Raw genomic sequence first — 72089 nt, forward strand, 5'->3', positions numbered from 1 at the left:
CATCTCTTGGGACATTATGAAGCATTTATGGTTCAAGTCTCCAGTCCATCCATAATAGTATATAGTGTCAGGTGGGGATCTGTCTTTTTTCCAATTTTTCAAACAATAATCAAACAACCTGCTATTTCCCAGAAACTGGAATTCTACTTTCACTCTTTCTAAAGCTATGAATAAATATATTCTCTTCCACTAAGAATATATATTTTCTATGACAATGCCAAACTTTGGAGAGAATAATATCTCCTCTCCCTTGTTTTTTTAGTTTTCAATTCATTTTAATTTAATGTAATCATTCTTTCATGGGCTGGGATTATAGCTATGTTAGAGCACTTGCCTAGCATGTATTAGGCCCTGAGTCCAACCGCAGCACCACACACACAAAATATTTTTCATATGAAAGTTTTAATATTTTCAGGGTCAAAAGAGAAATAGCAATTTGATTGAAAGTCTTATATCTCTAATTTTAAAAATAGTTTTATATTTTTACATACTTATATTAAATCTTTACTTCTAGAAATATGTAATTTTATTATACATATAAAATTTTCTTTGTCTAACAATCTTTTCATAATGATATAAACATATTTTGTTAATTTTATTTTTAATTTTTTTTGCAATCAGGAAAGGAGCCTTTTGCCTTCTGTATATTTTCCAACTTTTTCTTCAGTGGTAGCATTAAGGAAAGTTAATTGATCGTGTGTCTATTATGTATATGTTGTATACACACGTGTATGTGGATATTCAAATTCCTTCATTAGTTCCAATAGTTTCCTTTGATTCTCTCCTGCCCAGGAGTCCAGCTAGGTCCATTCCACAGATAACCTTTCTCTCTACACAGAAATGATGACAGCCAGACCACCCAGAGTTCAGCCCAGAGAGAGGAATCATCCTCTGCACCATCTTCAGTGCCAATCCAAGAAGCACAGACCTTCCGGATCTGGTGAGACTCTCATCTCAAATGCCCTTCCCAATATCTGATGGGCTGCTGCTTATGCAAACTTTTTTTTTTTTTTAAAGATCATAGCAACCAACTCTGACTGAATGATCACTGGACATTTCATGGTCTGGTGTTTCATCTCTACTGTGACTAAATACTGCGCCAGGGATTGGCTTTCATATTGGTCCACAGCATTTCATTATAAATGGTGTGGTCTGGTCTTGCTCTTTATAGCACCTTGGGAGTCCACATTGTCATCTCCTATTGAGACTCGACAGAGGCTTAACACAGCATCTTCCTTTTCCACTGAATGAAAGCATTTTTCTCTTCTTCTAGAACACTGATTCTCAATTGGGAGTGATTTGCTACCCCATGCTTCCTGTGTCAAGGGACATATTTGGAAACATTTTTGATTGTCACACTAGGCTAATGCTATAGGCATCCAGTAGGTAGGAGTTTTGCATACTGATAAAGTTCTTCAATGCACAGGACAAAAAAAAACAAGGACTAATTCAGCTCAAAATTTCATTATGATAACGTTGAAGACTCTGTATGATCCTGTTCCTATAAAACAGAAAGGGGAGGTATTTCCCTGTTGAACCATCATGAGGCCAACTTACAGGTCCAAAGTTTCAAGGGAAAATAGAAGCTCAAGGTTCTTCGGATGCCCCAAGTCTTAGAGACTCAGTCCTTCCACACTTGGGCTCTGACTTTAGCAAAGATGTTTGTCAAGGCTGGATTGTCCATCTCCTTTGCAGTTCTTCCACTCTTACCATTGAAACTTGGACTTCAGTGTTTCCTCCAATAGAGGGAGACCACAGTCTTTATAACATTTCCAGGGAAGACTTCTAACTCCACAGTATTCACTGAATTGATGACTGACAAATGTAAGACTTTTATTCTATTCCTTTAGCATATTGACAGAGTTTAACAACATCTAATTCACCCCACAATTACTACTGGCATTTGTAGATCATGATTTCATCTATATAGAAAAGATATTGATATTTTGCATTTATACCCAGGTATAATCAGTAACTACAAATGAAGATGTAAAAAGGCATTGCATTTACAGTAGTACTGAAAAGAACCAATAAAATACTTAGAAATAAATGTAAGAAAAAGATAACATTAATTATTAATAAAATGGATCAAAAGAAGAAGACATGAAACATAGTATGATATAGTATATTCTTAAGAATGAAATAATATAAAAAGTTAAATCTTTCAAAATTCACACATAAATTTAATGTAAAGCCAATCTCATATTTGAATATATTAAAATTATTTCAATTTTATATGGAAGGGTAAAAGACTGACAGTATCCAATAAAAGAATTTGAAAGGAAACAGTAAGCCATTGTCTTACCAAATATTAAATTACAAAGGAAGAGTATTTTTAATATTAGAGTAGAAATAAAGAGATGAATAGGGGAATTTTTCCCAAGATAGATAAATTTGATATATTTTAAAATTGATATAATCATTGAAATTTGAATTATTTAATCATTTGTGCTAGCAAAATTGACCATCTAGCTGGAAGAAAATTAAATAGGAATATTAGCTCCCTCTATATGCAAAAATAAATTCCATCTGATTAAAGAGTTAAATGTACAAAAAAATGAACAATATAAGTATTTGGAAATGAATCAGGGCATTGAATATACAACTTAAGTTCTGGATTTCTTTTAATCAAGGAGGAAAGAAAAATTTATAAAGGAAAAGATAAATCTATTTAAATATATTTTAAATACTTTTAATGATTTCAGGAGGCAAAATTAACACAAAAATCAAAAGACAAATGGTATTTAGGGAATAATATTTGCAGGTAGACAAATCATATTGAATCATCATGGCCTATAGCATGCAAATAACTTATCAATTAAGAAAAAATGTAAATATCACAATAGAAAAATAGGCAAGAAACAGAATAGGCAATTCACAAAGTTACAGTCCAAGCACAAAAAAACTTTTAAAAATATCTATAGCTATCAGGGAAGTACAATTTAAGAACAACCATAATGAACAATATGAAAAAAATTACTAAAGTTTTAAAAATGAAAAGAATAATAACATCTACTGTTAACCTGGAGTGGGCAAAGTTAGGAAGATTACTGTTAGTATGCTTGGAAAAATCTAACTTTTATGGACCTTTAGAAGAACACATAATATCTGCTTTGAAAAGCCCATAAACCTCCCACCTTCTATTGGAAAGTGTACCTAGAACAAACAATATAAAGACACAGGACATGTGTTGTGATGTGGCTTGTAGGATAGTGAATACAATTTGTAAACACTGTGAAAGCCTCTGAAAAAGAAAGAGTTAATAAATAAGACATCTGTCGGGATTTGTATGATTGTTTGTGTTTATTTTATTGCCCATACAAAGTATTCTGAGTCAGAAAACTGGCTTCTATTTGCTCGCTCCCTCTCTTTCTTTCTTTTTCTTTCTGTTGGGGCTCAAACCTGGGCCTTGTACGTGCAAGGCAAAGCACTCTACTGCTGAGCTATACCCTCAGTCTCTATATTTCTCTAATTACCTCACCATACATAAATCTGCCTCCTTTTCCCTAAGTGTAGATTCCCTCACCCCAGATCTCAGACCAACCCCTGGAGTGGCTCAATGAAACCAGGTGGAGATTTCTCCTACATGAGCATCAAGGCCCTACATAGGCCAGACATGAGGGAGGAGTTTTCCCTGCTTATAAAGGGGAAGGAGGCAGCACGCTTGAAAGGGTCTCTTCTTTAATCCAACTTTTTGGCAATAAAATCTCTAAAGGTGAAGAGCACACCTTTGATTTAGAGATGTCTCCAAGTTCCAAGGCTTGTTCATCCTTAAAATACAAACACCTGGGAAGATTGCAAACACCTAAGGAGATTGCAACTCCACCCTCCCAGGTACCCTAGGTCTTAACCTATCTAGGTCATAACATTTTAGTCCTCTGGGGGAAAGCTAAAGAGAAATTTTATTAACATTTAAATCAGAGGATTAACTAGACAAATGGCTACAGACCTAATTCTTATGGATGTAAAGTCTCAGGAGGCCAGGGCTTTTTATAGGAGAATTGATAAAAATAAATCCAAAGTTTTATTTCCCCACATATCCACCTCATTGAATGTTATTCAGTCATAAAAACAAATGAGCCTGAGCTACTTATCAGATGGATTTGCAGGATTCACAGAGGTACAAAATGCATGGTAGTGCAAAGTGTGACCTCAGTTCTACAACATAAACAATAAAGGTACTAATGCACATTATATAAAAGTGTAGTTTAAGCATGACAAAAGATATGCACATCAGATTTTTAGCTAATTAAAGAGGTGTGGAATATACAATAGTGAGAGGGGAAGAAAACAAACATTCACATATAAAATTTCATTTGGAAAAAATGCCAGTATAAAAATTCTCTGTGAGGTAATACCATTTTTATTAACAATTATATATACATGTGTAATCATAAATATGTATAGATATGTCATATTTGAATTTATGAATGTAGTTGTAGAATATTTATATTTGAGTGTGAGTATGGGTATGGAGATGTGCAGTGGGAGGAACCAATATGTTATTGATGGTTTTTCTGAAGTAGTGACATTTCAAAAACTTACCATTTCTTCCTTAGATCTTTATATATTCCTAATTTTTTAACATGCAATTAGTATTTACTCTAGTGTTAAGTATGCTATTTATACTGTGGATACATGCTTTTTCTTTTTCTTTTTCTTTTCTTTTCTTTTTTTTTTTTTTTTTTTTTTTTTTTTTGCAGTCCCTTAGCCAAACCCAGGGTCTATGTTTGTCAGGGAATCACCCTACCATTGAGCTACATTCCCAGCCCATACAGCTACTTTTAATTCTTGAAAATATACCTTTAATTTGAATAATTTGAGATTATGTGCAGATGCTGCCATTTGCAGTTGACCTACCATATCCACTCCCTCCCACAGTTACTTGAGTAATCTACCTTGAAATATTTGAATTTATTTCCTGCTATTTTTATCTATGTGGTATCCATGTCACCATCATGAATTCCCAACTGGCAAGGCCAGTGTGGTTCCAGTTCAACTCTGGAGTTCCAGATCCAGGCTCTCCTTCCCAGCCAGCCTCCTTGCCCTCAGAATCACAAGTCCCCCCACACCTCCATGAAGTTATTCTGACCCAAGTCCTCTTCCCAATGCTTCTAGCCCACTAAGTTATTTTCCCATACACTGCCCAGTAACCACCTGCTCCAATCTAGTGCCAGTATCAGGCACTGGAGATGCACAGATAAGACTCAGCTCCACATCTCAGGAGCTTAAGTCCTCACAGGAAGATCTGTTAAGGAAATCAACAACTGGACATCAAATTTCATGGAGGTGGGACTTCGTCTCTCAAAGTTTACAAAGTTTGCCTTCTCCCCTGGGTGATTTATAAATATATACATAGTTCCCACTACAGACCCATCTAAAACTGTAGTCCTGTCTGAATTTCACTCAACTGCATTTTCCCTCTTCTCTCAGTAAAGGAGGAGGAAGTCAGAAATTGGCCTCGTCAAGGCCGCTCCTCAGGGACCACGTGTCAGTTCACAGCCGGAGGCATGTTCTACCTCCTCATGAGCAGGTAAACAATTCCTTAATCCTCTTGTGATCACACATGGTTGGACTTATTTCCAGTGAAATCCTATAAGTCCCCCAGGTAGCTGACCTGTAAGTCTAGATTTCTCTGACAGCACTTTCTTTGTGGAGAGAAACCAATAATCCCTGCAGGTGTCCAAGTGGTAAGCTGACACACACCACAGGTGCCCCCTGAAAAGAGGCCAGCAGACCAGGCAGCTGAGCTTTGTGACGTATTCTTTCCCCATGGACAACACAAGCCCGTAACAGCCTTAAGTAATGTTTGCCAGAGGTCACATTCCCATAACCACTGCCAACATTACACCCAGAGCCAAGTGCGTGAGACCTGAGGGGAACTATTTCACTGCAGAAGAGTTTCTGAGCTGGTCTCCCCATTGACATTTCTGTCCCTTACAAAGGACTCTCCAACAGCAGGCAGTGTTCTCTGTCCAGTGGAAATCAGAACCCTGATTTTAAGCAAGGGCCTAAAGCTTTCTAAGTGCTCCGTGTGATTTAGAATGAAGGCCAAACTCTTACCCAGTCCCAAAGCCTACTTGGGCCGCTCCCTTCCTGCCGTTCTGATCTCACCCGCGACCACCAACCCCTCAAGACCACATAGGCTTGAGCCCCTTGTGGTTCCTAGAGCAGGTCAAGTCCCAGGTTTTAGAACCTGTGGCTCCCTCTGCCTGGAAATCCCCTGCCAAGGCCTAAATTTCACCTTCCATCTGCCTCAGAGAAAGTTTTCAGAACTTATTGATGATCAACCACTGGTTCCCATCACTAGCTCTCCTTATTTTTCTTGTAACATAACACTTGCTGAACTCTTGTTGATTGTTGCCTATCTCCTTACACCAGATGGGAAACTTCTCTCCACAACATTGACACTTAGGTAGTGCCCAGCACATGTGCTCAGTCACTGTTGGATAATGGGTGGCGATGGGTAGATGAACAAAGGAAGACCCCCCACCTATCTCTGGCATTCAGCGAGAAGACTCAAGAGTCATCTATTTTTGAACGACATAAATAAATGCCTATACTCTATTTCACTCCATAGTACACACATAGTCACTTGCTGTTTTCAAATGTTGAGGCCAACTGTGAGTGGCAGTCTGGTCTCCTTTCATCATTCCCCCTCTTGTTCCCCGTCCCTCCATTGGTTAGTCCAGTTAGAAGTCCTGGGGCATTTGTGTATGGACAGCAGAATCAATATAGCGATTGAGTGTTTTCTGGTGATTCATAATAAACACATCTTATTGTTTAAGTTCTAGGTGTGGGCCTCAATAATTGATGAATATTAGTAGTTTCACTTTCCAGTAAAACAATATACTATTTCTTCCATTTTGCCCCTTATCCCCAGAGCAAACAGAAACTTGGAGTAAACTGAGGTCAAAATATAGTATTTACAATTGAAAATCTTATTACTTAGAGCAAGAATCTTTTGGATACACTTGACTCAAAATAGTTTAAAATACACACACACACACATACACACACCTGCATGTGTTATATACATATAAACTTGGTAGGCTTTCATTATAATTTAACATAAAAATTTGAAGTACAGTTTACTTAGACAATTCTTTAAAATAAATGCTTCAAAAATCTGGAGAATCCAGTCGATCAACTAGATCTAATTTTGTATATTTGAAGTAGGCATCAAGTTTCCCAAATCAGCTTTGCAGTTGAGATATCTCTTTCTACTGTAGATTGAACCATAAAGTAGCTAACAAGTTTTGAGCTTCAACTGTTTGGATTCAAATCCTGCACTAGCCTCTGACTCCAGATGAGTTATTGATGCTCTCTGGACCTTAGATCTCTTACCTATAAAATAGGAAAAATGATAGTACCTGTTGGACAGGACTTTGGTAAAGATTTTAAATTATAATAAAATAAGTAAAGCAGTTAGGAATTGGGCTCAATATCTATTACTTTTAATGAGTTTTAGGGAATAATCATTTGACTTATTTCATTTGGGATCTGCAAGTTTCTTGCTTGGTAATTAACATAAACAAAATGAACTTGTAGAGCCTCACAAATCAAATTTAAAATTTTAAATGCAGTTTAAACTGCATGTATAACAAAAAAATATATAAAACAACACTAGGAAAGATGTAACTATACCTTAATAAAATAGCAACAACAGTTTTAGCAAATGTGTAAGATTACCAAGCAGTGTGTCTCTAAGGATATTTTATAGTAAGAGATTTATATAAGACACCCAGGTAATTAAGTTGAATAAGAAAAATCAAATAAAATGCCTAGTTTGAAATTATCAATAAGTGGGAAAATGAAATAAAGAAAGACATTAAGTGTTTCTCTGCATCTTTAGCCATCGGCTTTCATTCTTCCAAGAATATCATGCACATCACAAACCAGGGATAGCAAACAGGTTTTATCTTCTACCCAAGTCTTATCAATTAGAATGACTCTCTGATGGATGGATTCTGTGGACACATCAGGGTTTGTTGGGAAAAAGTCCCTAATCATTTATTGATGTACCCTACAAGTGCAGAAGGAAAAATGGTGCAGTACATGCCACGTAATTACTACTGCTAATAATTTCAGACTTGTAAATCAAAGTGGTCTGCCATTACCAGGAAAAAGCAGCCGTAGATCAGAGCAGTCTGGAACCCAGGCCAGGATGTGCTTCCAGAAAGTCTGGTGGAGTTCACAACCAGGGTTTCCATTTGTCCCTTCGTTCACCTCCTCCTTCCATTGTCCAGTACTGCGGTGGTGTAGCCTGATCCCTGGCACACCTTAAGCAGGTCCTATATCTAAGGAAGGAAGGGACAGGATTAATGCAAGAACTGCTCAGCAGGCCTTCCTGTGCTGGTGGCTTGTTGGGGCTTCGGAACTCAGAGCTACCCTGGAGGAAGAGCTTCCAGAGAACAGAGAGGAGAGTCAACAAGCAGAAAGCAAAGGTCTAGGTCTGAGAACCCCCATCTGGAGTCTGGTGAGTTCTGGCTGAACCTCCTCATAGTGAATGACCAGAATAGCTTTCCTCAGGGAGGAAATACAGAAGAGAAAAATATTTTTTTTTTCGTCTATAAAAGAGGAAAAAAAAATTTCTGCCTCTTGTACAACATTTCCCAAGGCCTCTTTCCATTGTTCTGTGGTGAAATCATTAGATTCATAACTAGTCTTTCTTCAAGGGTTAACTTAAGTGCTTTCTGAGCCAATCACTGCCGGGCCCTTGCCCTCCCTGCAGAAGAGAGACAGGCTGGCCTACCTCATGCAGGAAGGGCCTCCCCGTCAAAATGTGTCTGCTCTAAGATTAGGCCAGAGTCTCCTCAGTGGGGCTCACACAACAAGGGTGTCAGGGTTCTCCAGCCAACTTGCACTGCCTGTTCCTAAGAATCCTATTGAAAAGAACAGAAGCACAGACAGACAGCAGATTAAGGGTCAGCAGGCTGCAGAGTCTGCCTACCCAAGGACCTCCTGAGACCATTCCACAGGGCCTGATGACCAAGGGCTGATCCTCCTTCCTTTCCTCCAGCTAGAGAGGGTTCCTTCCTCTTACCTACATCCTCAAAGGACTTGGGCCCCACAACCACAGACACGTGGATCTGGCAGCCTGCTTCACAGGTCCCACAAAGCTCTTACCCAGGTGGTCAGCAGGTCAGCTAGAGCTAGGAATCCAGCAACTGGACTCTTGACCCTAGTCGTCATGCTGCTCCAAGGCCACAGGAGGCAGAGGAGGCTCTTGGGAACTATCAGGATCTCAGATGAACAAGCTCAGAGGTGCCTGAAAGACCTTTTACCCCAGTAACAGATTCACATGGTCCTAAGAGCCCCTAGAGGCACTTAGGCATGAACTTGGTTTATGGAGACAGTATCTTTGTCACCTCGCAGCATCGACTTAGTGGACTGTCCTGTGACCTCCTAGCACTCTCCGGGCTCCACTGGAATGAGAACCTCAAAGCTGAGACCCATCCCTCAGGTGAATTTGTGATATGTATGAAGGGACCAGGCCCCAGGGACCTCCTTGAGATTCTTCCACAGAGGCCACTCACCCCGCCTTGGAGCACAGCAAAAGTCCACAAGGACACAGTAAGCATATGGAATGTGGAACAAGGACATCCCTGACCCAACGGGCACATCCACAGCCCCCAGGCAGTGGCCTGGACCAGGCTTCTGCAGAGAGCACTCTTGTTCCCCAAGAGAGTACTGCCTCACTCAGACCTCCAGGTCTCAGGTGTGATAGAGGCTGGATCCAGGGGGCCTGGAACTCCCAGGCAGCCCAGGATGAAACCCTCTCCTTCCCAGGCCAAAGAGAGCTTTCCATGTGCCGATTTCATCTTCCCACGGGGAAATCTGCAGACCAGAGCTGTATCTGCAGTAATGATTATGTGTAGCTCTCCAGGGCTGCGCAGGAAGCAAGCTGTAACTCAAGAAGTAAAAGGTGCCTTCCCATCTGATGGGTGGATAAGCTCAAAGTCACTTAACAATAACAGAAATCAGGTGCCCACTCTGCACTGGCATCAGACCAGCCACAGAAGGACCAAGTTACACAGATGTGGTTCCTGGAATTGAAAAGCAGAAACTAGTTTGTTTATAAATTTCTGTGGCCAAGTTTGCTAAGTACCACTGTTTTCCTATGCTATTGAAATTATGTTTACTAAACTTAATGTGTTTAGATGCACATTTAAAATTTATATTTTAGGTACACACAATTTATGTTTTTACTCAGTCTAAGAACTTTGAACCATTTATGGCAAGGAGATAGATCCTTTCTGCCAGTTTACAGATTAAAGGTTTGATTGTTGTTTTTTTTTTCCCTTAAGCCAAAAATAACAGATTAAGGAACTTCCAGTTCTGATTTTAAAAACAGGCATATATACACAATGGACTATTATTCCGCACTAAAAGAGAATAAAATCATGGCATTTGCAGGTAAATGTATGGAGTTGGAAAATATCATGCTAAGTGAAGTTAGCCAATCCCCAAAAAACAAATGCTAAATGTTTTCTCTGATATAAGGAGGCTGATTCATAACAGGGTGGGAGGGGGAAAGCATGGGATGATTAGAGGAACTCTAGACAGGGCAAAGGGTGGGAGAGTAAGGGAGGGGGACATGGGGGTAGGAAAGATGGTGGAATGAGATGGATATCATTACTCTAATACACGTATGAAGACATGAATGGTGTGACTCTACTTTGTGTATAACCAGAGATATGAAAAAACTGTGCTCTATATGTGTAATATGAATTGTAACGCATTCTGCTGTCATACATAACAAATTAGAATAAATAAAAAACGTGATATATATATATATCTTACAAGATATTCTTTCATAATAAAATTTCATATATATATATATATATATATATATATATATATATATATATATATATATATGGCAAGATGAGACTATTTGAAAAACCCTCCAAAGACAAACACTAAGAAATCCTAAATACATACAAAAAACATTCTTTGAAATGTGGAGTTGAGTGTACAGGGATAAAAGGAAATTCCAATGTGCCTAGAAAAAAAAGACTCCAACATCCAGGCACAGCACAGCTGGAGGGGCTGCCCCACTGGTTGGGGCTGGTGTTTAATGCTCATGAAGGTGAGGAGCTTGTGATGAGCAGAGTGTGATGAGCAGTCTAATACAAATATGAATTCTAGAAAGGGCTCTAGAGAAAACTGCCCCCCCCCATAGGAGAAAAGTAAAAACGCTCAACTGTGTCATCCTGTGCTCAGAGTATGTGAGCGTGAGTCTGGAAACAGATTTAAATCATTAAGCTCATTAGCTAGACCCAGCAACCCCCAAGACAATAAATTAACACAAAAACAAATCAGAAATCAGTAAGATTCCTGAGCCACCTGGTCTAGTGGAGACAAGGCCCTGAGCCAGGCCATATAGCATTCTGACACATGGCCCCACAGAGAATGAACTCGCCATCCAAAATCAAAAGCCCACCCAAATGTAGAAAGGAAAACAGCATATTGAGGCTTTCTAAACCTTCAGTCAATTGGAGCACAGCTATATAGCCATTAATGTTTTAAAATGTACATTCGACATAACCAAAAAGAAAAACAGGTGTATGTAAGAATAGATACAGCTATGGAATTCTTTTTTTTAGTAGAAACTGAACTCGGGGGCACTCACCTACTGAACCACAGAACCACAACCCCAGCTCTATTTTGTATTTTATTCAGAGACAGGCTCTCACTCAGTTACTTAGTGCCTTGTTGCTGAGGCTGGCTTTGAACTTGTGATCCTCCTGCCTCAGCCTCCTGAGCCACTGGGATTACAGGCACACACCTGTACAGGCACACACATGCCTGGCTCAGAAATCTTTTTAAAAAGCTAGGTAAAATACTTTCCTAAAAATACATATTCTTTAAAGCATTGCTGAGCTGGCAAAACTGTAAAGGAAACCTAGAGAAATGACAAGGAAGAAAAAGTTCCTAGGGGATAGGAGGGCTCTCATTCAGACAGCCAGAGGGACTGGGGGCCAGGGACCAAAGCCCAAGAGCCCGGAACATGCAGGGCTTGCTAAGGGACCAAATCCAGTGAAAAAACCTGCCTTGGGAAAAGGGGTGGCACACAATCCCCCACTGTGTTGGTGTTGACTTTGTAAAGAGGGAGGAACATTCTACTGAAAAATCTGAAACCATAGGCTGCCTCTCCCATGCATAGGCAGCTCACACGGCACAGCAGTCTGACAGTCAATGGGACTTTGCTTTTCTCATATCTTTTCCTTTAGATTGGCAGGGAGAATATCAAGAATACTGGGAAACTTCTCCCTGATTCGCTTCTAGATGTTTTCTTCATGTTTTCCACTTCTGTTCTCCCTCCCCTTCTCATATTTGTGTGCATATGTGTGTATTTGTACAAGTAAGCAAACATGAATGCACACTATTTTACTGAACCATCTGAGGGGATGTTGGGGCACTGTGACACTGCAGCCCTGTGTACTTCAGCTGATACCCCTGAGGGTAAGGCTACTCTTCTCTCTCATCCTAACACTAAACAGACAGTTTATGTCCTGGTTCCCCAATGCCTTCTAAAACTTTTTTCCCATTTTAGATCCCAGTTAAGTTTTTTGAATTGCATTTGTGTAGCTCTCTTTAGTTTTTTCTAACTTATAACTATCTCCTCTGCCCAAGCCCTTTTGTCTTCTTTTATTGTATGTTGCTATATGATGTTGATTCTTTTGAAGAAGCAAGTCAGGGTTACTTCCCCTAGCAAATAGAGGTTATATGCTTAGCTGGCTTATTACTCTTCAGTCAGAATTTGAAGACTGACTGCATAATCTGTGATTGTAGAAACCCAAGGGGATTTCTGTCATTCACTCTGTCATGGTGTAGTCTGTTGATAGTCAGTGTCTAATGAAGAACCCCAAGAGGAGTGCAAATAACTTCCCCCAAGCTCTACAGCTACTCAGATCAAACACAGTTTATTCACCCTCTTCCAGCATGCTTCAAAGCCAGTCAACCTATATTCTGATTCCATTCTGGCTTCTTTGTGTTAAAACCTGACAAGAGCCCTTTGCCATGGGCTCTTCATATCTCTGTCACTCGGGCCTCAGACAGGTGGGCTCTGAAGTGCCAGCCCAAGGGAGACAATTTCCCAGATCTGTGTTCCTTCCCCATGTTTATCTCCATTTGAGATGCATTTGCATCTTTATCATTATTATACCCTGAAATAAAGCTTTTCAAAATGCTCCAGGCTTCCACGGTGTTGACTTTTCTTACATAAATAAATATTAAAAGCAATAATAAGCTCCTATCATGCACCTCTCCTGACTCTCTCCAAAGAAAAAAATTAAGGAGTGACTGTTCTAAGTATTAGAAATGACAAGAGTCTACCTTTCTTTTAAGCACCTGTCAAGTCCACATACTAAAATGTCCTTGGAGGAAATGAAAGATCTCCACCTGGAGGAAAAATACCTACAACCAGAAACCACAGAAATTGATGGAATCCTCATGACCAAGCTGATAAGTGATAACTGGGACAAAATCTGGAATTTCCAAGCAAAATCTGATGATCTCCTCATTGCAACCTACGCAAAGGCAGGTGGGTGTGCAGAAATAGCAGTAGGTGGCATCAGCCTTAGCAAAGCAATGATATTGAAAGTGGGACTCCTGATTTTAAAGAATACAGTGTTTCTCCAGGACTGGTCCCTGGAAAAAGTGGAACCCAGACTTATTCATGAATGCAAATGCAAGAGCCTCCCTCTTCTTTAGGTCCTTGGTAAAGAAAGAGGTGGCCAGAATTGCAAAGGAATGAAAAAAAAAATTACAAAATAACGTAAGAGCACAGAATCTAAGAAATAGTGTAGAATTCTTCCAGTAACTCTTGGCTGCCCAGGAGCTCCTTCTTCTCTGTTAAGCTTTCCTGAATGAACTGTAGCCCCTATTTCTGAGATGTTCCTCCTAGGGAGAAATTGACAAGAAAATGAATCTTTCAGCCCAATAGATACTGGGCTAAAATAACTGTCTAAAACCTACGTGAGTATGATGGAATGCATCTGGGAAAGTGGAGATGATGTCTACCAGCCTCTTATAAAATGAAGTGGATTATGTGGGGGAAAAGGCAAAGGATATCTCAGGATTGTGCAGAATAGACAAATAGGAAAAGACTGTGATGAAGTGACTGATGATCTCCTGCATTTTCTATATTTCTAATTCCACACAGTGTGACCAAGTGAAGCAAAGAACTATAAGCTGTAACCAGTTTGAAAAAAAATCTCTCAGGGACCGCTTGACTCAGTAAGAAAAATATTAGATATTCATAACCAGAAAGATTGCAAGAAAGTGTGGATTCACTGAAGATATTTGGAAGATGCTTCTTTCCTCATAGGTTCTGAAGCACCCCACCTCACCAGATCTTATTTAGTAAACTAGGTTAGGGGCTTTCAGTTTCTAAAGACTCTTCTTTCCTGACTAATTTGCTTTGGACACTTCTCTTGCCTAGTTCTGAACTTCATCCTGTATTGTTCCTCAGGAAGAAATTTTGTTTCAACTCACCTTGGAAATTATGCAGTCCACCATATTGTCCTCTATACCATGGTCCTGACACTCTTTCTCTCTATTCCCCACTTCTCAATACCTCTCAACCTCCTCTGAGCCTTTCTTACACTTCCCAGCGTGGAGAGTATGCCTGCCTCTCTCTTAGCTCTTGAAGTTTCCTCTCCTGGCTTGCCCTGCCTCCTTAATGGAGATGCACACTCCATTCTGCTTTGAGTCTTCATCCCAGGCCTTGTACCTTTCTCCTCAGTTAGACCTACTGACCCCCACTGCAGTAAGTCAGCCTCCCTCCCATAATTTAACTTTTGCCTATCCATATGTCCATTAACATCCCTCTTCTATATCATTTAGAATTCAGGTTGACTACAAGTATCAGAAAACTCAAAATAACACAAAAGAAAAGTTGTCCTTATATCGGTAGTCCAGTACTGAAACAGTGGCTGCACCCTTCATCAGCAAACCTGACTCCTTCTAACTTTCTACTCCACCACCTTAAGATGTGGCTTCTGCTTCTATGGTCCTGTATAAATTGCTGGAGGTCCAATCATCATTCCAAAATACCATCAAAGAGGTCTTAAATAAGGAGTTAGTTTCTGTACCTTCCTTTAAAAACTGTTTCCCAGAATTTAGTGCCCTGGCCACATGTAATTGCAAGAAAGATTGAAAATGCAGCTTTTTATATAAATAGTTATAAGTCCAGCTAATATTTGAGGATCTCTTAATTTGAAAGAAAAAAATATGAATAGTAGCTAGATAATAAGCAGTCTCTGCCATATTTCCTCCAAAAAAAACCCATAATAAGCTTGTTAAAGGAGGGACATTGGCTAATTCATCTTTATGTCTCATTACATTTGATTCAATATTTATACAACCAATCTAGGTCTATTACCTGCAAATTTCTATGCTAAATACTAAGGATACAGAGAACAGGTGTTGCAAAGAAGCACATCTTATGAGCAGGTCGTGACATTGAGAATGGAGGGGCTCCAGTGCTCAGAGGAGGACCCCACTCACTTTGGTTGGCATACAGAGAAGGTGACACATGAGATGATCCTGTTCCATGTTCAGAAAAAGCAAATTTAACTGAATAATCAAGGAAAAATGGATCGAACTGTGCCATGGTGAATGGAATTGAGAATAATTGATGCTTTTAGGAACAACCTGGACACAGGAGATTGTGGACATGATCCAAAATGATGGAGATGTGCAAAAGTGCCAGAGGGCCAACACCTTTGACCGGCATCCTTTCCTAGAGTGGTCTTTACCTCCACCTCTCAACTCAGGTAAGTGTGCCCAGCTGGGACCTGACAGGTCATTACCACCATACAGGGTCAGCCTTCACCTAAGGAAAGCATTTTCCCATAGGCCTCTTGGAAAGTATTTCCAAATAAAACTGAGAAGGAATCTGAAGATAATCTAAGTCAAACAACTAGGAAAAAAAGACTTCCAAATTCCTTTTCTAAGATGTATGATTTGGCAGCATCCGGTACACATTCCTTCCTTATGCTGGAGCATTTTAGTGTAGAGAAGGCAGATGGATCCTAAATGTCTCCCCAGTGTCCGCATAGTAAAGGCTTGATCCCCATATGGAGCTGACAGAAGGTACAGTCCCTTTGGTAGGCAGGACGTAAGTGGGAGGGGTTTAGAGCATTGGGTGTGCCCTTGAAAGAGAGGGACCCTTTGCTCTCCGTCTTGCCCTTCCTGTCCATGAGGTGAGTTGTTTTGTTCTACCCAACACTCTCACCATGAGATGCTGCTTCATCATAGGCCCAAAGCAAAAGGGCCAAATGGTCATGGACTGGAACCTCTAAAGCTGTGAATTAAAACAAATCTTTCCTCTTTATAAGTTGATTATTTGAAGTATCTGTTTTCATGATGGAAAGCTAACATAACAGGATTGAGGAACCACAGCACCCATTGAGCCATACTTTTTTTTGGTATATAGATACTGAAATATTATTTAGCCATAAAGGAGTGAAATTCTGTCATTTGCCCCAATGTGAATGTGACTAAAGAACATTATGTTCAGAGAGATAAGCCAGACACAAAAAGAAAAATACTGCATGTTTTTGCTCATATGTGGGACTTAACATTTAATTTTATAGAAATTGTAGACTACAAGTCACTAGAGGCTAGGAAGAGGGACCAGACAGAGATTGAATAATGAGCATCAAAATACAGTTAAATGGGAGGAAAAAGTTCCAGCATTCTATACAGCACAGTAGGTCATCTGTAGTTTACAATAATTTCATTATGTATCTTATAATGAACTAGAAGAGTTCAAAGTTTCCTAGCACAAAGAAATAATAAATGTTTAAAAGATGGAGATGCTGATTACTTTGACTTGAAGATTACATGTTGTGTACATGTTACATTATCACAGTGCCCCGTAAGAATATATAATTTTGTGTTGATCATGTGTCAGTTGTTTTTAACATGTTTTGAAAAGCCACGTTCCTGTGTCATTCTGCTGCCAGCTCATGAAGGGAATGTCTTCAAATGTATTTTATCTAAAACCTGTCTACCAAAGAATTAAATCAAATTTATATAGTAACAATATCAAAAAAGATCATGCATCACACCAAATATAGTAAGAAATGTAAGACACAACCCTTGAAGGGTCTGTAATCAAGTGGAGAATAAAGAACATGTTTTTATAAAGTATGTAGTAATAAATGGGAGCTTTGGCAACAGAAGATAACCCAATAGTGAGAAGGCATAGACTTGGGAATCCAACAATTCTGCTAGAAATAGTGGTTGAGATTTTTGACCATGAACAAGTTATTAGGCATCTCAAAATCTAATGTTTTTTTATTTGTAAAATAATAATACCTATAATAATGTCTATTATTATTGTTATGACATTTTCTTAATAGGGTCTTTAGCACTATAAAGCTCCTCCTTCTTCATTTCATATGAGAATTGAATCCTGCTTTATCTAATAGCAACACAATCCCTTTTTATTTTTAATTTGCATGTTTTATCTCTCTTCATTCCTTTACTTTGGCCTTTATTAGTCAGTGTGTTTGAGAATGGTCTATTCTGCATATAGTTAGATTTCCTTTTATGAGTCAATTTGAAAAATCTTAATACTTCTAAATTTAAGAGCACTGACTCTTATTGATATGACTAATAGGTTTGGTTCTAATTATGTCAGATTCAAAAATTTCAAAATTTTGGTTCTAATTCAAAAATTCAAAATTCAAAAATTTTGGTTCTAATTATGTCAGATTTAAAAATTTCATTTGAAATTACTGTGCATAATAATGTTTACTGTGTTCATATGATTTTTTTTCTTTTCTTTTATTAAAGTGTATGCAGGACTTTTTGTTTGGGTTTTTATTGTTTTGTTTGTTGTTGTATTTTTTTATGATTAGGAAAATTTCTACCTTTTTGCCAGTGTTTATCTATCTATAAATTACTACCTCTAAAAATGTAAATTTTTTTCTCTTACATAATCTTTTATGATTTGATATGCTGGTTTCAAAAGAACCCTCTGACTCCCTCATTACTTATACAGAAGCCAGTGATATTACTCAAATTTTGAGTTGCATTATTTCTACTTCATTGTAATGTATAAGATCTACACATTATTTTACCCAGGACTTCACTTGCATTATTTTAGATCTAGTACTACACAATGTGAAATATTGCTCTTAAGTACTTTTAACAAAGTGTTCTGGGTCGTTTCTTGGTTCAATGAAACTTATTCTCATCGATAGTGAAGGAAGGGCTCCTGTGTGCTGCATTTAGTGACTTCTTGCACACTTAATCATTATTCTACAACTCTTTGGTATTTCAAGCACAGCTGCACTGGTTACAGTACCTTTTATTCACAAGTTCTTTCCTAAAGCCTCTTTAAAATGCTACTCCACTTTTTCCTTGTTTGTTTGTTTTTTTTATGCTATTTTTAAGAAGTCCAACGCTAGTTGTATTCTCTCAACTTCATGAATCATTTCATCTGTTTTCTAGAGGTCCTTATCTTCAGATCTAATGACTTCAGTGTGTTTCAGAATTGATCGTCATAAACCTACTTCCCATGGCTTAGATGTAAATTAAAGGCCTTGTTCCAGAAAGTTGGTACAACTTATGGACTTAAAAATTATTTCCATCCCACTATTTTTTTTTTTTTTTTTTACTTCTCAGGAACTTCGATCCATGCCAGGTTTGGAACTTCCTCACCTGTCCTCTGCTTTGGACACTTTCTTTTCACTACTTTCATTTTGTCACTGTTATTTTCTTGCTTTCCTTCACTGTCTCCTATTAAGTTTGCATTTAAATCTTTTCTCCATTGTCTACATCATAATTTAATCTGTTTCTTGTATTCTTTTGGGTTTTTTTCTATATCTTTCTTGATTTCTACCAGATTTTTTTGTACTTGTCTATCTTTTTTTTTCATTTCTACTCTTATTTTTTGTAGTTCTGATTATATATATATATATATACAATTCCCAAATTTCTGTTTCAGAATATTGAATTTAGTCTGACAGGTTGTGGCACCATGTTTTCAGGTTTGTAGTTGGTTTGGGAAAGTGTTTGGTTTGCTTTTTCTGACTTTTACAGTAATTTGGTATTAATGCACTCAGCCCTTTTCCACTTATGTTCATTTTAGGGACAGTCCTTAGTTTGAAAGCACCCTCTTGCATCTGTAGGGCCTCTTCTGTGTGCTTCTGTTTGTGGATAGTGCTGGTGGTGGGAAGAGGAGGAAGAACAGTCAAGAGTTGCTTTTCTTTTCATTTCCACAAGGTCTTCACTTTTCTTCCTTCCCTCCCTTCTTTCCTTTCTCCACCATATTTCCATCTAATACCTCCCTTTCTCCATAGATCTGCTTCTTTGTCAGAAGTTTTGTTCTCCAGGGCTGACACTTCTGCTTTCCTTGCAAGCCTTCCCCTGAAGTTTATGCAGTGTTTAACCAATCCCAGCTGCGCTCAGTGTTTAGCACTTAGCGTTGGACTTTCTCCTTCTAGGAATGATTCCGTCTATGCCTTACTCAGTCTTGCTGGCCTTGCTTAGCTCCTGTTTCTCACAGAGCTCCACCTCTGTGGCCCTCCACACCCACCGACTGATGACTTCCCATCATGGCTCCCACATTTAACTACTTGGAAAAATGACTTGATGACTATAAAGCTCCACTTTTCAGTTAAAAACATCTTGCTGCACAGTGCTGAGTGCTGGCACACGACAGGAACTTGGTTATGGAAGTAACAGCTGAAAGAAAGGCTGAAACTCTAGACAGAGCTTCTAGGGCCATCGAGGTGCCCAGTAACCTCCCTCCCTTCAGAGGAATAGGCAGCTCTTCCATGCAACAACAGAGATGCCCAAAGAACCAGATACCCTGAGCCTTATTCTCACTAAACTTAAAGCTCCCAAAGCCTCTGGTCTGCCCACCCAGGCACACCTCAGTGCTCAACAGGAGAGGGAAACAGTGTTGCCTCCATGTTTTGCTGTGCCTCATTAGTGTTGAACTCTACCAGAATGGACAGGTAGACTGTATGGGCTGGGGGGCAACACGGACTACGACATCATTCTCTCAGGCACAGAGCCAGTCGTGTGGTCAATATGATTCCCAACGTTTGACAAAACACTACTGGATCCATGTAGCTGATGAGAAATGTTCTACTTATTTCCCAGGTCTGGACCTGGCCAGTAAAATGCCTTCTCCTAGAACTCTGAAGACTCACCTACCTGTTCAGATGCTACCACCATCCTTCTGGAAAGAGAATTCAAAAGTAAGATTTGCTACTCTAAGTAGAAACAAGCAAAGACAGTCAAAGGAAACTAATCAGAGAACCACATTGAACATGGTGGCTGTAGGCCATAATACCATACCCTCCACTCTGGATCCACCTTCCTTTCCTATTACTATTTCTAGAAATATACTGGGAAATTGTTCTGATTGACAACTAAGCCAACTTCAAAGGCAGTGATCAATGAAACAAAGCAGGCACTTCCTGAGGAAGGTTGGTATCTTAGTTTGGGTCCTCCAACAAGCATAGGGTATGGGGGAGTTAGATATGCAAATATCTACTTGGGGAAAAACCTGCGGGGAGAAAGTGTAGACAAAGGAGCATGGAGAGCCATCAGATGGTGACGCAGGCCTGATCCCGTGGGGCAAGTAAGGAGATCTGGGGACATTTGCAATGAAGCCCTGAACAAAATGCAGCCACACCAATGCAGATTCTCCAACCAAAGCCAACCACCAGAGAGTCCTGATTGCCTAGATAGCCCCATCCTGCTCACTCTTTAGCTAAGAGCAGCCTTTCAGAAATGTGGCCTTTCAAGGAATATGGTGGCAAATTCAGAGTGACGCAGCTGAGTCTGTCAATCATATCCTCCACTGTCAACATCTGAAGTCCATGCTCATGTTCATTATCTGGCTGTTCCAATTAAATAATGTCCACTTTGGTGTTCAAAAACTATTTCTCTTCCTTTCAGGATGAGAAATCTGATTTTGTTAGCATCTAGAAACTTGGCCCACACTTAAAAAGAACATATCTCATGAAGCCAGCTTCCAGGTGCTATTATGCCTCTATGTCCATGCAATAATAGAGATGACACTTCCTAATTCAAATCCCACAAATGCAGTATACATTGACTATATTAGTGTTTTCTTTTGATATGTGCTCTACCAGTGAAACTTGAAATCAATGTAATATGAATATAAACTAAATACTAAATTAAAATTTACAATAGAAAGTACAATCACGTGGCAGAATCAGATGCTCATATTAACTGGTCTAGAATATCTCCTTATGGGCAAGATCCTAGGGAAACCCAATTACATGAAAGTTGCAAACAAAGTGAGTTGATGTTAAGTTTCTCACTGCCAAGATAACCACAAGCGCTTTCATTTTCTGTACTGAACTCAGTTAGAAACCATAAGAGTTATGTCTGTTTAGCTATAGCACTGTCCTTGGTGCCGTGTCCATATACAAAATGCAACTCTGTTTTCTGGGTTTCTATGACTCACCAATTCTTTATCTTGACCATCTCCTCTCTCCAAACAAAGCACAATACTACTGAACAGTTGTTCATATTCAGAAATGCTCTCCCATTCCTGTGAAGGGGAAAGGCGGGGCAAGACAAAATAGTACAGACAGCCATAAGACTATGCTTAGGAATTCTATCCCATTCCTGAGATTACACCCAAGATACCTTGACTCGTGAAAAATTTTTGCTTTATTGCCACAGATACTTTCATTCATGACATGCTAATTTTGCTGCTCAAAAACCAGTATTATTACCAGATCTTGTAGGCTTAGTGTCAGAAGATACACTAGCCCTTGGTTAATCACCATACTAACACCTTCTTTTTGTAAACTCAGGTCTTCTAAATAGTGTAGAAATATCAATGGCATTATCTCTCTTTATGCACTAAGATTTGTGAGTTAGTTGAGTAGGAAATGACTTTAGAGAACTTAGTACAAGCTTTTCATTTTAGGATGGTACAATAGGATGAAGAGTGATTGCCCAAAGATACCTGCATCTATTAAACAGTACCTGGGAATGTTATTATTGAAAAATGGACCTTGCAGGTATGATGAAATTTAGGATCTCAAGATGGTATGATTATCCTGGATTATCTAGGCCCTAGATATCACCATGAAGGACTTAGGAAATAGGAAATGTGACAAATAAAGAAGTTAGAGTGATCCAGGAGGGTGTCAGGAGGCAAAAATGCAGTCACACTCCAGAAGTCAAACACAAGGAAATGAATATTTCCCTAGAACTACCAAAAGGAACCAGCTTTGATTACACCTTGACTTTAGCCCAGTGAAATCTGACCTCCATATCTGTAAAAGAATAAATCAACATTGTTTTAAAACACTGAATTTGTGGTGACTTGTTTCATCAGTAATTCAAAACTAATACAGGTCAACAAACTCTTGGAAATTGATTTAACATTGGACTGCACATCCCTATCTAGCCCAAGACTCATACTGTCAGTTACTCAGGCCTTGAAAGCAAGAGTCGACATAAAAATTAAGAAATATCTGAGAATATATTGATACATGGCTTTGTAGTCACCTCGAATTTTTTGGTTTCTTAATCATGTTCATGAATATTGGATGGAAATCCAACAGCAAAAAATGGGCCAGAAAAATAGTCATGACAGGACTAAGAGAATAATAGGTGAAATGTAGTTGGGAATGTAAGAGAGAGAGAGAGAGAGAGAGAGAGAGAGAGAGAGAGAGAGAGAGAGAGAGAGAAATTCACCAAGAGGAAACTATGACTGAGTATTGGTTGTGTTGGACACAAATTCTGTTGATAAAGTGATATGCTGGGCAAAAGTGCTTGAGAAAATATTGAGCTTGTATCAGTTGGCTTTGAAGTACTGTAATGAAATACCTGACACAGCTACTTGTGAAGTAAAAGGAGGACTATTTTGAAGGTTAAAATACAAGACCAGGCAGCCCACTCAGTTAGACCTCCAGTTAGGGCAATTTATGGCAAAAGTGCATATCAGAGTGAGTTTTCACGTCTTTAGCTATATATATATATATATATATATATATATATATATATATATAGAGAGAGAGAGAGAGAGAGAGAGAGAGAGAGAGAGAGAGAAAGAGAGAGAGAGAGAGAGAGGGAGAGAGACAAAAAAGAGGACACAGGATCCTACAATCCCCTCTGAGAATGCACTTCCAATGACCTAGGACCTCCCTCTCACAAGGCTCAATCTCTTTCAGTAATTCTACCCTAAGTGCCAATTCTTTACATAAGGACCTTTGCGGGGAACACCACCCATCCTCACAGTCTCTACCTCCCAACCCCACTGAAAGCAGCATAGGCTGGAACAGGAGCCAAGGTGGTTAGGGAAGGAGGGGGCAGCAAGACAAGAAGCTAAGAGGTCATTTTTTCCTTGCCAGGACATACCATTGCCTTTCCTTTAAGAATCAGCATCACAAACATCACTAAAGGAAGAGTTGGCACTGTCCTTAGAGGTCCTCAATCTTATCCATGAATAAAAACATAGGAATGAGAATTTATCTATAAGCCTGGGATTCATCTTGTAGGAAAGGGACAATAAGCTCATTGCTTTAGCTCCTTCCACTTTATAATTTAGATTCCTTGTTTATCAAAATCCAAGGAGAACCTTTCCTTCACATGTTATGACCCTCTCAAGTTCAAATATTGAAATTCTAATCCTCAAAGTAATGGTTTTAAGAATGGGGGTGATTTCATAGATGATTAGGTCCTTAGGTCCTAAGATTAGGACTCTTATAAAACATGGTCATCTATGAGGAAGCAAGACCTGACCAGACAATCTAACCTCTAGAACTGTGAGAAATAACTTTCTAGTTTTTATATGACACCCAGTCTGTGGCACTTTGTTAGAGCACCCTGAATAGATGAGCATACCTTATTCTCCAAGTTAAGTTAGGATGAGTACAGTATTTATGTGCAAACCAGGATAATTCTAGGATTAAAAAAAAGAGGTACTCAATAGTAACACAAAGACTACCAGCTACAAATCAGAACAATTTCTAGGCAGACTGGAAGAGATGATCACTTTGTAGAAAACATATGTACATTCTCTTACTCCAATAGGATCATCCAAGATTCTCCCAAATGGCTTTCTAAAAACAACAACCTCAGCACTAAATGGTGATAATTTTCTATCTTGCTTTCTCTCTGCCTCTCTCTCCCTTTTCTGGATGATTCCAGATTATCTATGTAGCTAGAAATGCCAAGGACTGTCTGGTATCCTACTATCATTTCTCAAGAATGAATTCAATGGTGCCTGACCCTGGTACATGGGAGGAATACATTGAAACATTCAAAGATGGAAAAGGTAAGTGAAAGGAAACTGTGGGTTCCTATTTTCTCACTCACTTAGCTATTGACATCCAAAAAGAAGCGTTTTCACTGAATTGTATCTGTCAAGGCCCTGCAAGGAAGTAGATGTTATGAATGAGGTCTCCCAGGGGATGTCAACAAAGAGACTATTCGCAATGCTGTGGGCAGAGCTTTGGGAAATCAGCAAGAACTAGTGAAGTATTCTTGAAGGAGCAACAGTTCCCTGGAGATAGGAGAGGTCCCCTTCACAGGAGCTGAGGCCTCTGGTGGAGGTAGCAATCAATAAAGTGAGCCAACTGGGAGGCATCAGTGAAACAAATATATTGTTCTTTCTCTCTTCCTGCTTGCAAAAGCCTTCCAATGCTTCTTGAAATAAAGTCCATCTATGATTCTGAGGTAAAAGGAGCCCCAAGTGACAGACTGTGCAGGTCAACTTGCAAAGTGCTCGGCAACGTAGATAAAGATGCAAGGTACAGGAGGGTTCACAGGGACAACAAAAGACACCCAGCAATCTTCTCTCCTCCCATTTACCATCACTGAAAACAAAGATGCCCCAAGAGCAGGTAATTAGAGACTTTTTTAAATGAAAGTCTTTTTTTCAAAATCAGCATGCTGGAAACAATATTCATTGATCTATACAATTTGTGGTGATGCAAGGAAAAGATTCTTATTCCCTGGCCATAGACAATGTCTTCTGGAGAACTAAGTTCGAGGGTGGAAATATAACCCAGGAAATTCTGAATATTTTTCACAATCTTCCAAAATACTTTCAAAGAACAAGTTTTCTGTCTTGTGCAATAAGAATCCTTCTGCTCAGTATCTTTGTATTTTGGTTGTATTTAGTAATCTTCCTCTTTTATTTGACAAGCCATGCTCATTTGATGAGTTCCGTATTGACATTGGTGTCCCTTCTCTCCTCCTCAGTGCTGTGGGGCTCCTGGTATGACCATGTGAAGGGATGGTGGGACGTGAAGGACCAGCATCGCATTCTCTACCTTTTCTATGAGGACATGAAAGAGGTGAAGGCAATACGGTCCCCATCCTGTCCTCCAGGTCCTGGGATGTGGACTCACCAACAGAAGAACCTCTCCATGACACTCTTTCCAGCTAGGTTTCCCCTCAGCTCTGACCATATTCTTTGTCCCCAGAATCATCTTTTGTTCACACTTTCCAGAAGACCTTTTCCTCTGGAAATAGCTTGTGCCTTCTAGCCAGATCACCTTGTTGAATCCTGATACATATGAGCCATGTTTCTTTACCTACAAAATCATATCATCTCTATCTCATGGATTATTGTAAAGATTTTTGCAATCATGATTATCAAGTGTGCATATTTCTCTTCAAGAAACCTACTTCCGTCTCTCTCTTCTATGCCCTCATCACTACTTGAGGTCTAGTCCATTTGAAATTGGCAGGATTAGTGTCACACATTAGGACAGTGAAGTGATTTCTCCATTTCATTGTGGACGAGTGGATAGCAGATTCAACCCTTGTGAGTCTGGATTAATGTCCTTGAATCACAAACTGCCACCTATGGCCATGCTAAGAAGTTCTCTAAAATTCAATCAAAAGCTATAACTCCTTTTTTTGCAACTTTTTTTTTATCAGAAAGAAGCAAGGTACAAACATGTACACTTCTGGGTAAACTCGTTCTTTCATTAGCCTTCTATTAAACCCATAGACCATTTGCTGCCAATTCTTATAGCCCAGACACTAGAGTTAATTATCGTACTAACCAACACTCTCCTTTGTTCACTATGCCTTCCCTCATCTCCTCCAGAAGTTGACATTTCTCCTTCTCTTGAGGTCTCCTGGTCTCTCTCAGATGACCCCCATCCTGTCCTCCCCGTTCCTGGGATGCGGGGACACAGATGCACATCCAGCACTTCAATTGGTCATTTTATACCCAGTTTCCTTCTTGCAGGGCAATTTCCTTGATGATACAAATAGTCCCAATCTTCTTGTTGCTGCACATCTGGGGAAGTGCAGTGCCTTTCCCTAGTAACACTTGAGAAATATGTGTGGAATATATTTGAATGAATCCCTTAACACATCTCTTTACAAATGCAGTTAACCTAAACAGAATATCATCCCTAATGGAAGATCCCAAAACATTTATTTTGTGTAATTGTTCTACATACAGAACCCAAAGAGGGAAATTGAGAAGATATTGAAGTTCCTGGAGAAAGACATAACAGAGGAAGTTCTGAATAAAATCATCTATCATACCTCATTCGATGTCATGAAGCAAAACCCAATGGCCAACTACACTACTCTACCTAGCAGCCTCATGGACCACTCCATCTCCCCTTTTATGAGGAAAGGTAGATGAGACATATACCCTAAGGTGTCACCTGAAACCCTGTAATTCTCATGTCTACTTGGGTTTTCCCATTGTGTTTGATGCTGCATGGCTCATTCTTGCCAGCAATACCGCTGTACAACTTGGGTGTACACTCAGTTCTCCCTGGACTCCTGCAGCAATCACTGAGATCTTGCCTTGTTTCAGGGATGCCTGGTGACTGGAAGAACTATTTTACTGTGGCCCAAAGTGAAGAATTTGACAAGGACTACCGGAAGAAGATGGCAGGGAGCACTCTGACCTTTCGCACAGAGATCTGAGAGCTGCTGGTGGGGGAGGTGGGGTGCTGCCCCAGACTTTATTACCAGATGGTACCCATTTAAACCCCATGATACTTAAAAGCATTCTTCCTCCTCTCCTAAGCCATTCCACGCTATCTGTATATCCTGAACTACTCTAATAACACTTCATTAAAACATAATCAGATCCTGGTTACAAAGTTTTAAATGAGTTACATGGTCATTGGTGTGGACTCCTGCCTCATGAAAATATACTCTGTACGAAGGCAAAATAAACACAACTTCACTCCATCACTTGTCTACAACTCTCTGGTTTCTCAAAGACAAAACTCCTGAAAAGAGATGAATAAATCAGAACAGAATTTCAGCGCAAGAGGAATTTAAAAACAAAGCAAAGAGAATAGGAAGCGCCAGGGAGGATGTGAAGAACTATCTTTTTATTCTAAACACGTGTCTTGGTCCACTTTGTGCTACCATAACTGACATGGACGGTCTATAAAGAACAGCGATTTCCTAAAATTCTGAAGCGTAGGAATTTCAAAGTTGAAAGGTTCACCTCTGGCAAGGACTTTCTTGATGTTCCATGGTGGAAAGTGTGATGGCAAGGAAGGATGAGAGGTGGGGGCTTACCCTTTCATTAGGAACTCACCCCCCCCCAGATTCATTCCTATGGCGGTGCCCTTAATGCCCTAACCACCTCTTATGAGGGTCTTCCTCTCAACAGTGTTGCCATGGAGACTGAGTGTCTGACACAAGGTTGGGGGACAGAGTAAACCACAGTGATGGTCAGGAATGGGAAAAATGATGACACAGCTCTAGTATTAGACCATGAGATACAGAGGATAACATGAAAATGGAATCCAGGGAGCTGGGTCTGACCCAGGATGACCTGAAACGGTCTAAAGACCAAAGAGAAAGGCCACTGCTGGGCATTAGAGCAAATGCTAAAAAACAGAGGATAATCAAGAACCTGAGCCAACTTCTGTGACCAAAGTAAGGCTGGAAAGCAGAAAGAGATTTTATGTTTCAGATGAACTTCTTAGAAAAAAAAGAACTATAAATTCACCTAGGAAAAATAAAATGGAATATCCAGTCCCTTGTACATTTTAAGAAAGATTTGAATCTTATATCTATGGGAGAAAATATCACTTTTCATACTTCTTGAATAGAAGGCTTCTAGCAAAATTGTCCTTACGGTCAAATTAACCATAAAATCATGTTCTGTTTTCTCCTTTTCATTAAAACCTGTCTCACAAAAATGTCTGCCATCATTTGCACAAGGTATTCAAACATCTGCATTATTTTTATAGAATGTTAGCAAAATGCATTTTGTGTGAGGGGTGATTTCCTCTACCACTAAACAAATGATAAAGAAAATTATCTCCACCTAAGAACAAATTAAGCCCTACCTGTGTTCTTTCCTCTTTCTGCTTTCTAAAGGAAGCAAATCATTAACCACATGACAAACAATCCAGTTCTGTGGTCGCTCTGCAGTGTTGACCAGCATGAACGCCTTCAGTTCTCATACCAGGAACGTCCTGAAACTTTACACAGAAAGCACAGAATACTTCCCTTTCTTAATGTCCTGTGGGCTGGTCATATAAGAGGTATTAAAATATAAGCAATATGTCTGGAGTTTTCAAAACTAGGCAAAACCTACCTTACTCTTTTGAAAATTGTAAAGTTTTTTTTTTACTTTTATTTTTGTAAAAATGAATTCCACTCTCCTAGTTCTCAAAAATTTCAATTAAAGTATTTCTGAACTTCTTTCTTTAAAGCTCTGTTATGCCCTTTTAATAATATTCTAGGTACTACAAAGAATAATTATCTGGCTTCCATGTTGCACTCCTGTAATCTCAGTGATTTGGGAGCCTGAGGCATGAGAATTGAGAGTTCAGTTCAGTATCTTAATGAGATTCTCAGCAATTTAGTAAAACCCTGTATAATAATACAAAAAAAGGACTGGGTATGTAACTAAGTGGTCAAGCGTATCTTGGTTAATCTCTAGTACCAACAAAAAAGAATAATTAATGGTTTAATTTAATTTTTAAATATCTGTGGTCCCAACCATATAGAATAACAATGATAGAGGCAATGAACATCCACATAGCCTTCCTAATCTAACATGCTCAACGTTCATGGGTACTTTCAATAAAACCTTTATTCTAATGAGACACTACATACACACACACACACACACACAGACACACACACACACACCTAAATGAATCAGTCATGGAAGATCAAATTGTAAATAGTTATGGATAAATTACTTGGTAACCATTCACTTACAAGAAGTTTGATCAAAAAATTAGAAATAGAATTAGGAGAGCCAGAAATATTTCACTATTCAACAATCTCACTTTTTGAATGATAAAACCAAGAAAGAGAGAGAGAGAGAGAGAGAGAGAGAGAGACACTATGTTGGATGCAGTGGAGTAAGGATTCCCCCAGTCTCTAGCTAGTGCTCCATCCCCTCCTCACTATAAAACCACAGATTTGGGCTGGGGATGTGGCTTAAGCAGTAATGCGCTCACCTGGCATGCGCCGGGTGCTGGGTTCGATCCTCAGCACCATATAAAAATAAAATAAAGAGGTTGTGTTCACTGAAAACTAAAAAATAAATATTAAAAAATTCTCTCTCTCTCTCTCTCTCTCAAAAAAAAAAAAAAAAAAAAAAAAAAAAAAAACAAAAAACAAAACACCATAGATTAAAAATGCCTTAAGCTTAGAAGGCTGAAGCGGAAAGATTGCAAGTTCAAAGACAGCGTCATCAACTTGGCAAGGCCCGGAACAACTTATTAAGACCCTGTCTCAAAATAAAAATAAAATAAAATAAAAATGGCTGGAGATTTTTCTCAGTGGTTCAGTACCCCTGGATTTAATCCCTAGTACCAAAAGAACAGTACCTTCTCTTCAGACAACATTTTTTGGTTCTTTGATTCTACTTAGCACTTAGAAGAGCACTATCACAATTTAACTGCTCTTTGGATCCTTTCTTATTATGTAACAAATCCGGAAACCTAGCAAGCTGGTTTTATTCCATGATTAATCCTTGAATTTCCCTGACTCCCAAACCCACCTTGGCTTCCATTTAATTAACTATAAAATCTCTTCATTAAAATCATCAACCATTTCATATTTCATCTTCATCATAACCAAAGCCAAAAGAAGGGTCCTTGTTTTTTCTGAGTATCTTGGTATCCCTCTTGGAAACCTCTTCTTCCTGGGAAATCTCCCTGTGCACTGGGCTGCACCTGGCCTTGTACTGGCATTGCCTCATGTTAGCCAACATCCTTGTTCTTTTTTTCTTTATTTAAACAGCCATTTTATAAATCAATATGTTTATAATGTAATTTCGTCTGTATGCATTACAATGCATGTTTTTAACAGGCACATATTTCATTGTTTTTGTGTTGTTAGATATACATGATAGCAGAGAATACTTTGACATATTATACAGACATGGAGTAGGACTCATTCCAACCAGGATCTCGTTCTTGTGGCTGTACATAATGTGGCATTACACTGGCATGTGTTTGATGAACTCATGGAAGTGTGTCTATAGCAACCACCCACAAACCCTGAAAAGCAGAAGTCTTGGATTGCATAGATGTCCATCTGCCTCGAGTGAGCATCACTGATCTGCCTCATCTGAGCCTTACATAAAGAGACAAAATGGTAAAAATATATTCAGAACATGGTTCAAGTGAAGATATATATATATACCTCCGATATTCCTTCTCCTCCGCCCCAGAGGGACAGTCTGGCTCAAGCTGAAGTCCTGGTGCCATCAACTGGAGATTCTCTGAGGGGGTGGACAGACATTCTCCAGACCCTTTTTATGAGGATAGAAGTCCTGGTTCAGGGTCACATGCAAGTCCCCAGATCTAGATGCTTTAAGAACTTTCCAATCTCTTCCCAAAGAGCACCGAGGAGACCTCCTTCAAAATAGGAGACTGTCGCCAGAGAGGGGATCGCATCTGTGTGAGGCTTATGAGGGGGAAAACACCCAACTGTCCAGGAAAATGAGGGTCCCGGTTCCCAGATCTCGTGAGCTCCTGAGGCGGGAACTCCTCGTCAACTCACCTCCCACTGGACCACCCCTTGGGAAACGGTACACATGCCACGAGTTCTAGGAGTAAGGAGGTGGACATGGAAGGGACCCAGGGCAAATGTGGGTCATGCTGGCAAGAACGCTGTAGTAAAGACAAGGTGTTATTTTCAATTAGCAGGAACATGGCCTCCATCCAGAAGAGGAGAGAATCAAGAAGAGTTCGGAGTACTTAGCTCTCCATGCGTTAGGTCATCCCCAGTGAACCACTGAATCGTGAAATGTTGTGGGGAGCAAGTTCCCAAGGAGAAGTCACGGATGGCACCCCCAGAGTGATCAGGCCTATATCCATAGTTTCAGAGAAAAAAACTGAACTGACTAGCACTTGGCCTACCAAGGCTGAAAATTCCAGAATCCATCATGTCTTTAACCAGGGGGCCACTGTCTGCCTCACTGAACTCTGAGGTGACGAAGAACATCCCCACCCACCATGTGTGAGCAACAGGGAATGATGAACAGAGCAGGTGAGGGGAACAACAGGCCAACTTGCCTTCCTCCAGAGGGTCTAGGAACAGTGGGCTGTAACCGCGGAATATGAGTTCCTGCGGGACACCACCATGAGATGCAGAGGACCTTTATAGCAGAGAAGCCAGCGAGGGGGTACCAATTGGGAACTTACAGCCGCAATCCCTGCCATCAAGATCGCCCTTTGCAAGTGAACTCCCCCTCCATTCTGCCAAAAGGTCCCTAAGCATCACCAGAGATGGGCATGACCCTTTAAGAATTGAGCAACCTGCCTGCCCCTACCTTGATCCTGTTTTGGTGAAGAATTTTCTATCAAAAATCTTTGATGTTTTCTGATATAAATAAATCAAGCGTGGGCTCCCTTCTTTGTTAGAAGCTAAACCCGTCTGGTCAGCTTGGCCCGTGGCTGCCCTGCTCTGAAACTACTTTTCTGTGTCCTGCGGTTATCTCGTAGTGGTACTACTTAGCTTTTATTTCCAGCCAGCCCATGCTTCTGGAGGGAACCTATTCCCCGCCCTTGCAGGATGTGGGGAGAAGTTCAGATGCCCCTCCCAGCAGCCCACATGTTTGTGAGCCCAGGACTCCTCTCCAGGCCTCCGGGAGGAGGAAGGTGGAACTGTTGGAACTTTAGGTCACAGCCTGCTTGTAATCCTGGAGGAAACTGCAGTGGCCACAGGCTGTGTATGCGGCTGCCTTCTCACAGCTTCAGGAAGCCCCGGCAAACTCTGTTTGGAGCTTGGGTCCCAGAAGCAGACCCTGGCAGTAAGATTTGGGTGCAAGTTCTTCAAGAGAGAATCATCAGGGAGTAGGGAGACCATATGGAAGCCCAGCAAGGATGTGGGCTCCATATGTGAGAGTGACCTGCCAGCCCAGAGTTGTGAATTCCTCCCTGGCCTCTTGCCATCCAAGCTGGGAGAACCAGAGCTGATTTCCACTTGTTATTCAGGAGAGCAATGTTTCCTTGAGTGCTCTTGTTGTGGATGTCCAATATTTTAAATACTATGGTATAAAGTTTAAAATGCTTAAATACTATGGTACAAAGGCAAAGTGTCTCATGTTAATAAATGGGAAGGAAGAATATGAACACAATATAAATAGAGAGGGGAGAAAACATAAACATACACAATTACAGTCCTCAATTGTGTTAACTGATCATGTCTCTAAGGGGAATTGGTTCTAGGATTCCTCCATGAATACCTAAGTCCATGGATGTTCAATTTTCTTACATCAAATGCTGCAGTATTTGCCTATAAACTGTATACTCCTGTATACTTTAAGTCAACTCTAGATTATGTATAATATCTAACCCTGTGGCAGTGCACTGTACATGATTGGTATACTGTATGGTCTATGGAATCATGACAAAAAAATAGTCAGTACATAGACCCAATTTTCAATCTAGGTTTGTTTAATCTGAAGATGCAGAAACTGGACATGGAGGGTCAACTGTATCTACTTTCACTACCCATTTCATATTCTTTTTTGTCTCCATCAAAAACTCAGCAGATCTTTACCTGGTGTGTGGAAAGGGACCTAAACATTCATCTCTAAGTGTCTTAAGTCTGAATCGAAGTGTTATAATTCCCATTGATGTCCCCAGGTCATGACAATACTAAGAGATTTCCATTCTAATTCACATTCACAGGTATAATAATACTAAGAGAAAATCTAGGAGATCTCCGGTATCCTGGACTTGCTCTTCCTTGCCTCCATCGTAGTCTGTGGGGCCAGGGGCATTTAGGGCAGTACATCAGATATACTACTTGCACCATCAGGGCCTGCCCGATCCAGTCTCATATGTGCCTCTTCCATTCAGTGACAGTGCTGCACTGCACGTGCAACCTCACAACTTGGGGGGCCAGGTTATAGCAGTCTGTGAGGGAAGCTCAGGTCACATGGTAACTTGGTGGCCCATAGTTGAATGTTCAGTCTCTATGAAAGTCCAGTAGCAGGCTAAGACCTGTCTCTAAAATGGAGATAGTTCTCTGGGGGCGATTACAGCGATTTGCTCAAAGTCCTGAAGGCCTGAGTGACGATTCACCTAGAGCCTGCCTAAGGCTCTTCCCAGCATCAGTATTACAAGCACCATTCAAGCACCATTGAACCTGGTGGCTCAGGTGGCAAGGCAGACTATACATACAGTCCTGGGCCTCACTCAACACAGAAGCTTTTGTGGTCAACAATCTAGGGACTGTGCTCTGTCAAAGTGCACCTCACTGGAGATCCTCAGTGCTACTCTCCACGTCGCAGTCCTCTGGTCAGTGGCCTCTGTGTGGTGCTGAGTAAGCCAGGCAGCATCTGCTCTAGAGCTGCATGGCCAAGACCATGGTTCCCGAGTAGCTGCAACAGCAGGAGGACCGTGACAACCTGAGGTCTGTTTCTGTGCACCTGAACGTTGATCCCTCACTTCAGATTGACAGACCTAATGCACTCATGACAGAGATAAGGTTGAGTAGACAGTCACACCAAGACTCCACAGCCCACATTTCAGAGCCCAGAGTTTTCTGTCACCAGGCAACATCAAAACTTTGTGTGGCTACATGATACTCTTATTGAAGCCACAGACTAGGCTTATTATTCCTCCTGCTCCTACCAGATTTCAATTGTCCTCCAGAAAAGATGCAGAAACAGGGATAGGGTGGAGGGGCTATGACCAAAAAAGAATTTGCAAAGATGAAGCAATAACTGGAAGCTGAGTATCTTGCTGTCTTTAAGAAGATTACGTCGTCTCATGAAGACAGTAGCTTTCTTCTCATTCTGTTCTCAGTAAATCACAACTTTCATGTTTTCCTGGAATACGATCAGGATCCAAGTATTAGGTGGAAAAAAAGAGATGTTTGGTGGCTTCTCTAAAAGTGTGGTGAAAAGTGCTGATGAAGTTCTTTTTCCTGCAGTTAAGGAGGTGGAGGACTTCTTGGAGCAAGAGAACTTTCTTATTTACCATTCCCACAGGATCAAGGATTCCTGTACTAAAGCAGACAGAATGACCAGATCTTATACAAATGTTGCTGATGATTCTATTCACACTGCAGCCAGCTTGCATAGCCTGGCTTTAGGTAAACCCACGATCATCAAAAAATACCTATTGAAGTTGCTGAACAATTTGAAAACCTTAGGAAAGTAGAGGGTAGAGTCTCATCAGATGAAGATTTAAAGGTGACAGAGCTTCTCCAATATTACCTGCTTATAGAGGCTGTGAAGGGTCTCTTACACAGAGGCACCAAAGGTTTCATCGACTATGAGAACTCAAACACAGCTCTGGATAAGGCCCAGTTAAAAACCAAAGATGTCAAGTTGAATGAGGAACACCAGCAGAATTGCTATGAGAAATTAGAACAGCTTTCTGAATCTGCAAAAGAAGAGCTCATAAATTTCAAACAGAAGACAGTGGCAGCATTTAGAAAGAACCTAATTGAAGTGTCTGAACTGAGAATAAAGTATGCTGGAAACTATGGCTCCTCTTTCAAAACTGCATTGAGTTGTTCAAGAACAACTCATCTACCTTTTCTCTGAAGGAAACAAATGTGAAAACTGCATCACTTAAATCATTACCATAAAGTATGATTAGCTATGACTTTAAAATCATGTGAATAAATATTCTGATTTCTAAAAATCTTAACACTTAACCATGTTGGTTTAAAAATATATATTTTTTATTTTTTTAAAATATTTATTCTTAAGTTTTAGGTGGACACAATATCTTTATTTTACATTTATGTGGTGCTGAGGATCAAACCCTGTGCCCTGTTCATGCTAGGCAAGCACTCTACCACTGAGCAACAACCCCAGCCCCTAAAAATAGTTTTTGCATGTTACTTGGACATAAGTAATCTTTTCCTTATGCATTTAATACCTCAAAATAGGCAGAATCTAAATACTGGATTCTCATGTAGTTTGTCTTCGGTCACTTAAGAAAAGGTGTAGAAGACATGTGCCTTCTGGAAATGAGTAAACACAAGCACCAGGCCCATGTCTGTTTCCCTAGTTCATGTGCCCATGTCCCCACAGACTGATTATGTCAGAGAGGTTCCAGTTCAACAAATAACAACAGGTACTTGTTACAGCTAACAGATATTCCATTCCCTCATTAGATGTTTCTTTTTTATTTTCTCCTTGTTACTCTCATGGTTCTTGGGTCACCTCAAGTTTTGTATAATAACAAGGACAAGAAGTATACAATAAAATAATTATTTTGTATAATAACAAGGGCAAGAAGTATACAATAACATACTACAAAAATATATGGACTGGTATAACTCACCAAAATAAAAAATACGATGCCTTCAAAATCTCAAGAGCTCTACTCAGCATTTTTCTCTGTTGTTTTGGCTGTAAGAGAGCAGCAAATTACCCTTTACCTTAGAAGGGTTACCTCAACAGGCCTCATATCACCAGACACTTAGCAGTGTTCTGAATTTTTTAGCAGGAAGATCTGAATTTTCATCAGAATTATTTCCTACCTTCTCACATGGAACTATCTTAAAATGCATGAAGCAGTATCATTTCACTAGGTCCAACCCACAGAATGGAGCAGCATAACATCATATGGAAGGAAAAGGGGATCAAGATTTCTGCAAACTAGTGATAACTAAGGACCGGAGAGTTGATATACCCTTGAGGATGGACAAAGAATGTGTATTTATGGCCTTGCCAGAAAATAGCAAACTCTTTCTGGTGGACCTAATTGACAAGAAATGAAGAAAAATAAATTTTTCAAATCAATAACTGCATACCATGTGCCAAGGATGTGTCAAGCAATGAAACCAAATCCACTCTGACATTGAAATCTTCTGATATAGTAGCTGCAATTGGAGATAATACCTAGTTAAACTTAGAATAATTCATTGTAATTTTCTAAGATCCATCTGTTTTTTCCTATTTATTTATTTATTTATTTATGTCAGCAAAATGCATTACAATTCTTATTACACTTATAGAGCACAATTTCTCATATCTCTGGTTATATATAAAGGATCCATCTGTTTTGTGCACAGGGTAAACAGGAAAGTTGAACGAGGATGTGGAAATCGCCAGCCTTACACCTCTCAAGTCCTTGATGGCGGCTCTACTCTCCAGTCCCTTCAGGAATGTGGTACTGTTTTTGGCTTGTGACTTTTTTCTAGGAAGGGACAGTTCTGCTGTATGACACTTAACATTTTGCCTCATAATAGCCCTAAATCCATCGGTCAGGAAATCCTGTGGGAATCATTGCAGTTGATGATTATGACTATGCCAATCATACATGCCAGATCCAGGAAAATAGCCACAGAATGAGTTTGTGCACATAGAAAAACACTAGGAGAGAGAACTGAGATAAAACTCCACTGATCACTGGACCTGCATATGCCTAACAGGTAGACCTCACTGATGTGTAGTCTCCTAGGATTAATTTTAGTTCAGAACCCATGTGTTCAGTAGTCTCCAAAATTTCTGTTTATTTCCTTTTTCTCATTGCATTTAACCTGATAAAAGACCATAGGTTCCTTTGAGGAAGACTGGGAGAAACACTAACAATATCAATGTTGGCAGTGTATCAGGACCCTTTCCCTTCCATTCAAGATATTGTGAATCTGTAAACAAACTCAAGCCTAGGAATTGATTGAGGGACAACAAATTTTTAATCCTATGATTCAGGTTACACATTTGTTCACTTGACCTAGTACTTTCCTGCTTAAACAGAACATAAATTTAGTAGACCTATCTATTTAATTTCTGGGAACACCTTGATCAAGTAACCAACACCATAGTCCTACATGAAGCAGACTCTTCTGATTGTGGCTTTGACTTGTTACCTTACAGTTAGTTTCTGTCACCTGGCTCCTGCAATCCTGGTATCCAGCTACTCTCACTGAATTCAGAATTCCCAATTCAGTGGCCACAGTTCCCACTATACGGACTTGTGTACAGAGAAGAGCAAGAATGTCAGGGCTCCCCTCACTTATTTGTTTCTCACAGTTGTCAGGAAAAGTATATCTCCAAATATGGGTGACAAGATCTTAAGTGACAAATCCACTCTGACATTGAAATCTTCTAAGTCTTACCATCCATATGTCTACATTAAATCAAGACTGGTCTGACACTTCTAACTCATTCACTGTGAGCCATTTTTCAAGTCATGTTTCAGCCAACCATATATACTTTGAAAGCCTTTTCTAAGTCCCCAAGCTCTAAAATTAACTGCACGTAGTAAACTCATATCAATAAACTCAGCCAGATCCAGCTGTGTGTTCCCCTCCTTGTTATCCCATCTCTAATATTTGCTTCACATGTAAACTCCAAGTTTCTTGTATAAACTGGAAAACTCCAATTGTCCTTATGGAGTATGTTCACCTCTTCATGGGCCACATGTTGCACTGAACCCTGGGACCTTCTGGTTTCAGACTCTGATTATAGGGTTAGAACCATGAGGAATGAAGGGCTAGGTCCTGAGTAGAGGATCATTCCTTTGCCATACAACTGGCTGGGGTGGGGATGAATCTGTTATTTTTCCTTAGGTAATGCAAGGTCAACTCCTCAGATGATTTTGAAGAAGTGGCTTCTACTGACAAAGACTATCGTTGGAATTTAGGGATTCATTTTCTCTAAGTTCTTCAGTCTTTACTTATCTTCCCAATTCAACGGATTTCTTCCAAATGAATGTCCTTACATTAAGAGTAGGCATTCTGTGAAGATGGTAATTCAATGTGAGTTGTAATTAAATCACCTAAAGGATAAGATTCTGGGTCTGATTTTTAATGAAAATAAACTCTGCAGCTATGGGAGAAAAAATCTCTCTCAGGACAGAAAAGCTTTCAGGTAGACTTGTGTGTCCCTCAGCCCTGGGCCCAACTTTCTCTCCCCACTTTGTTCTGCAACACTAGGAGCGATGTTTTTATATGCATTGATTTAGAAGAGAATATTTGCAAGAACCATATATGTAATCACCCAGATTCTTGTTTTTTGTGCTTGATTAGGAATTTAGAAGGGTATTTTTTTTAATACCTCTTTAGTCAGATCATGTCATGGACTATCATGCTCTCTTTACTACTGAAAAGAGAATCATTAATGTTTTTAAGTCAATATATCAGAGAGTCAATTTTCAAAAACATAGAAACAATTCAGAAAATTCACTCAAGATTTGTTCTTCAAGAATTACTCTCTAGAGAAATAGAACTCATGGTACAAACATACGTATGTGAATGTAATATATATTATAACCAAGCAACTCACACAATCATGAAAGCTGCAAGTCCAAAATATACAGAGCTAACATCCCAGTATGCCCAAAGACCACAAGACTGCCTGCAAGAGTCCCATGTCCAAGGCCACCAGGCAGTGCTGTAGTGCAGTTCAGTGGCAGAGAACTTGCTTAGCATGCACAAGACCTACTGTTGATGCCCAGCTCTGTAAAAAGAAAAAAAATGGTGTGTGGGGGGGAGTGAAATAGAAGAATACTCTTCTAATCAGATAAGGTTTAGCCTTTTGTTGTATTTAGGCCATTAACTAATTAGATAAGGTCCAATACAAACCATTTTACTCAGTCTAAATGTTCATCACATCTAAAAATGTCCTAATGGAAATATATAAAATAATGTTTGACCAAATATTTGAGGATCCCATGACCCAGTCAAGTTGATATAAAAAAATAGACCATCATAAGGAGCTAGAATCAAAGCTGTGCATTCTTAACGTCTCACTCTCTAGCAAGCCCCATGTTCATCACATCCAGTAATGGCCACCTGTCCATAATGTCTTGCCTGCTGCTTTTCTCTTTCCCATTATCATTCCTGCTTCAGTAGCATGTATCCCTCACCTGGGCTCCTCTAGCAGCCTTGTAATTTCCCTCCTATTCTCCACAGTGGTTTCTCCAGCCCATTTGGTGGTCTTCCAGCATACTATCCTTTAAAGGAAGCGCCAAATATGCCATTTTGCTACACAAAACACTTTGAAAGTCACCTATTGGCTGTCAGACTACTCATATGCTCCTTGAAACAGGATTAGAGAAGTTCCCACAGTATTGTGGACGTTATATTATTTAGGAGTCCGAATAGATTTTGTTCATCAATATATTTTATGTTAGAAATTCCATGAGACCTTTTTTTTAAAACACAGGAACACATACTACTTATTCCATCATTTCATCGACCATCAAAATAATGGCATCATCACATATAAGATAGCTCTGAAGAACCCAGGGCACATTCCTGAGAGAATGAGTGTGAAGAGAAAAATGCCAACTTATTATTGTGAACATTACTTTGACCTGTGGGACTCCTGACAGGGTCTCAATTCTCACCCGTATTTCAAAAGCATACTTGGGAAAGTGCTGCTGTACACTGAAATCCAGCAAGAACGGTCTCCATTAACCAAATAGATCTCCACCTTCCCACCCCCTTAACTTTATTCCTTTGTCTTGATCCTTTCTGACACCTATATGCTATCTTAGAAGATATATTCTCTGAATCAAATCATGTAAGTTGCAGATAAATGGATGAAACTTGAGATCATATATTAAGTAAATTTAGCCTAATTCAGAATGTCAAGTTTTATGTTTTCTTTTATATATGAAAGTTAGAAAAAAATGCAAAAAAGGGGAAAAAGTATTGAAGGAATTGTTAGTCAATGTTTTCTAATTGTGACCAAAATAACTGAAAAAAACAACGTAGAGGAGAGAAAGTTATTTTGGCTCAAGTTTTATAGGTTTATTCCATGTCTAAATTGCTTTGGGCCCCGAATGAGGCAGGTATCATGGAGAAAAGGTATGGTGGAAGAACACAGCTGCCTTCATTGCATTCAGAAGGCAAAGAGAGGATAAGCTGAAAGGGTCACAGGGAAAATGAACCCTTTCAGGGCATGCACTAGTGACACACCAACCATGATACACCTGCCATAGTTACCACCAAGTCAGTCCATTCAGACGAGGATGAACCAATTAGGTTACAGCTCTCATAATACAATCATTTTACCTTGAATATTCTTGCATTAGCACAAGAGCTTTTGAGGGACAACTCATGTCCAAATCATAACATTGTATCCCTGGTCCCCCAAGGCTCACATCTCTCTCAAAACACACACACAAAAATGAGTTTACTCACTCTCCAAGAGTCTCATAGTCTTAACAGTTTACCATTGTTCCAAAAGTCCATGTCCAAAGTCTTCTCTGAGACTCAAGGAAAACTCTTGACTGTGAGTCATTGTAAAGATCAAAAACAAATTTATTGTTAATTCATGGTAAATGGGGACTAGGAAGAAAATACAGGTACTTTCGATTAGGCAGAGGGGAGTGAAGAGGGGTGAGGGTATGGGGGTAGGAAGGATAGTAGAATTAATCAGATATCATTGCCATATGTGCATATATGATGATACAATCAGTGTGATTCTACAACATGTTCCATGAGGAAGTCACACTCCATTTATATATGATGTGTCCAAAATGCATTCTACTGTCATGTATAACTAATTAGAACAAATTTAAAAATCACATAACCTTAAAAAGATAAATAAATAAATAAACACTAAAACGGTTAAATATATCCAATGTACAGAAGCAAAGAGTACATCTTCCATTCCAAAATGGACAAATACAGACAGAGACAAAAGAGATGGGATGAAAACATGACCAAAACTCAGCCAAACAAATAAGCCTTACATCTCCACCTCTGGCATCTGGGGAGCTTGGTGGTAAGGGGTCATTTCCTAAGGATTTGGACAGCCCCGCCTCTTTAGTCTTCCTAGTGGCAGTGCACACATGTTCTCAACAGTCTGAGCCTCTGCACAGTCAGAAGATCCTTTCAGTGGTAAGTGCATATTACAGGCATCTCTTAATTCCTGGGATCCTCATTTCAGCTTTGTTGTTATGATCACGACTTCATGCCTCACCCCTTCATAGTCAACCAACAGGGACTTTGATCTTGCCACACTTTGCCTGCCTCCCAGTCATTCCACTGAATCTTGGTGGAAGCTTCCATGGCCCTTACCTTGGGCATTCTGTATTTCAGCAGCAGTGACACCCTGTAGATGGTGTTAAGGTCTGCTACCAGCTGGGGAGTACCAGGGCCCCTGTCATCACAACAGCAGTATCTCAGGTCCTGCGTGGCTGAGCAGGGTGAAACAGCTTCCTAGGCCCCCTGGTGAAAGCAGGGTGCCACCAAGATCTTTTCTCAAAGGATTTTCCCTCCACAGTATCCAGTAGGCAATGTGTGCTGTCTTGCAGATTCCTGAGATGCCCTCAGCCATCTTTCCTATTGTGCCTGTACAAAGTGCTCAACATCTCTGTAGTGATCAGAATCTCCTTAAAAATCACATTTTTCTTGAGCACAGATTTGCATGCACTTGTCTAGTCAAACTGAAGTTTCTAAAATTCTTCAGATATGATTTCTGGCCCCAAATTTTCACAGTAAATCTGGCTAAAAGCTGGGGACAGTATCCACACCACTGATTGAATTCTTTGCTGCCTTGAAATTTCCTCAAGTAGATGTCTATCATCTTTAGATAGTCTCACATGAAGTCTCAGAACATGGGCAGGATGTAAAAACTTCTTTGCCACAACGTAACATGAATGGACTCTAGTCAAATGTCCAAGGGAATCCTTATTTCCCTCTGAAACCTCATGAGCAGTTTTTATCTCTGAATTCTAGTATTCAGAGTTCCCACCAGAATTTCCCATTAAACTCTATTTACAACATTCTAAAGCTTTTCTAGCTTGCAGCTCCAGATTTTTAAAAATTCTCCCCTAAACAAGCTCCAAAGGATTCGGAATCATATAGTCAGGTTAGCCACTGCTTCTTAGTACCAATTTTCATGTTAACAAATTTTGCATTTTTCTGTCAAAAAGACCTTAGAAGTGGGAAAGTTTACTTTTGTTCACAGTTCCATAGATTTGATCCATGTTCAGCTGAGTCCGTTGCTCTGGGCCCAAGTGAGGCAGGACTTTATGGCAGGAGAATTCCATGGAGACACTGCTACATCCATGGCAGCTAGGAATGAGAGACAGGAAAGGGGAAGGGTCACAGGGAAGATAAAAGTATATTTCTAGGGCACATCCCTACTGACCCATCTTCTCCAATCATGTCCTACCTGCCTACAGTTACCACCCTGTCCCTTCAAACTTGGGTGGACTGGTCAAATTACTACTCCTGCAATCCAACTCTTTTACTTCTGAATATTCCTGCATGAATATAGGAGCTTTGGGGGCACATATCTAACTCATAACAGGGCAAATGTTATGAAAATCGAAGGGAGACCTGTAGAGGACAGGAGTGGTCCATAGGGAGTTTTGAAAGGAGTGAAAGGGGAAGTACTGAAAAATTACACTGACCAAATCAAATTGTTACATTGCATGCATGTATAACCATGTCATACAAATCCCAGTATTACGTAGAATTTTAATATAGCCATAAAAATATGGAAAAAGAGAAAAATAAATTAAAAAATGAGTCCTAACCCCAAAATTATCTTAACTAGTAAAATGCTGAAGTGCTTACCAACTTGAAAAAATAAATAAAATATGCCTTCTTGGAAGGAAAACAATGTCATTTCCTTTGTGCAAGTTTTCAAGATGAATCACTGTGTGTGTATGTATGTGTGTGTGTGCGTGTGTACACACACATGTGCACATGCACGTCTTTCCTCAGAATTTTAAAAAACTTCCTTCATAGTGCTTGTATATTCCTCCTTCTGTTACCGCTCTTTATGCATTTATCTTGTTCCTTTCTGGTTCATATATACTGTGTTTACCTTTCCAAAACCAATTTCCTCTTTGGTTATCACCACCCTGATTTTGCTTTGAGGAAACACCCCTCCCTAAATGTACACAATTTCATGGTATTATCAATTTACAAACCCACCTTTCCTGGCCAAAGTGTGGACACATGACCCAAAGCAGTCCAGCCATATTCTCTGCTCTAGAATTTCAATTATGAGCAGAGACAAAATGTATTTGGTGCTCTCAATTTGACAGAAGTGATTTGAAGAGAGATTGTCCCATTAGATACAGTTTCCTAAATTTCCATAGCTGCCTCATTTTCTGTCCTGGTTCTTTTCTCTGTTTTGAGAACTATACCATATCCTGCCTATTAAGTATTTTTGTTCCTTATTTAACCATGATCATTTCCTGTTTCTTACAGTCAAGGAATTCTAATAACTATCTGCCTCAATACACACATGCAATATAAATATAAATCCACACAAATGCAAGTTCCATGACAGCAGGGCACATGTGATCTTAGCGAATTTTCTAAAATTCTGCCAACCACACACACACACACACACACACACACGCACATACCATATAACCACACAAAGAAGTCAATAATAACTTGAAAAAGTTAAATTCCATGAAATATTTATTATCACAAGTTTCCTAATTTAATGACATCATCTCTTTGCTAGCGATGGCAAATGAAAATTACTTAGAACGCCAAACTCTACAAAATCTGAGGCTTTTAGAAATCATGCTACCTGTGGGCAATTCCAACTCCAATTCCACTTACTTCCATCTAATTCCACCTGCTACCACCTCAAGTCCCCAATTTCCATTAATACCTCCATCACTTCCAAAATAAGTTATGCCTGCTAATAAGCCAAGATGTTATTGACCAACCCTATCTGTAATCAGTGATGCCAAGAGTGCACTTCCAGAAGCAATTTAAAAGGCATTCAGCTACAAAAACAGAAGAGCAGCATAGACAAGAAGCTCCCTCTGATGACATTGCCCCATCCTGTCTGGTCACATTGCCGTGAACTGGAGTGATTCAGGAGGTGTTTCAGAAGCTGATGAAATACAGTAGAAATAATAAAAATCATTGATAATTATAATAAAAATGAATGCAAGTGTCTTTTGCCAGATTTGTTGTTTTAAAATGTTTGCTCATTCTAATGTTTTGCTCTATTTTTCACATGATAAATAATCCTTTATCACCTTAAATTATTATTTCTAATAAAATATATATTATTTTATTAGAAATAATAGTATATATTTATTATTATATGTATAATAATAAATATATTATTTAGTATATATTTCAAAGTAAATGCTTTGTTTTGGCTTCTTTTTCCCTAAAATGATCTAATTTAGTCAAATAAACCCATACTAAGCATGAACATCAGTTAGAGTAGTAGATGCATTTTTTGACATATTTGAATTATGCACATGATGAATTTTAATGTAAAAAACCACTTTGATCAAAATCTTGAGGGCAGTTATATCTTCTGAGGCTTAGTTAATTTCTTAATGTTTTGAAAGAAGAAACAGTATCTTGACTATATGAATCACTCAGAATTGTGTATTTAGCTTGTAGTGTTAACCTCTCATCAGAATCTTGAATTTTAAAAAATATTTTATTTATTTTAATATTTTAAATACTTATCTTATTCAGACACGTGTCCTATATTCATATATGAATACACAACCAGTAAAAGTATACATCATGTTCAACCTTAAGAATGGGAAGTTATATTCAGGTTGTGTATTAAGTTATATTCCATATATGTATAATATATTAAAATCCACTCTACTGTCAAGTATATCTAATAAGAACAAATAAAAAAAATTTTAAATACTTATTTGAGTGTTTAGTATTACTCTCTTTTTATTTATATACTATATGGTACAGGTTTGCTTGCCTCTGAGAGAAATATATTTCCATGTAAAATAATCTGGATTATACATAGATGCAATTATATAACTGTTAAGAATAACAGTCTTTAAAAAAATGAGCAAAAGACTTGAATAGACATTTCTCCAAATTTATAAAAATGCCCATCAGTATTTGAAAACAATTCTCGTTGTCTTGAGTATCACATTAAGAAAACGTGATTCAAACTACAATAAGATATCACTTCATTGGGCTGGGGATATAGCTCAGTTGGTAGAGTGCTTGCCTTGCATGTACAGGGCCCTGGGTTGGGTCCCTAGCACCACACACACAAAAAAAGATATTACTTCATACTCACTAGTAAAAAAGAGGTAATAAGGAGTGTTAGTCAGGATGTAGTGTTAGATGATGCAGCTAAACTGGGCAAATAGCATAAAGAAACTCCTTCAAAAAGTTAAACAACAAATATTTGCTATGGTTTGTACCCAAAAGGTTCATATGCAAGAATCTTGGTTTCTAGAATTTGTTGGAACATTTAAGTGGTAAACCCAGTGGAAACTAATTAGGTCATTGGAATAAACTAATGCTGGTCTCTCAGAATGAGTTAGCTTTCAAAAGATGTATGTTATAAAGTGGGGCTACCCCACATGCTTGGCTCCTTCTGCACTCATAGAGTTCCCTTTCCATTTCTCTGCTGTGTTGTCATGCAGCCAGAGCACTGATTCCATAATCTCTGCGCCCTATGGTCACAAGACAGGAACATTATTTCTTTATAAAGTATTCAGCCTTGGTATTTTGTTGTATTAATAGAAAACAGACTAATGCTCCATATGATCCAGAAATTCCACTCCTGGGTATGGAGCCAAAAAAATTTTTTTAAAAAGTAACCAAAAGGATATGTTCACACAAAACTTCATACCCAAATAAGCATATAGCAGCATTACTCACATTACCATAAGGAGGAAACAATTTCATCAAGTGGTGAATGTGTTAACAAAATATGAAATATTTATGCAATTGATTTTTATTCAGTCATAAAAAGAAATAAATTCCTGATATAGGCTGCAGTCTGGATGAATCTTGAAAAGATAGTGAAATTCAAATTCCAAAATTATTATGAAAGAATCTAGTCACAATTTATATGAAATATCCAGAATAGGTGAATCTACACAGTCATAAAATAGTGGTTGCAAGAGCTATGTGGCTGATGGAAGGGCTAGGTATCGAATGAGCATGGGATTTCTTTTGTGAACACATTAACTGTTCATTTTAAATGGATGAATTCCATGGTATGTAAATTAGACCTCAATGAAACATTTACAAAAGAAAACAAAAAAGCAACATTAAAGCCTTCAATATGAAGGAGGGGGCAATCAGAGATGCAAGTAGAGACAGGTTTACTAAAAGCGGTTTAAAGTTCAAGAATTTACTCTTTATTCTATGTACCAGAGTGCAGCTTGCCACTTGTTTTGGTAAATAAACTTTTATTGGAGCACAGCCCACTCATCCATGTGGTATTGTCTTACAGCTGTTTTCACACTGCAATGATTGAGTTATATAGGGGCAACCTGACACCCTCTGATCAGAAAGTCAAAGTATTCACTACTTGGTCATGTAAATGAATGTATTCTGACCTCTACTGTTAAGGTTTGAAGTTATCCCCATTAAGTTCTTGTGCTGGAAATTCAACCCCAACATTCATTTGCTAATGGATTTAGAAGTGAGGCCTTTGGGAGGCGAATGAGAACAGATAAGATCATGAGGAGGTGCCCCCTTATGGCATCAATGGCTTTATAAAAGGGAGAGACCTGATGGTGCAGGCTTGCTGGGTCTCACCATGTGATGCCCCCTGCCATGTTACAATGCAGCAAGAAGACCCTCACCAGACGCTGGCACCTTGCTCCTGAGCTTCCCAGACTTCAGAAATGTGAGCAGAATAAAATTTTATTATTTATCCATTGTTCAGTATTGGATATTTTGTTATAGAAACATAAAATGAACTAAAATCCCTTCTATGTACAGGGCAAAGACTTTGAAGATTTTTAGAAAGAAAACTATGATTGCCACTTAGAGATTGAAAAAGTAGGAAAGTAGATTTGAAAAAGTAGAAACAGAAAGCACACACTTGCCCCTGTACCTTATCCCTTCTTCTCCCAGGACTCTCAGAACTCTGTCTACCTCTTTCTCTTCTACAGCGCAGTCACCTCTGCTTATACCTCCCAACTCTCTCGCTGGTCAGGACTCCACATGGCCTTTCACTTTAGAATTTCTACCTGTCCCTGAGACTGAACAAGTCACAAGCCACTTTGTGATAAGACTTTTAGAGAGCAATAACAATTTCATAGGTCCCAAGATTCCAGAAGTCATACAAAGATCTTATAAAATTCTTATTTCTTTGTGTTTCCAGTGCCTACCATGGTCCTGATGATCAACTAATGCTGAATGAATGAACGATAGTAGTCCATATGCTGTGTTTTTTTTCTCTTTTATTTTGAGAGTCTTTTGGGATCATCTTCATCTTTTTTATGGAATCCCTGGCCTTTCCTTACCTGCTTTCACTACCTTCTGGCTTTCCATAACTGAAACATGGTTCCAGGAACAAATGTCTAAACTAATAGCCATACCCCATGGACCCCCTAAACTCTCTGGCAGGAAGTGCAGAGCACACTGTCCTCTCACTCTGGCCTGACTTCCATTGCACTCATGCAATCAGTTCCTCCCACTTTGGAAAATGAATTCAGCATGTGCATACTTGTTCTCAGAGGACAGAAATCTAAGCCTGACTCTGCACCTAGGTGTAGGCAAAAGTAAATTCATTAATCAGAGTCCTGATAGGGAAATACCAAACACATCAGTTCTTGAGGAAGAAAGCTATAGCAATCTATGAGCCATGCTTTGCCAAGATGTGGTCACCCTCTTGGTGATTGGAAAAGTGGTGAGTGATTTCCCATGGTGCCAGGGCACTCAATCACCCTGAAGGAGGGCCAGGATCTGGACCCTAACTTCTTCACCTAGAGATTCACTGCTTGCTGTTAAACACCAACTGTAAGTAATCAGAGAGACAGACGAAGAATGCATTTGTAGCTTTTCTTTGAGTTAGTTCTATAGATAAAATGTATTTAAATATTGAATATAAAATATGCTATTAATTTTGAAATGTGGGTGGGTGGGATTGTGAGTCACATAAAAGATAAATCTGAATAAATTTCAGATGACCTTTTTTAACAAAAAAATTGTTTTCCTTTAAAGTGATAATGAGCTGGGATTGTAGCTCAGTGGTAGACGTAGGCTACATGCATGAGACCCTGGGTTCAATGCTCGGAACCATAGACACACACACAAATGATACCACTCCATACCCCAAACAATTAAATTATCCTTAACACTTAAAATAGGAGACCTCAAGGATAACAGAATAATTTTCCTAGAGGAAAAGATGAATTATAAGTGTTTTAAGGATGTGGCCCGGAGTTCCTTCAGGCTTTTGCAGAGCTTCAAAGATATATGTGATATATGAAAGTACCGGGTGCCTTTGCCTCCAGAAATACAGACTGAAGGTCTAGCTTCAAGGTACAGGACCCAGTGTGCTAGTCTTCTTTCCCATTATTATAACAAAATAATTGAGATAAATTAACTTTACAAGAGAAAAGGCTATATTGCCTCAGTTTCAGAGCTTTCAACCCATCATCTATTGGGTTGGAATGAGCCAATACATGTTATCAGGAGTGTATGGTGGAAGAAACTGCTCATTTCCTGATAGCCAGGGAACAGAGAAAGGGAGGGAGGGGGAGAGAAAGAGAGAGAGAGAGAGAGAGATAGAGAGAGAGAGAGACACCTAAATCTCGTCCCACCTAAGTTTTAATAGCATAGCTAAGAAAACTGGGGGCATTGGGCAGTTAGTTGATTTTCTCTTTAAAATAAAAGAGGGAACTGCTATTAAAGAAAGGCAAATTACACATGCTATCTTATTCTATTTTGTAATAGTATTACAGAATACCTGAGACTAGCAATTTGTAAAGAACAGAGATCTATTTTCATGGCTCTGGAGGTATGGAAATCCAAGTTCGAGGGCTCACAACTAGAGAGGACTTTCCTGTTGTGGGATAACATGGCAGAAGGCATCACATGATGTGAGAGAGCAAGAGGAGATGAGCTTTACTTTCACACTACACAAGAGTGTTGTGATGACAACTCATTGAGACTTGATCACTTCTTAAAGATCGCACCTCTCAAAACCATTGCACTGGGGATTACATTTCAAACACATAAACATTGGGGGACACATTCAAGTAATAACATATGTAGGCTACATACTGTATGATTCTACTTATATTTGGATGCATAAAATATTCACAGTAAATGAGTCAATTGACATACAAAATAAATTAGTGGCTACCTAAAGCTGATGAATAGGGGCAATGAAGGGTAACCATTAAATGGTACAGGGTTTCTGCCACCTCCTCCTGTCCCTCCTCCTCCTCCTCCCCTTTCTTATTCTCCTCCTTATCTTCCTCCTCCTCCTCCTTACTTTGTGTGTGTGTGTGTGTGTGTGCGTGCACACTCTTGCATGTTGGTGCTGGGGATGGAACCCAGGCCTTCAAGCATGCTAGGCAAGTGCTATACCACTGAGCCGCACAACCAGCACCAGAGTTTCTTTGTGGGATTACAAAAATGCTCTAAAATTGATTGTAGTGATGGTTACACTAGTTTTAGTTTTACAACTAAAACTATTTTAAATGGGTGAAGTGAATTAGACCTCAATAAAACTGTGATTTCTTAAAAAAAATAAGAGCTAGTTCATAGCACAGTTTACTTTTAGATAGAATCTGAGAAAGGCTTCAAGTAAAATTTGATTTTAAAGCTGATACATTTGACTCTATAAAATTTGATTAAGAATATTTTGGATAGGGAGAATAACAGGACTGAAGCAAAGAGGTAGGAAATTACAAGATGACTCCAGGGAACACTAAGTTCAGCCACGGATGGTGCCATATTAAAGAAGACCTTGAATTAAGGTGGAAGCACCAGACTTTGGGCCATACAGGATGAGAGGTAACTGCTCTGGACTGAGCTAATTTATATGATGAACACGGTAAAAACCAAAGGAAAGAGATTGGGGAAAAGGAGAGCTGATAGAAGGTTTTGCAATGTCCCAGTTCACTGATATGAATGCAGAGGAAGCAACCAGAGCTGTACTTAAAACTATAAATTCTGGGATTTTAAAAACTATGGGTTTATTTTATTTTAAAATTTTGTTTTAATTAGTAATACATTACAGTAGAATGCATTTTGACACATGATACATAAATGGAGTTTAACTTCTCATTTTTCTGGTTGCACATGATACACATTTACACTGGTCATGTAATCATACATGCACTTAGGGTAATAATGTCCAATTCATTCTACTTTCTTTTCTACACCCATACCCCCTCCCTCCTTTTATTTCTATCTGTCTGATCCAAAGTAGCTCTATTTTTCCCTATAGCCTCCTCCCTTATTGTGAATTAACATCCACATATCAGAGAAAATATTTGGCTTTTAGTTCTTTGGGTTTGGCTTATTTTGCTTAGAATAATATTCTCCAGCTCCATCCATTTATCTGCAAATGCCATCATTTTGTTGTTCTTTAAGACGGAGGAATATTCTATTCTGTATATACACCACAGTTTCTTTATTCATTCATCTGTTGAAGGCCATCTAGGTTGGTTCAATAGTTTAGCTGTTGGAAATTGAGCTGCTATAAACATGGATATGGCTGTATCACTGTAGTACGCTGATCTTAAGTCTTTTGGGTATAAACCAAGGAGTGGGATAGCTGGGTCAAATGATGGTTCCATTCCAAGTTTTCTGAGGCATCTCCATACTGCTTTCCCAAGTTACACCAATTTGCAGCCCCACCAGCAATGTATGAGTTTACCTTTTCTCCCACATCCTCATCAACTTTATTGATGCTTATATTCTTGATATTGCATTCTCACTGGAGAGAGATGAAATCTCAATGTAGTTTTGGTTTGCATTTCTGTTATTGCCAGAGATGTTGAATATTTTTTCATATATTTGTTGATGGATTATATTTCTTCTTCTGTGTAATGTGTGTTCAGTTCCTTAGTCTATTTAGTGATTGGGTTATTTGTGGGGTTTTATTGGTGTTAAGCATTTTGAGTTCTTTATATGGTTTATTTCTTATTTACAGTTGTCCTCAATAAACATGTGATGATAAAAGATATTGTTAGATAGGTCAAGGAATCCAAGGTAATGCTTCAGGTGTGAAAGATGGCAGCCCCATGACCTGAAAGGAAATGGGGCAAGAGTGTGAGGAAAGAGAGGGGTGGCATACATGCAGGTGGCTCTGGTGTTGCAGACACCTACACTATTGGACATGAGGTATTTGAACTGCAGAGAAAGATCATGAGTTAGCCCTAAGAACTTTTGAGTCAATCAAATGAGGTTGAGTGTTGACAGCACTGGAATAAGGGAATTGGGAAGAGAGTAGAAGAAAAAATAGATTGCAATCAAAAAAAGAAAATCCCCTTTGGAAAAGGAGAAGAAAAGACATGTCTGATGTCAGTACAGGGTCAAAGATGTCAAACTTTGGCAGGACAGGCAGCTAGGTGCACAGCTACATCACAGAAGAATAGATTCTCTGGAAGAGTCCAAGGATTTCTAGAAGGGAGGAGGAACCTGACTCAGCACCAGTGGCATGCATAATGGAAAAGAATTTCAGCACATGCCAAATAAAGTTATAGACAGAGGTTTAGTTAGGAAAATAGATACACATTCAAGGGAGAATGGGGGCAATCTCAAAGGAGATGTCTTTGGGGTAAAGCAAAAAATACACATCCAAGAGAGACTGCAGGCTATATCCAGAGGGAAATAAGCAATCTATTGGAGTGGGGTATTAATATTTATAGGAGGCCTATGCTAGGGGCTGGACTAGAGGTGGAGCCAGGGAACAAGTACATAATTTTGCATAAGTTTTTCCTGTGCTTGATGATTTCCCTCATTTTACAAGGATGAGGGCCAAGGGCATGCTGTTCAAGAATTACAACTATTCCTGAGGGCATTCAGCATTTCAATGGCTCACAGATGTGAGAATCGGTGTACCTTTGAGACTTGGTGTATCTTTCTTTTAATCCTAAATCCCTCTCTCAGTTACACTTAAATTCCAGAAAGAAATCACTGCGTCAGAACAAGGGTGGGAATTGACAGAAGGGTAGCAGTCAGTGAGTATTTAATGCATGGCCAGCTTGATTTTCCAGGTAGCCTAGGTCACCAAAAATATAATCAGTCTTCATAGCTGCATGCCTTTTAAAAGATAAGGCGAGGTTAAATAAATGCACATCTAAACTCTAGACTTTTTGCTGTCTTTTCTGCATATAGGTGTTGATGAATACTGTTCAAGGAGAAAGAAAAGGAGAACCAACATTTGTAAGCAGTATGGGCTAGGAAAGATGTTTTCACTATTGTTTTTAAGCTTAAAGCAACAATTGGAGACAGTCACCATTTCCTACATTTTTTTTAGGTGTAGATGGACACAACACAATGCCTTTAGTTTTTATGTGGTGCTGAGGATCATACTCAGGTCCTGCCCGTGCTAGGCGAGCGCTCCACTGCAGAGCCACAATCCTAGCCCCATTTCCTACATTTTATAGATTCAGAAAGTGAACCTTGGGCTAAAGAAATCACCAAAGGAGCAGGAACTTATTTGGAGCTCTTTCATTTCCCCCCATCAATGAACCCAAGTCTATTTACTCACCACTTATAAAAGAGCCCAATGAATTGAGGACAAATTGTTGGGGCAAGGAAAAAGATTTACTTGGTAAGCTGGCAAAACTGAAGATAATGGACTAGCATCTTGTAAACCCACTCTTCACACAGGTTTTAAGCCCCCTTTATCTTTAGCTAAAGGGAAAAGAAGGGAATTCAGGAAATGATGATAAAACCGGGTGGCTGGTAATCTGTTGATCTGGCACATCATGGCATCATCAGTAATGAAGCAGGAGGAGAGAGATAAATCAACTTTGGGCTGCAAGTTTAAATGATCAACAAGGGCTGGGTGCTCAGGCAAACACAGACCCTGACGAGAAAGGAGAGGACCTGGAGGCCATGTGACTGTTTTCTCTGAAGCATTGCCTGGGTACACTCCATGCCCTGCCCATTGTGGATTCTCTGCCAGTCTGAGAGCCCTGGAGGGAGGAGCCAGAGCCATGAAGTGCTGGCTTCTGCTGCAGAACTGTGGGCGCCCACAGGTGCAGTCACTGGGAGGTCATAGAAAAAAAGGAGGGGTGTGCTTGCTGCCATACATTCCTCCAACAGCCTCGAGTTTTCAGCTCAAGAACGCTGGAACGTGCAGAGCAGTCAAGGCCACAGTTAAGTGGACACTGTACAGTGAAAGGTGACTCTTTGTCAGGCAGGTGACAACAGGGTTTTTTCCTATACAGCTAGACTCTTTCAGTAATGACTGTAATGTCCCACACCAACAGGAGAGCCTCCCCAAGTGCCTCTACCTGCTAAAGGTCATTCAGCTGCAGCACAGAGGTAATTTGAGCCTCTGTGATTGCCATAGCCAGGGAACACCACCCTTTTCCTTGGAACGTAATTCCTGTGCCTACTGACCCTTGCTCAGGTCTTAAGGCTGCTGACTCTCTACTGGAGCTTGAAGGTAAGAATATGGCTCAAAAGAAATGCTGTGCTTACCTCATTGTATTTCTCATCTTTTGCCATGTAGGTGTTACCAAATAGGTTAACTCAAGCCAGGTCCTAAGGATACTGAAAACAGTGGCATGAAGGTGTGTGTGATAGGCCCCAGTCAAACTGTTTGATCTAGAAATTCAGGTAATTACTCCCTAAACTTTCTCCCTGAAGTACTCTCTCCTCCGACAGTGCTTCTGCAGCCTAGCAGGGTCTGAGGGAAGGTGAAAGGGCCTGAAACTCCTTCCATGGCATGGCCCTCTGCTCCCCAGCACTGCCCAGCTCTCTCCACACTCCTGTGGAACCTCCTTTCCTGAGCCTCAGTCAGGTGCCACGGCGCCCTGTGACTGCCTCCAACACAGAAGGCCATGGGGATGACAGCACATTAGACAGCCCCATCTTTAACTTCCCTCGTCCTCAGACAGCCCTTTTTCTCAGCACCCTGCATACTGTGGCCTGTTGAGCTCCAGGTGCCCTTCCATACACAGATCCTGACTTATGATGGGGTTATATCTTGGTAAGTCTATCATAAATGGAAAATATAATAGATTAAAATGCATTGATAAAACCTACCTCCAACCACCTAGCTCAGCAACACAGCACACCGTAGAGTGTCAGCTGATTCCTCTTGTGATCATGGGGTTGGCCGGGACTGTGGCTCTTTGCCATTGTCCAGCATCATGAGAGGATTTTACCACATACTGTAATCCTGGGCAATGATTCACATTCGAAATTCAAAGTAATATTTCTACTGAATGCATATGGCTATTTCATCATATAAAGTCATGATTCATAAGTCGAATGCAGTTAAGAACTAAGTGCCTCTTGACTCTCACGCTCTCCTCGCCACACCTCAGCCCCCAGCGCCTGCCTAAATCACGATTTTCCCAGCAGGGTTAGACGATGTGTTGACTGGATGATTCTCAGATCACCACCCCAGCCAGAGCTCTAGACCCACCTTCACACCTGCCTAAGGTTCCAGATATAGAGGACCCACAGGCACTCAGATTCCCCCTCAAATTGAACCTAGCCATGCAAAAACTGCTCCCCTCCAGGGCTCCCATTCCAAACAAATTTTCTGACTCCCCAGCTACCCCATCAGAAATCTGTTCACAGGCTTGACTTTCCCCCACCGCCCCTTCACCTCACATGAATCATTAAGGGACATTTATTCTACCTCCCAAAGATCTCTTCAGTCTGCTTACTTCTTCTTGCCCCCTCTGCCTCACCGCTAAGCAAAGATATGATCACCAACTCCATCTGAATTGCTGCAGAACCCTCCCACTGGGCTCCAGTCCAGTCCTCCCAGGACCCCACCCAGTGTGACCTTTCTAAAGTGCAGCATGTCACCTTGGGCAGTCTCCAGCTTCACCCTATTTGGTGACCTCCTATTGCCCTTAGAATAAAAGCATACCCTGAAAGGCCCTTGTAACATCATCCATGCTCACTTCTATACACTCCCCACCCTAAAGCTCTAAGCCCTAGAAATTATTTAACATGATGAAACCTTGCTCCCTTGTTCCTCTGATCCTTTGATAAAGTTTGAATGTGGTGTGTCCCCTAACCTTCACCTCCACCCCCAACTCATGCAGGAGTTTGATCTTCAAACTACTATGTATAATATTAAAAAGGTGGAAACTTTATCTTACTATAGTGTTCAGAGGCAGGGCCATTGGGAAGTAATCAGATTAGTTTAGGGTCGTTAGGATGGAGTCCCCACAATCAAATTTCAGAGAGGTAGAGAGGCCACACAAGGAAATACACATCAGCTTCCCCTATGACATGTCACACCTGCGTGGACCTTTGCAAGAGCCTGTCCAGTGTTGTTTGGACTTCAGCCTCCAGAGCTGTAAGCTGAACAAACCTCTTTAAAAGTGACCTAACTTAGGCAGTTAATAATAAAAACAGAAGCTGAGTAACACAGCCCTCACCTGCTTCTCTGTCTGAATGTGCCAGTCCTTTCCCATGATACTATCTAGATTTCTATTCTAATACAGTGATGCACAGTTTAATACATGACTATAAAGCAAACATCCTTGTATCTGGCACCCAGGACAGTATATTCTAAACACTTGCCAACTTAAAAAGAAGCCCCCATTTGCTCTGTCCTCTAACTTTTTAGAAGTAGCCACTGTCTTGACACTTAAGATAATCACTCCCTTTTTTAAAGTTCTGTTTTGTTTACTTTTTTATTATTGTTTTCCTCTTGTGCAGTGTTGGAGGTTAAACCTGGGGTCTCCTGCATACTAGACAAGTGCTATACCACCGAACTACATCCTCTGCTCCCTTCTTTAGTTTCTTCAAAGTCTAATCACTTATGTGAACATTCCTGTGCATGTCTTTTCTTTAATATGTCTTTTTAGGTGGTTTTAAAAAATAGACTGACTCCTCTTTATTTTTTTCAAATGTCTTGTCATTTATTTGAAGTAAGTTTATTATTGTCCTGTAGACTTTCATGTGGTTTACATTTTAAATTAATTTATTTTTAATTGGTGCATTATAATTATACATAGAAGTGAAATTCATTTTGATATATTCATTTGTGCACATGACATGGTTGGATTAATTTTATTCTGTTGTTACTCCCCTTTCCCATCCCTCCTCCCCTTTCCTAATTTTCCTTCCTCTATTCCACTGTACTCCCTTCTATTTTCATGAGATTCTCCCTTCTTTAATTGCTTATTTCTCTCTATATTTTGCATGTAAGAGAAAATTTTTGATCCTTAACTTTCTGAGTCTGGCTTTTTTCCCTCAGCTAGATGTTCTTCAGTTCTATCCATTTACCAGCAAATGATATAATTTCATTTTCATTTACCGTTAAGTAAAACTCAATTGTATTCATGTATGTGTGTGTGTGTGTGAATAGACGGATGGATGGATGGATAGATAGATAGATAGATAGGTAGATAGATCACTTTTTCTTTATCCATTCATCTATTGACAGGTACCTTGACTGGTTCCATAACTCGGCTTGTAAATCGTGATGCTATAAACATTTGTATGGATGTATTGATATAGCATGCTAATCTTAATTATTTTGGATAAAAGTCAACTAGTAGAGTAGCTTGGTCATAGAGTGAGTCCATTCCCAGCCTTTTGAGGATTCTCCATACTGATTTCCACAGTCCCGTCTACAATATATAACTATACTTTTTTTCTCACAACCTCAAAAGCATGTATTATTATTTATATTTTGATGATTATCATTCTAATTGGACTGCAGTTTTGATTTGTGCATTTCCCTGATTGCTAATACATTGAACATTTTTTCCATATAGTTTTTGGTCATTTGCATTTCTTCTTTTGAAAAATGTCTTTTAATTAATTTTTAATTTGTCTATTGATTGGGTTGTTTGATTTTGGTTTTGGTGTTTTTTGAGTTCTATCTATATTCTGCATAATAAACTCCTGTTGGAAGAGTAGCTAGCAAAGATTTTCTCCTCTCTTTGTGTTCTTAATTGTTTCCTCTGCTGTGCAGAAGTTTTTTTTAAATTTGAAGCAATTCCATTTATTGATTATTGGTCTTATATAGTGATTTACATTTTCATTTCATTGTTGTGATATATTTTAATATGAATTTCCTTTAAACCAATATTTGCTTACTGATTTGGGTTCAATGTATGTGGTAGGACCACTTCATATGTAATGTGTTTTCTACTGAGAGGCATACACTGTCCAATTGTCTTTCATTTCATGATGTAAACTATGCTATGGGGTTTCACTCTCTGGGAGGGCAAGGCAATTTGAAAGCTAGGTTTGGCCAAGCTGGGCTGCCAGTTCCCTCACCCATTCTATGGAATCGCTGAACCAGCTTCTTTTATTGAATTTCCAACAATCGTTTACTATTACATTTTCTGTAAGGACCCTTTAATCTCCAAAGTTCTGTCACTCATATTATGCAAGAACTAAGAACTAATTTATACAGGAATTTAGCCTAACACATGACAAATTAAAGTGTTCGATAAGTGCTGGGTTTTGACTATTATCATTTCATTAACAGTAGTATTAATAAATATCTCCTGAAATCCCAAGAGTAACCATGGCCCACTACTTGTCTTCCTCCTTTTGTGCTTTTAAAAGCCTTCTTTTCAAAACAACTTCTTTCAAAACAACAACAACAAATGCAAAGATGGGCAAAGACTTTGAAAAGACATTTCTACAAAGAAATTAACACTTAGCTCATGAGAATATGTTCAATGTCATTAGTCATTAGGGATATGCAAATCAAAACCACAATGAAATAAAACCTCATCCTCATCAGGACAGCTATTTTTAAAAACCCAGAAAACATCATGTGTTGGTGATAATATAGAGAAATTGGAGCCTGTGTACTGCATGTGAGAATGTGAAATGATATAGCCACTGTGGAACATGGTGCAATAGGTTTTTCCCAAAATTAAACATATAATGTTTAATTTGGGGAATTACATTTCTATGTATTTACCCCAAAGTATGAACAATGGGAACTCAAAGAGACATTTATATACCCATCTTCATAGCAGCATCAATCACAATAATCAAAAGGTAGAAACAACCCAAGCTTCCGTAGATGAATTAATGGGTAATCAAATACAGCACATGAGCAAAGAATATCATTCATCTTCAAAAAGGAAGGAAGTCCTGCAACATTATACAACATGAGTTAATCATAAAACTATTAAGCTAAGTTAAACAGGCCACTCACAAAAAGGCAAATACTGTATGATTTTACTTAAGTAAAACAACTAGAGTTTGTGGAAACAGAACGTAGAATGGTGGTTTTCAGTGGCTGAAGAATGGAGAATGAGGAGTTAGTGATTAATGAGTACAGCATTTCCATTTAAGAAAAAGAAAATGTTCAAGAGGTGAATAGTAGTGATGAGTGCACAACAATGTGAAAGTAATTAATGCTACTGAATTATACACTTAAAAATGGTTAAAATGCTCAATTTCATGTTATGTGTATTTTACCACCAGTTTTTTTTTTTAAAGAGAGAGAGAGAGAATTTTAATCTTTTATTTTTTAGTTTTCAGCAGGCACAACATCTTTGTTTGTATGTGGTGCTGAGGATCGAACCCGGGCCACACGCCTGCCAGGCGAGCCCGCTACTGCTTGAGCCACATCCCCCGCTCCACCACCAGTTTTTTTTAAAGAAAGCTCTTTTCTTTTCCCATAAGAACTCTCCACCGCAAGATACTATGGCCCTGACCTCGAATTTGAAGAAACAATCACAACTGAAAGAGGTGGCAGGGGTCCCTCTGCAGAGCACCACTGTAGACAACTGGAGTCAGATCCAGAACTTTGAGGCCAAGCCGGACGATCTTCTCATCTGTACTTACCCTAAAGCAGGTGATTGTGGGGCAGGCAACAGCAGAGGCCTCACCCTGCTAAGTCAGAAAGGGCATCTCCACATAAGTCAGGATGCCCAGGATGGAAGACTTGCTCCTCACTGTTCTAGGGGGGGCTTAGGCTCGGAGGCCTGGCATCCCTGGGTTCCTGAAAGGGGCTGCAGCAGAGCAGTGCTGGAGGCCCCCCGGCTGTGCTCGGCCATGCCCTGCTCTTGGGTGGTTGTGAGCTTCTCCTTTGCTGCTCCACTCCATGTAGAGACCCAAAGTCTGTTCCAAGTGGACATCCATCTCTCATGGCAAACAGGATCCTGGACCCAGAGGAGGTGGAAGCCAAAAACAGACTCCATATCCCTTCACCCTTTCCCTCAGGAAGCTTCAAGAGGATTATCTAAAAGTTTTCTGCTTCTTGTCTTTCTCTTCTGACCCTCAGGGACAACGTGGATTCAGGAAATTGTGGACATGATTGAACAGGATGCAGATGTGGAGAAGTGCCGGCGAGCCATCATCCAACACCGCCACCCTTTCATTGAGTGGGCGCGGCCTCCCCAGGCCTCAGGTGAGTCCCTCTGGTGAGTGCCAGAGAGTTCACAGATACACACACACACACACACACACACAGAGAGAGAGAGAGAGAGAGAGAGAGAGAGAGAGAGAGACTTCCCAATGCACACACACACACACACACACACAGAGAGAGAGAGAGAGAGAGAGAGAGAGAGACTTCCCAATGCGCGCACACACACACACAGAGAGAGAGAGAGAGAGAGACTTCCCAATGCACACACACACACACACATACACAGAGAGAGAGAGAGAGAGAGAGAGAGAGAGACTTCCCAATGCACACACACATACACAGAGACAGAGAGAGAGAGAGAGAGAGAGAGACTTCCCAATGCACACACACATACACAGAGAGAGAGAGAGAGAGAGAGAGAGAAAGTTCCCAATGCACACACACATACACAGAGACAGAGAGAGAGAGACTTCCCAATGCACACACACATACACAGAGACAGAGAGAGAGAGAGAGAGAGAGAGAGAGAGAGAGAGAAACTTCCCAATGCACACACACACACACACACACACACACAGAGAGAGAGAGAGAGAGAGAGAGAGAGAGAGAGAGACTTCCCAAAGCTGAGCATTACAGAGATCCATGTAACAGAAACTTGGGAACACAAATAAATGGAGCTATGAAAAGGAAGCCATGCCACTCTAGCATGGAAGTCTGGAGTTCTTAGAAAACTGTTGATGGTGGTCTGATAAACCTTCCCAATGCCTTAAGAAGTGTAGTTCCAGGTCTGATTGATATGCATAAGAACTTGTAACCGTGTCCAGGTGTACCTCCAAGCCAAGATACCCTTGAGGTCCTTCTGGATCTAAGTTCCTGTGTAGGTGACACTGGCTTTGCAATCCAATGCCTGATGTTCTCCATCTCTTAATTATCCGTGGAGTGCCAGCTCCATACACAGGCTCACCTCTGTTTGCCTAACTGGGATTCATTCCATGTGCAATCAAGATCTTCCATTTTTCTTTGTCTCTGATTCTGACTCCACAGTAGGGTAAATCTAGAGGACTGGGGTTCAGATCCTGGCTATGTCACTTATCCCATGACTTTTAGCAAGTTAGTTAACCTCTCTCTATAATTTACTCAGCTACAAAACAGCCACAGAATTTAGCCCCTACCTCAATTAGTTGTGAGGATTAAGTGAGTTAATATATGTAAAAAGCTTGAAACAGTGCCTGTCCGGGTATCTCCTGGTAGAGTATTGTTGCCAGCTACCTCTCCAGGATAAATCCTTTGCCCCAGGGTGCCATTTGGTCCTTGGACCAACCAAGCCCAAACTTTTATCTTGTTTCTACATCCTGCCCCAGTCAACATTGTTTAATCTCTGACAATTGGGAGATTAAAGAGAGAGAAAATCCTAAGCAAGATTTCTAATGAGGTTTCTTGCCAGTGGGGTGCACAATGTCCCATCACTAAGTCAGAAAAAAACGGGACAGAGCCTCCCTCAGGTCACCCCAGCAGCTGTAGGATTTTTAAGAAGCGAGGTAACCAGTCACCCAGTTTGGCATGTCATATGGAAGCCACGATGGTTCTTTATGAATCAAGGTGCCCTGAGTCCAAGGAGGAACAAACAGTCTCAGGTTTTCTTTTCTTCCCAGCCCTGACAGACGGATACTCAGTGGAGACTCACCCATGCAGTGGTTTTATTTCAGGACAGACAGTCTCTGCCCATAGAGGTGAGCTGTGCCCCTGAGAGGAGGAGGGTGGCTGATGACATCGACTCATGCACGTGAGTCAAGGGTCAAAACCTCTGGAGTGGATGGGCACCACTGGGCAATGAACCAGCTAGTCAGTCTCCTTCCTAGGGTCCCTTCCACCCTCTGACCAAATCCCAGGTACAAAGACATTTCACACCAAAAGCACAGAGTCTAACAGGAATACATTTGGAAAGACTGAGAAAATGTGCACGCATGTGGGTGTGTGAACCACATATAGGTGAGATCTAGGAGTGATCCACTCAGTCCAACACTCACTACAGGCCCTGGACTGCTCATAGGACATCTTGCATCCACTGGCCCTCAGTGAGTTATGGTTCCATGGAAGAGAAAAATGCAGACATTTGAGAAAAATGTATGTCACAATCAGTGGGTGAGTCAGAGGTCAGCGTGGAGTGCTAGGGCAGAATGAGGGAGCGTGACCAAACTGCACTCCTGGAGGGGACCAGAATGGTCAGCTGTCACTGTCCTGGTTGACTATGGCCTCTCTCTTCTGCCAGACCACAAGCTCCTTGAAGGCAAGAACTGTTTCACTAGTAGCTATTTAACTTCGTACTCCCTGGGGCTATTTCCACAACGCAAGCTGAACTGTTTCTCTCATAAAGAAAGACACAGGATATATGGCTCCAATCCCAGGGCTAGGACCTCAGTGCAGATGAGGAAGGCCAAAAATGACTCCATGTGTCCCCTGCTCCCTGCCAGTGAGATGAAAATGGGTTCCGTGGCCTCAATAGAGATGAAAGCAGGAGGGGAGACTCATGTCCTCTCTACAGGGGACCTGGAGCAGGGGGACCCATGTGAACAGAGGGGCAGAGTTGGAGCAGGAGACCAGACAGGAGCGGAGGAAAGGCAGGGCAAGGTTGAGAATCCTTACTGAGAAGTCTGAATCTAATGGCCTCTAAAAGTGGCTTTCCAACTTTCCTTTTAGTACTAGAATGCTCTAATTTAAAGAAAAAAATGTTGGTGCCGCATGATCCAGCAATGTCACTTTTAGGCAGATAGAAAATGTGAAGAGCTGTGGAGATGAGAGATCATGCCAAGCTTCCAAAAAGAACTGTTCCTCAATTGGAGTGGCTCAAAAGCAGCCATGATTTGAAAGTACTAGGTCTGCACGCTTCGAGGTGTCCATAACACGGATGTCAGCTGCAGACCTGGCCCCTCCCTGTTGAAGGGCTCAGTTCTCATTCTCTTTCCCGGGATCTAGCAGAGAGACTCCCTCCTCAGGGCCAGCAGAACAGCCGTTCCCACAACACTTGAAGATTGCCCAGGAGCCTGGCTGACAGCAGTGGAGGGACGTTGGCATCCAGAACAACACTCCCAGCACCACACTTTTTAGAAGGCAAAATATAGTTCACAGGTGTGCCCAGAACAAAGGACACGAGGCACAGAGAGGCATCTTCTCCACAGTTTTCTTCCAGATGAGGCCCATCCTTGAAAAGCAGGCACTGAGAGCAGAGGGCCTGGCTCCGCAGTCAGCCGAGGGCACTTTGATCCCCTGCCAGCCCTCACACCATGCCAGCAAAAGGGGAGTTTGTGTGGAAGCCACTTCTAGGCGTAACTCCCTGCTGCACATTTAGAGTAACATGTTATTCTATGTCATTTCTTATTTCTCTATTTTATAAATACCCTCCCTCAGCAATCAGCATTCTTGACCTTTCATGGAGAGGGATCTTCACCATCAGATACAAGTGGTCCAAATCCACCTGTGTCACTGAGCACATCAATTCACTCCAGATCTTTGGAGCAATTTTGATTTCCAGCACTGACTCCTTTGGCTCTCCCCTGGCAATCTACCTGAGCCTCTGATTGCCCCTAGAGTTGAAGCTCCTTAGAGAGAAGATGTTTGCTTTCTTTGTTGTCTTTTCCCCACAACCTCAGTTCAACACAATATTGCATACAGCAAGTACCCAATGATGGTATAAATGAAAGAGTAGAAATCATGACTTACATGCCAGGAAGTGTCTGTGGTTTTAGAGTTGGAAAAGTGACTGGCATGGGCCGGTCACGTGGGGTCGGCTCTGGCCGGCTGGAAGGTGAGAGCCCCGCTCTCTGGCCCTGATGGGCTCCGTCCCAACACGATCCAGTTGCCCATCTCCTTGTCTTTGAGTAAGGAAGTAGCTTAACTTGAAGCTCCCTCATAGCCATCATGTTGTCATTCTTCAAAATGAAAGTGATATCAGTAATATGACTGTGAAATCCCCAAAGAAAGCCAAGGGGCAAACAGAGAGATAGGTGCATAATGAAACATCCTGGACAGAGCCTGAGACATAAGGTCCCCACACAGTGCTCACACCACACAGACGGATCCTCTTGAATTATTTTAAAGGTGTGGAAAAAGCCAATGCGATGCCTGCTCCACGGATACTAAGGACTCACCTTCCTACTCAGTTATTGCCACCGTCATTCTGGGAAAACAACTGCAAGGTAGGATCCGTTCAGCCACCTGGTGGCAGGAGAGGAAGCCCTCCCAGAGTGAGGCCTCCAGACCCCAGTTCAGAACTCCTCCTCCCTATCTTTACGTCTCCTCTACTTCCGAAGGGTGGACAGCTTCTCAACAGTAAGGGAAAATGCAAGATTCGATGTTCAGTGAGCAGTTTCAACAAGACTTGAAGGCAGAAGCTGTACTGAATTTCTAGAGAGAATGAGACATGGGGAGGCCTGAGGATCCACTGCTCTGAAGAGCAAGGCTTGCCGTGAAAGGAAGACTGAGAACAGGGGCCACAGGCTGGGCCACGGGGAGAGGGAAAGGGGAATAAAAAAAAAGCCTTGCAGATTTTTCCAAAGGGAAAGTTGATGAACAGATGGAGCAACGAATGCTCTTGAGTAGGCACTTGGCCACAGCCCTGAGCTCCTTGTTTTATCCGTTCTGGTACTTTATTTATCTTGTACATCAGTGCCTGTTAAATCTCTGTCACCACATAGGGCAGTCAAACATGCCTGCTGGTCTGCCAAAGATGGGAACTGTGTAACCAAGGGGAGGCAAGAGCACAAATTGAATATGGGGCACTGTTTTCTCAGCAGTGGAAATAGATGGAATGACTAAGAAGGGATTTCAGGGTGACAGGAGTGCAGGTGGGGGGACTCACATCAAATGACATGCCTTCCTTTTGAAAAATCTGGGTAAGGAGTGAGAACTTCTGTTTCCAGGATGATGTTTTGTATACAAAAACATTTGTATACAACCAATGAATGCTGCAGGACATAGCAAAATTTCCTTTTTAAATGTACAACTGAGATGGGTTTAAAAGTAAGGAAAGTCCATAAGTTCTAAAAATGAAGAGGGAAATAAAACTCAGAGAAGTAAATTAGGCCTGGATCTGTCTGGGGAAATTTGATGACCTGGATAATCCAGCAACTTAAATTTTGATGGCTGCAAAGGCACAAGGCCAAAGCCAAGGATATACAGAACCAGAAGAATAAGGAGAATAACTGGGACACTGAAAGGTTGAATCCTCAGTGGGTGGGTGGAGAAGGTGAAGGGGAACCCAGGGAGCCTGTCTGGAGCCTGCTCTTAGCTCCCCTGAGATTGTGTGCCCACTGTCTTCCTCTCTCAAAACTTTGAGATTCAAATTGGCCTTCCTTATGCTGTTCAAGAAAATCCAATAAGTCAAATCAGCATATGATAACTCTCAGTGTTCCCAGGATGCCTGGAAGGCACATGGTCTGGAAGAATACAGTTTCTGTCCAGGCCCCACAAGATACCCACCTGAGCTCACCATCCCACATTACAGAATACAGAATTAGCCAAGATAATGAGATTGAGATAGAGATGATAGATAGATAGATAGACAGACAGACAGATAACAAGCAGCAGAGTTTAGACCTCAAGAACTTTACTTAACAATTTATCACCTATAGAAATAAAAGAAGAGGTCTGGGGAGTAGTAGGGTGTTTTCCTAGCATACAAAGTTCTGGTTTCATTTACAGCAGTGGAAAGGAAAAGAGAGAGAGAGAGAGACAAAGAGAGAAAGAAGAAAAAAAAGGGAAGGAGGAAGGAAGGAATAATAGTTTATAAAGAAATGAAAGATTAAATCAAAATTAAAATACAGGATTATTTTATAATTATTTTATAATTATAATTAGAAACAGAGCTATTAAAGAAATATATGTCAGTTATTGAAATTTAAAACCCAAGAATAGGCTAATGTGCAGTATAAATACAGATGAATACCAAATTCATGAACTTGAAGAGGGGATGAAGTCTTGTGACTGGAAGTCAGCAATATGAGAAGAGATTCACAGGCTGGCAAGGGACAGTGAAGTGAAAGACAACTGAGGTTTAAAAGCTTAAGAATTCAGGTTTTTTTAAATTGTTGTTTTGTTTTTAAACAACATTTTAAGAAACGTGTTCATTGGTGGAGAAGATGGATATAGGACTTAGACAACAGTGGCAGAGTAACCAACTTTGAAAGCAGGGCTTGTCAATCTCAGCCCTTATTTTATGATTTTTTTTTTTTTTTTTTTTTTTTTTTGCTTAAAAGACAAATGGGATTTGTTCAATGTGGTGTGGTAAGTAATGCAGACATAGAAACGACTGTCATGAAGAGTGTTTTGTGCTCACAGTTCCCTAGAAACAGAAGGTACCGCATGCCACATAGAGCCATATAGAGAAGCACTGGTCAGTCGGGATGCAGAGAGATGAGAGAAAGATATGTACAAGAGCCATTATTGTAGTTTCTGCAGGATGGGGACAGGAGACGCAGGGTAGTCAGACTTCGAGTTGGGTGGTTTGAACAATTTTAGCATAGAGCTGTGTCTAATTGTCTGGTACCTGCCCTGTGTTGAGTGGGCAGTGGATAGTGGTTCAGAGTATGAGAGCTTCATAAAGGAGGAGGTGGAACTGTGGGCTCTGGATTGGTTGGCTGTATATTTACTAGACCTAGGAATGAGCTACTCCTGGAAAGGATACTCCCTCTAAAAACAGAAAGGTTCCAAAATGTCCAAGTATCAGAATAGAGAATATAAAAGATAGTTTGATATGAATAAATATAGCACTACTGATATTTTGAGCCAGATAATTCTGTCATGTGGGTGGGAGCAGAAAGACTCTCCTATGTATTTTTTAATTAATTTTTAAAATTTATATATAAAAGCAGAATGTATTGCAATTCATATCACACATATAGAGCACAATTTTTCATATCTTTGGTTGTATACAAAGTATATTCAAACCAATTTGTGTCTTCATATCTGCACTTTGGATAATGGTGACCATCATATTCCACCATCATTTCTAACCCCATGCCCCTTCCCTTGCCCCCCACCCCTCTGCCCTATCTAGAGTTCGTCTACTCCTCCTATGCTCCCCCTCCCTACCCCACTAAGAGTCAGCCTCCTTATATGAGAAAAAAAACATTCAGCATTTGTTTTTTGGGGATTTAACATTATCTCCTCCAACTCCATTCATTTACCTGCAAATGCCATGATTTTATTCTCTTTTATTGCTGAGAAAATTCCATGGTGTAAAAATGCCACATTTTTTTTCATCCATTCATCTACTGAAGGGCATCTAAAGTAGGTTCCACAATTTAGCTATAGTGAGTTGTGCTGCTATAAATATTGATGTGGCTATGTCCCTGTAACATGCTGTTTTTAAGTCCTTTGGGTATAGACTGAGGAGAGGAATAGTTAGGTCAAATGGTGGTTGCATTCCCAATTTTCCAGGGAATCTCCATACTGCTTTCCATATTGGCTGCACCAGTTTGCAGTCCCACCAGCAGTATATGAGTGGACCATTTTCCCCATATCCTCACCAACACTTACGGTTGTCTGTCTTCATGATAGCTGCCATTCTGACTGGCGTGACATGAAATCTTAGTTTTGTCTCCTGTGTATGGTAGAGTGATGTACAGCATTCCTGACCTTTAGTCACTAGATGCCAGCATCACTGTCCCAGTGTCACAACTAAAAATGTCTCTGGTGATTGATAAATGTCTTCTGGTGGAAAATATCATCCCTGATTATGAACCACTGTTTCACGGTGAAAATCAGCACAGCACTGAAACAACTGTTCATGGGTCCTGGGTGGATAGGTGAGAGGCCACTCTGGGGCTGATACAATCAATGTGAATTTACCTTCCTCCCTCACTTTATAGTAATGAGACAAAAGTTGGTTAAATGAAAAGTTGTGAAGAGGAGGACATGAATTTGAGATCAAAGTGACACCTAAAGGACCGCTTCGTAGGGGCAGAGCTGAAGTGACGAAGATAGAATAATAAAGTCGGAGAGGCCAGAAGGAAGATAGTAACTCTTTTCTTGTTCCACAGTCCAGACCCTAACCATGCAGCTATCCTGTTTCACCAGGAAACCAAGATGAGTTTGTCAGAAGGCTCATCCACATGCAGGTGGCATTTTTTAGTCACACGACAGGTCATACTTTCTAAAGGAGGATTTAGCCCCCTGCCACCAGTGGGTTATTGGGGATCAGGTTAGCTAATTAAAGACTTAATAGGACCAGGTTGGAAACAGAGTATAATTGGCAAAGAGAGACGGAGAGTGGTGAGAGGTTACAAAGCCACACTGCCAGCCCCGAAGTGCTAAACAGGTGTGTGTAGATAGCCTCAGGAAGACTCAACCCAGGTGAACTTTGTGAAAATCCATTTCTATGCCATCTTTCATCCATCTGTCTCCTTACCCTAAAGTTCCTTTATGTAGCTCGGAATGCCAAAGACTGTATGGTCTCCTACTACCATTTCCAAAGGATGAACCAAGTGCTGCCTGACCCTGGAGCCTGGGAAGAGTACTTTGAAACCTTCATTGATGGAAAAGGTAAAGGAAAATGCTTCATGTAGCTGTATTCCCATTCTAGTGAGACTGATTCAAGAGAATCAGACATGACATTTGATTCTCGAGAACTTCATGTGCCTCTTTAGGTAAGTCCTGCCACGGATGGGGACCAGGTAGAGCAGCTTGGCTGCTTTTCTACTATAGACCCACAGCCCTCAGTGAATATCTCCCACCTGATTAGAAAGTCTGTGTTCTGGGTCACAGGTTCTGTTGAGACACCTCATTCCAGAGGGATTGCCATCTCAGTGAGGGTACACATGTTTGTGCATCGTCAACAGGAAGACACTTTGGGTAGCATGTTTGGACACATAACCCCAAGCCCGTCCCAGTCCACATGACCACCAAAATCAAACAGATCAGGACTCTTAGGAGGTATCTAATGCAGAATTTGTCCCCTTTACACTTCAGAAGGCTCTGTGCCAGGTCTGTAGCCTGCTCTCTGTGTCTGTTACAGTGGCCTGGGGCTCCTGGTTTGACCATGTGAAAGGATGGTGGCAGAAGAAAGACAGGTATCAGGTTCTCTTCCTCTTCTATGAGGACATCAAGAAGGTGAGTAAAGAGCCACTTAGACCCAGGGCCAGAGAAACCTGAGCTGCTCAGTGCTGTACTTCTGAGGAAGAACCATGGCTTTCTGAAACTCATCCATTCCATTCCATGTCACCCTCACCACAGGACCCAAAACATGAAATTCAGAAAGTGGCACAGTTCATGGGAAAGAACTTGGATGAAACCGTGCTGGATAAAATTGTCCAAGAGACATCATTTGAGAAAATGAAGGAAAATCCCATGACAAATCGTTCTACAGTTCCCAAATCTATCCTGGACCAGTCCATTTCCCCCTTCATGAGAAAAGGTCTGTGGGGCCTTGTCACAGATGCTCAGCCTGCCTGGTGACATTGCCAAGATGATACTGGGTTTCACTCATTCCAAAGCAATGTACTGACTCTTCATGAACCTGGCTCTGATAAGGCTAGGCACTTGAACCTGTTGTAGTAGACAAAGCTCCGCAAATAGCAAAGGAAATGCAACCTTGAAAATGAATAAAGGCAGGAGCAACTATTGATCCAGAGTTCACAGAGACTCCTAGACCTACCTATGATCTAGGACCTAAGCAGCAGGAGGTCGCAACGCTTTGCTCTATGACTCCACCACTTAAAAGGCTCAGCTACTGTCCGCATTATGTCTGTCTTCCGTCATGACCCATTTCCTCTCTCTCTGCCCACTGTAGCTTTAATTTACATTATAGTTCTGCTGTCTCAGTGTCTGCTCAGACCTCGGTCATGACCATGTCAAACCTGCCCTACATCATGATTTTCAACTGTAACTACTGCTGAGAACTACCTCCTCTTGGTATTTTTTGCTTCTAATTCTGAAAAGAGAGATTCTAATTGGCCCAGCATATGTTTTTCAAGAAAAAAAAAAAACTTCATCACTTTTATGTAAGAAATAATCCATTAAAATTATAGAAAGTTAAATCAATTCAATATTATCTCTTTAAAGAAAATCTCCTCCAAATGCTACCACCCCAAAGTCCTTCTGCTCTCTGTTTTATAAGCATATACTTTTATTTTTCACAACAGTGGAACTATGGTTTGCATACTATTTTGTAATGTCTTTTCTTCTTCCTTTTATTTTTTGGTAGGCGACTGAAATTATTTCATTGCCCTTTCCAATCTAAAAGAGTACTTAATGCTTCTGAAACAAATCAAATGATTCCATTTCTTTTCAAATAGCTGATGGTGATTTTGCAAATAGCCCTTTTAAGGCCCTTATATACCTACCTTTCTATACACACTCTTCCTTTTGTCTCATACAAACACAGAGATATGTATACCATATGTAGTTATCCTATACAAATTTGCCCACCAGAATATGAAACATCTCTTCAGGGCAAGGCATATAGATCCAAGCCCCTCGCTGCTTTTAGAAGTCCTCTGTTATATCAAAGTGGCATAATAAACATTCATAATTCACCCATCTGTTTTTCTAGTGATAGGGAAGTTATCATTTTTGCCTTCAGGTTTCATCTTTATGAATAATGTTTCAATGAAAATTTTTGTGCATAGTTCTTATTTCCTGATACTTTTTTTCTGTTACATAATTTTTCAGAAGAGACATTGGTGGAACAAAGAACATTTTCTAATATAAAATTATTTTAATCACTGTTTAGTGAAAAATAGTATCTCCTTCTAACTATTTTCAAATTCTTTTATGTTGATATATAATCTAAATACAAAAATGCTCAGATCTTAAGCATAGAGTTTAACATACTTTGATAAATATATGTAGCCATACAACCAGCACCCCAATCAAGATATCATTTCCATAACTCCAGAAGGGACCCTCATATCCTGTCTTTATCAATGTGTACCTGCAGAGACAACTGCTATTCTAATCTCTATCCTGTAGATTGATTTTACTTGTTCTTGGATGTCATACATATGGAATCACACAGTACACTTTTTTGTGTCTGGGGCCTTTGGTCAACATAACATCTTGAGATTTCTTCATGTGGTGTATTTCCATAGTGCATTTGTTTTTATGTCTGTGTAGTGCCACTGTGTGACTCTACCATAGGTGGGCTGGGTCATTCTGGGTCACCAGCTCCTGGTACCAGTCATGATTAGATTTAGAAGCCCATCCTCCTGCACTGAGCCTCAGAGGGCTGCTTCCCATAGCAGATAGCTGCAGATGGAATGGAGTTCATTGAGGGGATAACTGGGTGAGTCAGGCTACTGACCGGCCAAGCCTAATGTGGGTGCTCCACTGATTAACTTGGGTCCAATCAGTCTGTCCATAAGAGAATGACAACTCCTATCTGGTTTCCATCTTCTAGGAACTGTGGGGGATTGGAAAAACCATTTCACTGTGGCCCAGAATGAAAAGTTTGATGAAATATATAGGGAGAAGATGAAAGGAACCACTATAAACTTCTGCATGGAACTCTGAGGAGGTAGTAAATAAAAAGTTGGAAGACAAGAACACAAACGCTGTCTTCAATCCTCAGCCACAGCCAGATGAATCTCTGACAGCACATTGGAAATGTTTATGATTGTGGTACAAACCATCTCTGTAATTATGAACAATATGTCACAGCTTTGCAAAAAGGATCATGTGTTTTCTCCTCTATTTTTTCCAAACTAAGAATAAGACATCTTAATAAACTAAGTAAAATATAAGACTTAAATACTACAAGGATTTTTATAATCCCCATTCTTTTGGGAAATGTATCCATTTTCTAGGGTGCAATATAACAATATCTTGAGAACAAATACACAAATATTAGATAAAATATATACTAACAACATGAAATTCTGATGTCTGATCTGACCACTTGGGGAACACTGGTCTGGGCTCAATCCGGAGGTTCTTCCTGGTCACAATGGGAAGAGAAATAATGGGAAGGGATACAACCCTGGTGCTGCTAGACCTGGAAAAATGTATTCTGAGCTCCCTGATTGTAAGCAGAGAGTGAAAGGAAAGGTCAGAGAGTGAATGTCAGAAGTCTAAAACATGATTAGAGGGACAAGGTGCTAGGCCATATAGGAAACAGCAGGAGGGTGGTGTTCGGGAGCCCCAGTTAGATCCTGGTAAAGGCAGAAAGTAGTGAAGTGACTGATGTCAGCAATGTCAGCCCAGGTGTGGTGCTCAACATGGAGACAGCTGAGCCTCAGCTTCACTGCCGTACACTCTGGGGAATACTTCCTAACCAAGTTAGGTCTCCTTTGCACTCAATTCCCATATTTTCCCTATTGCTTATCTGTGCATCCCACTACATTGTAAATCCCTTGGGGTTTGGTTCCATATCTCAGTCACCATTTTACTCCCAGTGCCTAATGCATACAGCACTTGTTGCATGAGGAATGAAAGCGTAGAATACAGGAAGGAAGGCACATTTCAAATCACTAATTCCAAACGTTGACCCTTTTCT

At 40.2% G+C, this 72089-nt stretch overlaps 2 protein-coding genes and 1 pseudogene across 2 annotated transcripts; all 3 read left to right on the forward strand.

The window, feature by feature from the left end:
• The first annotated feature begins 13380 nt into the window (after nucleotides 1-13380).
• On the forward strand, nucleotides 13381-26931 carry LOC143380185 (sulfotransferase 1C1). Its single transcript, XM_076832993.2, has 7 exons — nucleotides 13381-13552; nucleotides 15660-15788; nucleotides 20137-20234; nucleotides 24178-24304; nucleotides 25234-25328; nucleotides 26453-26633; nucleotides 26819-26931. Exons 1-7 carry the CDS (start codon nucleotides 13381-13383, stop codon nucleotides 26929-26931), a joined length of 915 nt encoding a protein of 304 aa, XP_076689108.2.
• A 7177-nt stretch (nucleotides 26932-34108) lies between these two features.
• On the forward strand, nucleotides 34109-35046 carry LOC143380089 (sorting nexin-5 pseudogene; annotated as a pseudogene).
• An 18676-nt stretch (nucleotides 35047-53722) lies between these two features.
• LOC143380255 (sulfotransferase 1C2) lies at nucleotides 53723-71107 on the forward strand. The gene is made up of 8 exons (XM_076833108.2): nucleotides 53723-53728; nucleotides 58915-59086; nucleotides 59516-59641; nucleotides 63698-63795; nucleotides 68014-68140; nucleotides 68613-68707; nucleotides 68831-69011; nucleotides 70995-71107. Exons 2-8 carry the CDS (start codon nucleotides 58936-58938, stop codon nucleotides 71105-71107), a joined length of 891 nt encoding a protein of 296 aa, XP_076689223.2. The 5' UTR covers nucleotides 53723-53728; nucleotides 58915-58935.
• Nucleotides 71108-72089: the final 982 nt, after the last annotated feature.

Source organism: Callospermophilus lateralis, chromosome 14, assembly GCF_048772815.1.
Source record: "Callospermophilus lateralis isolate mCalLat2 chromosome 14, mCalLat2.hap1, whole genome shotgun sequence".
NCBI classification, from domain to species: Eukaryota; Metazoa; Chordata; class Mammalia; order Rodentia; family Sciuridae; genus Callospermophilus; species Callospermophilus lateralis.

Bases quoted from the DNA above. Each gene is read 5' to 3' on its own strand.
- LOC143380185 (XM_076832993.2), top strand. From the start codon at position 13,381: ATGTCCTTGGAGGAAATGAAAGATCTCCACCTGGAGGAAAAATACCTA. The intron at 24,305-25,233 runs GTAAGTGAAAGG...TCTCCTCCTCAG, and splicing joins AACATTCAAAGATGGAAAAG to TGCTGTGGGGCTCCTGGTAT. The intron at 26,634-26,818 runs GTAGATGAGACA...GCCTTGTTTCAG, and splicing joins CTCCCCTTTTATGAGGAAAG to GGATGCCTGGTGACTGGAAG.
- LOC143380255 (XM_076833108.2), top strand. From the start codon at position 58,936: ATGGCCCTGACCTCGAATTTGAAGAAACAATCACAACTGAAAGAGGTG. The intron at 59,642-63,697 runs GTGAGTCCCTCT...ATTATTTTAAAG, and splicing joins GCGGCCTCCCCAGGCCTCAG to GTGTGGAAAAAGCCAATGCG. The intron at 68,708-68,830 runs GTGAGTAAAGAG...CCCTCACCACAG, and splicing joins TCTATGAGGACATCAAGAAG to GACCCAAAACATGAAATTCA.